This window comes from Apaloderma vittatum, unplaced genomic scaffold, assembly GCF_000703405.1.
Source record: "Apaloderma vittatum isolate BGI_N311 unplaced genomic scaffold, ASM70340v1 scaffold13840, whole genome shotgun sequence".
Taxonomy (NCBI): Eukaryota; Metazoa; Chordata; class Aves; order Trogoniformes; family Trogonidae; genus Apaloderma; species Apaloderma vittatum.
Window position 1 is genome coordinate 343 of NW_009692949.1, and position 72,089 is coordinate 72,431.

At 39.8% G+C, this 72,089-nt stretch overlaps 1 protein-coding gene across 1 annotated transcript; it reads left to right on the top strand.

Moving 5' to 3' along the window:
- Window positions 1-922: 922 nt before the first annotated feature.
- On the top strand, window positions 923-52,994 carry DLGAP2 (discs, large (Drosophila) homolog-associated protein 2; the record flags this gene model as incomplete). The annotated part of the gene is made up of 8 exons (XM_009875042.1): window positions 923-1,070; window positions 5,020-5,239; window positions 25,003-25,352; window positions 35,090-35,175; window positions 36,400-36,815; window positions 45,422-45,513; window positions 49,775-49,927; window positions 52,224-52,994. Coding segments are annotated over 8 exons (1,684 nt in total), but the record flags the coding sequence as incomplete, so codon positions are not given.
- Window positions 52,995-72,089: the final 19,095 nt, after the last annotated feature.

A 72,089-nucleotide genomic window follows, 5' to 3' on the forward strand; every position in this document is an offset into this window, starting at 1 on the left:
CCAGAACTGTGCATTTGTTGAAGCTACCTTCAAGAAATAAATATAAAAACTGCCTGTTTACCACATGAAAACCAATGTTTTCTGATACATTGATTAATTTATGCCCTTATGTTTAGGGATGATTGTCACATGACTTCTCAAATCTAATTTTCAGAGGGTCTGAGGATTCTCGTAAACCTTGTTTGCACCTTTCATTTTTTAAAATTTTGTATTTAAAGCTAAGTACTGTTCTTTGCTTAAGCTTATTTATTTCCTGGAATGATAGGTAATCAATATATTCAACAGAGAACATGAAGACTAGCATACCCATGTAGCAAAAGCATACTGAAAGGGGCTCAATGTGGTGTTAAGGTCCCAATCTACCAAACTGGTAAATGTGCTGTAAGAAAAGCATTTCTACAGCTTTGTGCAGTTGCTCCGAGTACCTTATTAATCTATTTCTTTTTTTTTAGCTGAACATGGGATATTTTAATCTTTTGTAAAAATATATCAATCCTTTGAAGATAAAAGGTCTCTTGATGCCTAACGCCCTGATGAAAACCAGATGACAAGTAGCAGATTTTATCTATGAGGAAAGATTTTTAGTTACTTTGGTTTGTGCATTAGCTCAGGTTCTTGTTCCTGTTGACCTCAACATTCTCTTTTAGTAAAGTTCAGCTTTAATAGCCAGGAGGATTGATTATATTTAAATACAGCAAAGACTTAAAATTTCATATTGACTAGGTAGCAGAACTGCAGACACATTCTCTGCCTGTGCTAAGGTGTTTGACTACAAGAGATCTATGCTGCTTTATAGAGGGAGAGATTTGGACCCTGGGGAATGGATTTGTGAGTCTCATACAAATTACTGTCTTTAGTGTCCTAATTGATTCCATCTGTAGTTTTACACCCTTTCCTTTTTTTCTTCCTCTTTCCTTTGTAGTCAGAGCTACCTTCAAACTGCAAGTGACGTGCCTGGGGGTCACAACCTGGATCCCTCTGCAAACTACAATTCCCCAAAGTTTCGCTCACGGAATCAGAGCTATATGAGAGCAGTGAGCACGCTCAGTCAGGCCAGCTGTGTTAGTCAGGTGGGAAATTCTTGTTATAATTTTTCTTATAGGTTAATCACAGATGGGAGAGTTATTACTAGTGGTTGGTTTTAGTGGGTTGTTTTGGTTTGTTTTTTTAATTAATGCCAAACTAAGGATGTGAATTGTCGAAGTAATTAAGTTCTAAGGAATGTAAACCTTGTTCAAAGTTTCAAGAAATACACTGAATGCTAGAAGCAAAGGGACACTATCACTCATATTATTTTCCATTTGATTTTCATTAAACGTATAGATACTAGTATTTTGATTTTCAGTCTGTATTAAGTATTTAAATGTTAAGAAGATTCAAACTGAGCATAAGGGGCACACTCTTCCAATACTCATCCTCTGAAAATATCTGCTCTGAGTTCAGTAAATGTGGGTTGCCAGATTAAGATATAGATTGAAATAATTATGCTCCAAAGGAGCAGTGATTCATCTCTAAACTCAGTTTCTCACTGTTCTTGAGTGAAAGAATAAGTCTCCTCAATTATTCTACGTATGGGGACTTCTGAAAAGAGACATTTTTCCACCCTGCTGGTTTTATGTTGGTTAGTTAGTACTAATTCATGCTGAAGTGAGATCTGAATCAGGCCTGAAGTGCAAGTAGTCTCCTGAGGTATATGCATGTTCTGTTTAGCAGAGGACTTTTCGTAAAATTACCAATGTTTCTAACGTTCATTGGTCCTGGCATTTCTTCCCTGTGTTGCTTCATGACAGGTGCGCCTTGCCCTACTCTCAGACACCTGTTGATTTATTTTTCTTTTGACCATTTAGTGAGGCACTTAAGGGTATAGTAGCTAATTATGCATAGTGGTTATGTTAAAAAAAATCTTTTTAAAGCAGTTTTATATTTATTCACATTCAATTTGTATTGCATGACTATTCAGGCCTGGATTCAGCTCATCTAACCTGAGGCTTTTATCTGAGGCAACAACTAAAGCTTCCTCTGCAGTTAATGGAGTGAAAGAGTTCCTTCCAGGACAATGCACATCCCAAGTGGGCTGAGAGCCCTCTGGAAACGCCTGTCAGTCTCCACTGACTGTAGAGAGTTGGGAGGGACTAGTAGCCTGACTAATGCCCTTCAGTCAAATTCCTTAATTTACGTGGGATAAATCTAAGTATAATCTTGTAGAGCACACATCAGAATTAGAAACAGCCAGTCAGTCATTTTCCAAACCTTTCATTATTTTCCATAGCTCCCTTGTGAAACCTGTCCCCATCATTCTCATGCCTTGGTTTTCATTACCCTGGTTTGGTTATCTTCTATTTTTATTACACTCTGGTTTTGAGAAAGTTTCACAAGAATTATATTCTGCATTCAAAGCAGATGCTGTTGGCTGTTACCTAACAGTGCTATAATACAGAACTATTCTAACATCTTCTGCCTCTTTGACCGTGTCTGTGCATGAAGATGTTCACTGTAGTGTCCATAATGACTAATTGGTTTCGGCAGTGGTTAAAAATCTTCATTCAAATGTGCATTACATGGAAAGATGGCAACAATAGATTTCATTTGCAGATAGATTGCTCAATAGGCCAGATTAGCTAAACCTTCTGGAAATAGTTTCTTACCTTCTCTTTCAGTCTTCACTAACCTACGTAATTTTGAGTCAATCACATACATCCTACCTCACAGTCTAGCTGTTTCCAGACCAGTTACAAATGCATTTAATAGATGCCACACAAAGTAACTGTATTAAAATAACAAGTTTTGAACCTTTGCTGTTCGCTGTTCTTTTTCATGACATGGTCATTTTCTTATCCCATCTCCATAGCTTCAGTTTGCATGATTTGTGATATTTTTAATGCCTTTTTTTGATGAGATCTTTCCATTTTCATCCTTGACCAAGGATAGAGTCAGGAAAGATGCTGGGTTCCATAGTTTATGCTTTTAATTTTAGTTCTAAAACTTTTATTTTTTTCTTTTGTCAGTGACTTTAGTCTGAAGGAAGTAGTTAGGACAAAGTGTTTATGGACTACATTACCATAAATTTGCTGATCAATGATGTATGCAAAATATTTCAGAGTAAGATTGTTTTTTTAATCTTTTCGAGATTGCATTAGTCTACTTAACTTTATTAGAAGCAGATTTTATGAAGGGTAATGTAATTTCTTTCAGAAGAGATTTAGTAGCCAAAATGTCATACATGAAATTAAAATATCAGTTATTCATTATCATCAGAAGTTCCATATAAAATTTCAATTTACTTAATCAAAAATCCTAAACCATTTGAAACATTTGCACTCCCTCTGTTTCCATAATGAATAATGTACTAGAAACAGTGATAATGAAGAACGCACTTAGCAGCCATATAGAAAAAGTAATATCAACTGGATGTACTGTTTAGTGATGCTACGAATTTAACTTGATATTTATACTGATTCTGATTTCTAGCACTCTCTTTTTTTTAAAAAAAATATATCAGGAGGACATATCAGGAAGTTGTGCATTTGTCTGTCCAGTGTTAACTTCCTAACTGACTTTGAATAAACATAATTTTGAATTGCTCAGATACATTTACATGAAGTTAAGGCTGAATTCAGAGAACCTATTAAAAAATGATGTAGGTAGATTTTAGGCACTCATCTTCAAAACTTAATACACAGTTCCCTACTGAGAGGTTCCCTAAGCCTGATCAGCCTGCCTGAACCCTGTTTATCATGAAAGCTACCTAAAAATGTACACTACTGCATCAGCCTGGAGAAGAGAAGGCTCTGGGGAGACTTTACAGTGGCCTTTCAGTGCCTGAATGGGGCTACAGGAAAGTTGGGGAGAGACCTTTCACGAGGGCGTGTAGGAACAAGACGAGAGGCAATGGTTTTAAACTAAAGCAGGGTAGATTTAGATTAGATTTTAGAAAAAAGTTCTTTACTATGAGGGTGGTGAAACAGATTGCCCAGAGAGGTGGTGGAGGCTCCATCCCTGGAGACATTCAAGGTCAGGCTAGACGGGGCTCTGAGCAACCTGATCTAGTTAAAGATGTCCCTGCTCACTGCAGGGAGTTTGGACTAGATGGCCTCTAAAGGTACCTTCCAGCCCAACAAATTCTGTGATTCTATGATCATGCCCATCCTGCCCAAGCGCTGGAGGGTGGCGCTAACATCCCCCAAGGTGTTGCAAGTAGGCACGTCAAGGTTGCTTGGACAGGCAGGGTTCCTCAGCACAGCTGGTGACAAAAGTATCAGATTTAATGCTGCCAAAGAAAAGGCAGCAGTAGCAGCTGTGTCCAATTTTCCATGGTAGTTGAATGGCTAACCCAGTTAACCAAAGATTGAATTTGGTTTAGGGCCCTTCTCAGCAAAAGGTGGTCCAAGCATCACTGTCTTACCTGACCACTTTTCCCTTTAGTTCAGACAATGGTTATTCTTTCATATGCTTCACTGGACACAACTCTAGATGCAGTCTTTCTCAAACCTTTCAGAAGCATCAGCTCCTCTGAACTTACACATCTGCAAGTGTAAAATACTTCCTCAAGCCCCTTTATAGCAAGAGAAACATTAACAACTGCCACACAGGCTAAATCTCCACACGAGTAGTAACTTTGCTGATAAGTGAGGAACCCAGGCAATCCACCTTCACATTCTGAGGACTGATAGTAGTATAGCTGATTTCTGTTCTCCTGTCCTGGCAGAACATGGATGTCTATCAGTGCAAAGTGATGTGGTTGGTTACCATTAAATCATGTATTTACAATCCTCTGAATATGCCAGAAGATATTAAATGTAAAATTAATTGTATGGCATGTGTGATGTACTTACTATATACATATAAACAGCTGATTTAAATTAAAAAAAAATGTGAATGTGATCAGAAGGGATTACTACATTTTAACTATTTGCTAAAACAGTTCTTCATCAATGTACAGGTGTCCATTTGAGATGTTGAGGCCGTGATGATCACAAAAAAGCAAGTCAAAAATCAAATGCATTGTTGTTGTTTATTCAGATGAGTGAAGCAGAGGTTAATGGGCAATTTGAATCGGTGTGTGAATCAGTGTTTAGTGAAGTTGAAGCTCAGGCAATGGATGCCCTTGACCTCCCTGGATGTTTCCGAACAAGAAGCCACAGTTACTTGCGTGCCATTCAGGCAGGCTATTCCCAAGATGATGAATGTATACCTGCGATGGCATCTTCCAACATCACCTCAACTATCAGGTCTACCACAGGTAAGCAAATCTACACTGCTCCTTCTGCTGTCCTGCATGTAGCAATGTGTCATCTTGTTTGTAATAGGATGTTTGACACTGGAAACAATTTCCCAGTGTAGTGATACCGGTATTGGTTTTGCAATGCTGTACTGCTGAGGCTTGGAATAAGCTCCTGTTGGGGAAAATCCTGCAAGCATAATGTAATGGACCTGGACTTTGGACCTTCATTTCCCACACATGCAAATATAAAAATGCAAGTGCAAATGGTAGCATTTAGGTTAGACATTTAAGTTGTTTTATCTACCAAGTAATTGATCTTCCAGATGAGATCAGCTGAATTGATTTTAATTTAGGTACCTGGAATTACCAAAAGAAAACGAGATGCAAGATTTTAACTATTTGGTCTAAGTACTTACAAGCAAATAACAGGGCACTAACTGCTTACTTCTAGAAAAGGTCTAACCAGTGATATTGATCCACTGAATCATAAACATTAGGGCAAGGTTCACTCATCTGCTATTACTCATCACTAACTGTTAGCATTCATTGGTACACCATTCACTTTTAGGATCTTTTCAACATTCTTCTGGCAATTTTCTTTTCTCTTATTAGTTGCCCAGCAAAGATAATAGCTTTATTAATTTTAGAATATTAGTATTAGTAGGGAAAAGATTACACAGATAGCAGTTGAATAATTGAAATGAAATCTATAACAAATATGTATTCTTTCTTAAGTGATCCAAATTCACTTTTATGTTTCCAAATATGTTAATGTCAGTTCCTAATTACAATGTTGTCCTTGCCACATGCTATTAAATTTCAGTGCAGGCTACCCATCTACAAAAGGTAAAAATAGAGCTCAAAATGTATCATGTAAAAATACTTTTTTTAATTATTTGCTTGACACAAGTGTTGTGTAATAGAACTGTGGGAGCTTAGAAAGGAAGTAAGCTGAGGTTAAATAACATGAATTTGCATTCCAGAAGTAGCATAAAATGTTATTTTATCTTAAACATAGTATTTTAATTGCTATATATAGCAGTAAAACCAGAAGTTGTGGCTTACAGTGCCACCTCTAGGGATGTTTCTGTCCTATGTTTAATAGAGATGCTATCATTACATAAAATGAGATTTTATTGCTACCCCAGAGAATAATTTTCATCTTTGTAATACAGTACTGTGTGAGTATTAGGAAGAAACTTTACATGGCAAAAGGCACAACCAAATATCTATTTTAGTGTCTGACTCCATGCTTGGAATACTTTCAGAATTACTTGGGTTACCAAGTTGATTGGTTTTAACCTAAGCTGTCTTGAGTTTACATGCTAGATAAACCCAAAATTCTCACTGAAAGGAATTTATTTTATTTTCTCTAGAGCAACAAAGCTGAATAATAAAATATGTTTGGAAAAATAATCAGATTAGGCAATAAATATGTTTGCATCTTAGTGTTTTCATACTTAGGAAAATGTTTTGCATTGATTAGCAGTCTTCTGGTTGAATGCTGTGGTTTTGAAAACCTTAACCTTCGTTTCACACGTGGCTTCTCCCTCATCTCGGGAATGATTTATCAGGTAGATTTTCTTGCCCAAATATGTAATCTTCCTGCTTTGTGGTGGTGAGGTAATATTGACATAGCAGAGAAAAAAATATTATTTGAGATGTTTTCCTGAGCCAAAACTCTTTCCAAGCCTGCAGACTGTATACAGGTCTGAGTGTGGTTCTGTATTCAAAGTATTATCTCTGTACCACTGAGCAAGTTTGTCCCCAGCTTCTATTTTAGATAAAAATTCAAATTAGAAATATTTATCTGGTTTACAAGAAGAGTAAGGATTATGTGATTCACTATATAATTGAAAATTTCAGTTGCCAAATAAGTTCTCATTTTTACAACCCTAGGGGTAACTCTCTCATATTTCTCTCCTCAGCTCCTGTCACTTTGGAGGGAGATGCTTCATTTCCTTTCTTTACTATAATTCAAAAATCTTACTTCTCCAGCCTTCTTTGAAAATTGTAAAAGAAGCAGTTGCCTGAAATGTGAAAATGATGTTGGCAGATATTTGACATTTATACAGGCTTCATTCAGAAAAATGTCAAAAAGGTCAAAGTTTCACATCAGCCTTCAGTTCCAATTCAGTCTTTTGAATTCTTAGGAAAATTATATTACATTAATTCCCTTTTTGCTTCTGATGTAACAAACTCTTCTTGGCAAAGAAACTAAAGCAATTTCTTAGAAAATTAACAGGCATTGCAATTTAATTATTACTTGAAATTTTAGTAGTATAGGTCATGACTACCTCTTATCGATATTGTAAAGCAATTAAATCATAACACACAGGCTTAGATAAAAATTAATTCATGTAACTAAAAATGTAAATCTAAAATAAAAGATGCAATATTTGATCTATGAATTCAATTAGAAAAGTATGGAATATGTATTTACAGCATGCGGTTTCCTAAAATGTTCATAGATGCATCAACAGCTTTCAGAAGGTAGGAAGGTTGCAACCATAATGAATATTATGTAGGACATTATTAAGAGACTCTGATATCAGGGTTTTCTGGTAGATGAAAAAAGAACCACAAGTAACTAGCTCTTCTTAAATATATGATCGATGGTTCACTGGTAATATCTGTGATACTAATGAACGCGTAACTTTTGCACAGACCCACGTAGTTTAATTATTTGTGGAACCAGGCTCCTCCATCTCTGATGCAGGCTGAGTGACAAGATGTAGGGCACTACCTGTTGCCCCAGGTGTAAATGAATGAGACAAGTGACGACGCAGAGGAGGCAGCCAGCAGTGCTGACACACTGTAAGCGAGACCTGGACTCTGTGTGACCCCTGCTAAGACTCATATTTCATCGCGGTTGGGGCATTTCTAGCCATCTCGTCTCATTTTGCAAAGAGATAATGAACCCAGTAAAAAATACTTCATGTTAAAAGCCCTGAGTGACAGCGTATGCTTTCTGTCTCTGAACCATATCCAGCTGCAGCTGTCAGATGCACAGCTGAGAAAGTACAGCTCCAGCTGCTGCTGCCTCCCACCTTGTCCTTCCATCACAGACAACATGTAATTTCCCGAATGGCAAGTCACAGAGTGCGATAGTCATACTAACTACTCCTGCTGCCTTACATCTCTGCTACTCTTGCAAGCAACAATTCACTTTTCAGGAAGAGTTCATAAAATCTGGGTCACTTTTCCAGGTAGTACCAGCTCAGTTCTCTATTGACTGAGTATATCTGCGCGTGTATACACTACACTGTCACCTGGGAAGGCTCCTTCCTGGTAATGTCCAGGTAGGGTAGCAGGAAAGTACCCGAGGCTACTCGAGGTGTCAGAGCCTTGTCACCACCAGCACAGTATATATCGAGCCCTGGCTGTGTGGTCTTTTTGGGAAACAGCGCAGAGGGCTGGGAGCAGTTGCGTTACTGAAAAGTAATTCAGATACCCTGGTATAACACTGGATTGTACCGTGAAAACACAACCAGTGATGAGGCATGGAAGATATTAACCACTCTCCACTTTGTTTCCCCTTTGCCTGAGAAGGTCAACTTATTTTGGTCATACATCCTATATGGAGAGAGAGTCCTGTATGTGACCTACTCCATGTGTTATAGACTATTTCATTATGTGTCCTCATAGTTTTTTTCCCTGCTGATGTTGTTTGGTTTTACTGTGAATGCAGAAATACATACTTGATTGCAATGATACTGGATATAGCAGTTAGGAAGGTCTGTTGTGGAAGCAAAAGAACATGTTAAAATCCCTTCTCGGGGACAGAGAATAATTTGGTATTTGCATCTTTGGCCATCCAGGATAACCTGAACACCGGGTTATCATCTGTTCAGATGTGGGGGCCACGCTCCATTTCTCCTGATGGCATTATTATTCATTGTGCAAAACACTTTCACCTTTATTGAGAGGGATACTGCTGCTCTAGCCTGCTGCTCAGGACAGTCACTCATCAGGTGGGATATCTGCTCGGTGAATATTGCTTTTATATGCAGATTGAATCAGCTAAAGCAGAAAAGACTAAATATCCTGTAAGGAGGAACTGAAGCACTTCAGACAGTGGTACAAAACCTTTCTCCAGCAACAAGAACTGACAGAGTGGCCTCAGTTAAGTTCTTTGGCTTTCAGGCTGATGAATAAAAGGAAGCATCATTTTCAGTTTCTTAAACTATTTCACATTTTCCTGTAACACAAGTTTTTTGGCTACAACTGTATTTCTTGATGAGTGGATTAATGATGGAAAAAAATCTACCTAGCTATGGACTTCAGCACAATGGGGATTGGGTCACGGTACACAAAGGCACCTTGGATTTCTGTATTTCTGTCTTATGTTACCTGTCAGTCCACTTAAGGGATTTCCAGCTGATCTTGAGAGAAACTCAGCATGAAGCACTGCTGATTTCAAGGGATACTAGCCTTAAGTGGTCAGCACACTGCATTACAATGACTTCATTTTTTTAGAAAACATAGCGTAATGTAAACCTGTCAGATCAGCTGTGTATGCACCTCCTTTTATCTAAGTCATAGTAGGCAGATCTACTAAACTTAAGCTTACTAAAGAGTCCACTGAAAAAGGTGAGACATGCAGAGCTGTCTTTTGTCCTTTTTACTTTTCTCAGCCAGTAGCACTCTGCTTGGCAATGAGTAAACTTGCACATTTACTGAACTATTGAGCAGTAATTCCAAAACCAATTAATTCAAACAAGGTCACATTGCATGAGGGAGTTTTCAATTACAGCTCATACGATTACTCAGAATGCCTGAGGAATTGCAGGTTTCCTTTCTGCTGACTTAAAGCTATTTTCAGCTTTGCATTTTTTAAATAAGGAGCTATGTAGGGTGAATTTTTAGAGAACATGTTTGATATTTAGCCATTGACAGTAAATAGACTGTGTGGTCATGCACCTACAAACATGAAGGCATGAGAATATAATATTTCATGAAGAAGCTGTACTGCAGACTCTAAAAGGACTGATTGTCTTGTTGCTGTCTGAACACTAATGACTAGCTTTTTTTTTTTTTGTTTGTAGTTTTGTAGGGTTTTTTTTTTTTGAAGATATGAGGATACCAAGGGCAGGCAAAAGTTTAAGTCATGGTGCTACTACATATGGAACTAGTGGAGTTCAGCAAAGGGTCACTAAAAAGACAAAGGGTCTCAAGCATCTCTTCCATGAGGAAACGATAAGAGAGCTGAGACTGTTCATCCTGGAGGAGGCTCAGAGAGGATTTCATAACTCTATATAAATATAAAAATTGGTAAAACATACTCCTCCGTTGCTATAAGAAAAATGTTTTATGATCAAAAAATGTGTGATTTTCTTTTGTTTCCTCAAGAATTAGATACTTCATCCAGGTGTCTGCTTGGATCTTCTTAATCCAATGCACTGTGGCTAGGAAAACCCAGCCACGCGGAGGAAAGAGTATGCATGAAGCAACATCTGTGTGATTACTGTTCTCTCTATAGAAATAAGTGCTGAGACTTAGAGGTTTTTACTGCTATCCATTGCTAAGTAATAGCTAGCAGTGGTATCCACAACAGGTATGTTTAAAATCCAAAAACCTCAAGTCCAAATAAGATACGGAAGGCTGTTTTCCCAATTATAATTTGCCTGTTGACTTTCCTTAATTACTGTTGGGGCTCCGTGGAATTATCTGGCACGCTAACTCTCTGCAGGAAACATACCATATATCTGTGGGAGCACTTGGGGATCCTGAGTTAATACTTTGATGCTGTGCCAACGTGTGTGCTTGCACTGTGAGGATGAATCTTGTACTAACAAACGATGAGCCCAGTTCTGCATTTGGATACGCACACATCATTTTCATCGCTCTGAGTGTATCCAGGGGGAATAATTAGTCTTTAATTCTTTTAAATATATTGAAGTTCTGCTGCTATGCTGACACTGCTGTTGAATAGCAGCTCTACATCATGGAAGTGGCCCAGGGAGTCACTGGGATGAAGGTGACACAAGCCCTTTGGTGCGAGGAGTTCAGGAGAGGGTGGCCAAGGGGCCACTGCAGCTATTCCTAGGTCTGCAATTCCCTGAGATGGAGTAAGGCTCTGCTGCTAACGGGGGCTGCCTGGTCTCGTCAGGCTGATGAGGCATGAAAACAGTTGGAGCAGTAGCCAGGAGCTTTTCATAATTTTCATTCTCCTTGGTACAGATGATCTGCAGAAGGAAAGATAAAAAATGAAGACACCGCCTCCAATCTATGGTTAGTTTAAAAAATGTGTAATGAGTGTTTCTCCCTTGCTCCTGCTGTTATGTCCTGCTTGACATAATTCCTCCGTAACCTATCAGATTTGCCAGACAGCTGGTTCTTTCTTTATTAAAAAAGACACCCATGCTCCCTTCCCTGGCAGAATTTGGCTTCAAAGCAGTTCCAGGGGATCAGTTTTCACAGAGTTTTCTCAGCTTCCCTTTCTGTATGATTTCATATGGGGAAAAAAAAAACTGTATAAGAAAGGAAAAAAAAATCCTGCAAGAAGGCGATTCACTGCTCCATTTGAAACCTTTGTGACATGACAGAAGCCAACAGTGGCAGAGGTAAATCTTAGCCCAGCTATTTACCTTGAGGTTGCTAAAGGGTTTTGTCCTCAGGTGGGTCTGTGCAGCTGGGGGAAGCTCATGAGGTGGGTGAGCCCATAAGCATCAATTCATTGTGCTTCCTTGTAGTAAAAAAAGAAAACAGCACTCCTCTCCTGCCAGTGCTTCTCTTTCTATGTTCTTCTGTGAATGAACAAACCCTCTAAGGAGTCTTCTCAGAAGCTCTGCCTGTATTCAGTCCTGGGTTTTGTTGCAGGCATAGATGCCAGGTGCCATAACATGTGCACTGGAACTATAATGCTTGCTGTGGTGGTATACAGACATTGTTTCAGTTGTATTTGTGACACTAATTTTTTACTAGTTCATACATAATATTTCATCCATCAGGGCCTCATACCATCAGTTAATGTAACTAAACATAATTCTCTTGAAGTTGACCCAATCTTGCTTGCTGACAAAATGGATCTTAGCTATTTTACACTTCCAGTACACCAGGGATGTGAGCTGTGTTCAGCTCTAGCTTCTTTACAAGAGAGAAAAAAAATCGCAAAAAACTGTGTGTTCAGAAACAGGGGAATTCCACCTCTATGGATCCTAGCAAAGGCACAGGGGCCAATAGAGGGTATGCGTGAAGAAGAAGAGCTGTGCTTCAAAAGAACAATAAATTCCACTACAGTAGGTCAGGCCATGCTTCCATAGGGACCCTTCCGCTCCTAGAATGTCCGTTGGCGAGTAAAGCTGTTTCCAAAAATATATTACCAAGCATTGAGGGAGGCAAGTTCAGGTGCTTTTGCTGCTGCTCTGCCTCATGGTGGGGACATTTTGATTAATGCTTGCCACTTACAAATGTGCTTCTTCTTAGGGACATTATTTTTAACTTGCAAAATTGCCTTTTCCAGGAGAACAGAATGCTACTCGGCAGCTGCCATGCAAAATCCTTCCCCAAAACAGAGGCATCTGAGGGTAGAGACAAAGCAAGTTCTTCACTTTAAATAAAGCTGCATCTGTATGAGGAGGCACAGAAGTAGAACAACTTTTATAGTTACCTTTAGCTTTACTTCCAGCAAATTCTCTGTTTTGTTAATATAGGAAAACCTCTTGGGATACTTGCACATCTCTGCCAGCCACTCAGCAGCTCTCACCCTCTTATTTTCAATTCCCTGAAATGGAATTTCAACAAGATAAGTTTGTACTTAAGTCTTCATTTCTGTGTCATGAATTTTATTCAGACGCAGATCTACCCTAGAAGGGCAATTGGTAAACCTGACACTTAAAGCGTACTTGAAAGACTTTTCCAGAGGGTCAGAGAAAATAAGATACTAAAATCAGTGACACTTCTAGGACACAGCCAGGGAGAATTAGTCTTTGGCCAGACAGGTTAGTTGAATCATGTGGCGTGTGACTCCAGCTCAAATCATCTAAACATAAATACTTTTATGGAAACAAGTTGGTTAAGTTCCTGTGACAATAAAAGAAAAGATAATTGGCTGGTACTGTTTGAGGCATCCACATGGGATCTGAGAGGCTTTTATCCTTCTGGACAAGGAGCTGTAGGCTAGGCAGGAGAGCCTCAGACCTCTAAAAGAGTGTTCGATAATGCTGTTTAGGTGAGTTTGACTTGGAGTGAATACAGCATATGGATTCTGCTGAGCGCCAACAGAGAGACAACAAACCTCTGCCTGCACCTCATAGCAGCCCAATACTTACCAACAAACTCTGTACTCACTGTAAAGCTAAGGTTTAGTCTCAGTATATAGCCCATTAAAATATACACACTGGAAACCACAAATAATAAACCAATCCAAGCAGCTTGTTACTATATCTCAAAAGCAACTAGAAACAGGGTTAGGGAAGATACTGAGTTTGAATTGAGTAACCTATCACTTGGCTTTCTAAGACTGAGAATGGAATATCAAGGACATATCACTGAGTCATGATTTTTATATTGTACTTCTTTACCTTTTGGGATAGTTCTGTGTTAAAAAAATACATATACTTCGACTCTTTGTCTCCTTCTACCAATCAAAAAACTCCATAAAAATTTCAGTTTTAAAAGTCCAGCTCACCTAACATATATATCTAAAATGTAGCTGTCAAAGGCAGTCATATTAATGTCTTATTATAGCCAATGAAATGTGATATATCTCCTTTAGCATTGCTATCTGTTACGAAAGAAGTTGTCCTCTGGACGTCCCTATTTCTCTCTTTTACCTATGAAAATAGTCTACAATGATAGCATAGTAGAGCTAGCTAACTTTTATAATAAATCTGCATTAAAATTCAGGCTTATTCAAATTGAATTATAGGATGAAATCAAAGACTAAATCCTGGTCACACTGAAAACAAGAATAAATGAGAAAACCATACTCTGACTTACACGGTGTGGAGCTCAAAACCTGGAACATAATTTGCTGGACCTCAATACAGAGCCAACACCCTGCAAGTAGCTTTCTTGAGCTCTGGCTTTGACACCAATAATGACTTTACTCACATCCCGGGTAACATAATTTTTATTGGTTTGTCTATTGCCTATACTGTTACCAATCTCAAAAGTGCACTTTGAGATTGTGTCCAGTCTGGTAGCTCTCTGTGGTTTAAAAGAACAATTTAAAGGTATTTAATTATCTTTAATTTAAACATTTTGCAATTATTTAAATTTTTTGGTGTAGGACCATTATCACAGTATGCTGTTAAAATTATTCCATTGTGCAACACTTCCTTAAGATTAACTGAGCAAACTGGTTTTCTCATCCTATTCAGTTCGGAATTCCTTACTGTAAATTAAAGAAAATCAGAAGCTGCACATAGTTATTGTAAGAAGGAGAATAGAAAATACGCAAACAAAACCAATAAAAAAGCCTACATAATATGTCTGTGAGTGGGTTTAGGAGGCTGATGGAAATTATTTGACTTGAGTGGCAAAGGTATGTGGGAGGTTAAGAAGAGATTTATTTATTTATTTTAAGTACAGAATTACAGCAATATTGGTTTGATTCTACTGAACAGCATTTTCAATTTTTCCATTCTATTTCAATGTGAAAAGAGTAGCGCAGTAAGAGTGACTCTTAGCTTTTGGAGCTCTTTTTTCTCTTTCTCTGTTACTGTTTTGATGATGTGACAAATGCAACTCGTATTCCTGAAAAGCTGCACATACATTCCGCAAATGACATAAGAGTATAGTTGAAGATATATTTTTCCTCCTGCAATGGAAAAAATGAGATGGTGGGTTTTAATGCAACTTTAAAATTTTAGAGGCACATAAGAACTGTTTAGAAGAGCAAAACAGCTGTCAGCACTGTGCCTTGCCATCTACAGGATGCTGGTTAGGCTATAATTTCTTGCTAATTAACTGATCTAAAATAGAACCCTTTGTAACCAGTCCATCAGCAATCCATGAGGTTTGTGTTGCCCACGTCTCTTTTAACTTTGGCAAAGGCTTACAGTTTCTGATCTTGATGTCTTGTTTGATTTGCATTTCTGTTTTGAGACTAACATTAATTACACTGTCAAAACAGATTTTATCGTTTACGTAACATGGGCTGCCTGCAGCCCTCAGTTTCCTCAATATGGAGGTAACAATTTACACACTGAATGGCTTGATTACAGTAATTCCTTTTATACTGTTCTCCTCCTGGGAGGCTGTAGTGTGCACTTAGACTCCAGCTTTTTCCAAATCCAGTGGTCACATTTTCCCTTAATTGCTAGTTTCCTGTACAAAATCAGATAGATGTACAGCACTTAAGCCTAAAAGGATCTGCTCTGAACATTTGAGTCTAACCTGATGCACACACAGATTTTTTTTTTTAAAAAAAAAAATCAAACAACTGATCAAGTAATTTTACCTTGCCCCAGAAGATTCTGATTGAGGAAACAGATCGTGCTAAGGATTTCAGTCTTTTTTCACAAGTGCTACATAGGTTCTATTTAGCAGAGAGATATCAAAAACAGATGCTACTTGAAGAATAGCATTTTATATGTGATTCACATGAGAGCAGTGTCTTAGTGACAAGCTATTTTAAAAACTCTTTTAAAAAGTCGGGTATAAGAAGCACAAATTTTGCCTGGTTATATCCCAGTTCACACCAGAATCCAACCACTGCTCTCACACGGACAGAACCTTTGGCTGGAGTTTATCTCACCCCTTTAGGCATTTCAAAATTAGATGTCCTGATCTGAGCTCGTTGTCCTTGATTCTCTTTATGGTTGAAATGCAGGTACCTGCATAGGATGATTCACTTCCTGATAAAATAAGCATCTAAGATGGGTGAGCATTGCCCCCAGAATTGCTTATTTTTCTCTCAGTAATTCTAAAAGAGATCAGACAACTGAGGCTTGGATGCCTATTTTAAGTGACTAATGTGAGGTGAGGTGAATTCCTATGTATAGTTCTCAAATACTGTCTTGAAACGCTAATATGATTTATTGTTACTAAAAGACCCTCATTAAAAAATTAGCACATGTGGGCAAAATACAGCATTTTGCCCCCACAGACTATGACTACATGAGATCATCAATTAACATCTGACTTCAGACTGTGAGAAATACCCAGGTTTACCTAAACATAATAAATGTAAAATGACCCATCAGGAAAAAAGGATAAGATGTTATAGATACCTACTGCCCAGACAATGCTTTGGGCTATGTAGCTTATATAAAATGCACTCCATCATATAAACTGTGCTGATAAAACACAGCTGGGTGTAAGCAGTCTTTCCAATTAAATATCCCCAAAAATGTCACTGTGAATATATCACTGTTTCTTACCGCTTAATCTGGAAAGCAAGACATGGAGTTCGTTTCACAGATACGCAATCTCAGAAAGACTCTCTCTCTACTGAGAAGCTGCCTGGTGCCTTACTAGCTAGGATTCATTCTGGAGAGCTGAATGAGGAAAGGGAAGAAGCAGGAAGATAGCTAAATATCTAAATTATCTCTCTGATTATGTTTGAAGGAAATCTAGCCAAGATTCTATCTAGGATAATTAATTAAAATAAAATTCTCTTTTGAATTTCAAGCACAGTGTGACATTGGGAAGTTTTAATCGCTATTTTTCCAAGGTTTGAATATCCTTGCAGTTAAAAAAAACAAGCAAACAAAAAAAAACACAGTAAGAAACTCTTGAACCTGGAACGTCCTAAGAAATGACAGGATCTTTTACTAGCGGAGTAGCAAGCAAAGCTGGAGACCTGTCTAGGGAACAGCAGAAGAAGGGCTGGAGGAGCCCAGGCTATGAGAGAACATGACATACCGTCCTCATCTGCCCTACGCTCACATACAGCCAACAGTTCAATTTAAGTGCAAAGTGCGTGTGCTGGAGAAGTACTTTGAAGGACCTGCATTTACATTCAGTTAGTGTTGCCTAGGGTAAATATTTTTTTCTCTGCAGAGCCTAAGCACATACTGCTCCAGCACTCAAAAAAGAAAGTAGACCTAAAATCACCTGTGCAGATCTTTGAGGTGACCACTGATGGTACACGTCAAAAACAGCAGGCTTGGATCGAAACAGAATAATTTACCTTAAGCTTTTCCCCTTATTCTTGCTGATCACTTTTTCTTAAAGTAGCCAGAGGCTACACATGTCAAAACTAAGCATTTCTAAGTCATCTTGTTATGACTGAACTTTAAAGGTATTAGTAATTGAAGAAGGAAACCCTTTCCTAACATTTTAGAATATGACTTTTGAAAAAGCTAATTTGCTTTGTAAAAGTTAAACTGGCGTGTTTGACACTACAGTCTCCTTTTAATTATGTTTGACATCCAAGAACAGTTTATAATGGAAGCTGACAAGAGACATCCTCTCTTTTAAATGGGGACTTGTATTCTTATTTTTGACATCCATGGCTCGTTAGAAAAATCATCAGAGAGTTTATTCTTTTGGGGGGAAATAAACTCTTTTAGTGACTAAGATTTTTTTTTCTCAAAATCCCCATGGGTTTCCTAATGGTCTTTTAATGTTTATCATTCTTTGTTTTGAGGAGTAACTGTTAGGCATCCATTCGTACATTTTTACTCTAAGAATAGCTCAGAGATCCCAACGAACACGATGTAGCATAGTGCAGAGATTTCAGGGTATTTCAAGGACAGCCATATTAGCTATAAAAACCTTTGACCAGATCAGTATTCATGATAGGCAAAAGACTATACCAGTATGTGAGTATTCTTTTCCTACAGTATTTAGTTTTAATTATGGCCTTTCATTCTGAGAAGGTCTCTTTTTCCTCTTCTGAAGTGGTTTCAGGGCTAGCATTCACCTTCCATGTGTGAAGCAGAAGATGCAGCATCAGCCTGGGAGTCTAGACCATGCAGACAAGACATTTTGGGACATGGTTTAATGGTCATAGTGGTGTTGGGTTGACAGTTGGACTTGATGATCTTAGAAGTCCTTTCCAACCTTAATGATTCTATGATTCTAAGTTTCTCTCGGTGCTGTGGCAGGAGAAGCCCTGCCTGCCTGCAGCAACACGCCCCGGGAGCTCTGCCTCCGGGGCATCTCCATACTCCCTGCAGAGTAATTATCCTCTTTCTGAATAAGCCTCCTTACAAAACAGAAAATCCAGTTTGCTCTTGCCATGTGTCATAAGGGACAACTGTTTCCTTTAATTGATGGTGCTTTTCATGTAAATTCATCATCCAGTTAACTTTGTGATCTCAACCTAAATAATGTTATTTTGACTAAGTGCTTAGTGGTTATATTGATTTGTAAAAGCCCCTCAGGTGACTCTGTCTTGCAAATGGACCAACAGCAGTGATTTATTAAAAGGCTGCTTTTTGAAAGGTGTTCTGAATGTCACCTACAGCCACTGATATTTCGTCAAATATATCACGTCTCTCCTTCTGCCTTTTGTCTGTGAATCTCTGTGGATAACCCGAAGTTATATCTAAATTGAATTATTTTAGTCATTTTATTTCTAGTATGAACTGTATTGGGACTGAAATATGGACAGAGTAACTGAGTTATTTTTATGGCTCTAGCAACAGTAACCTTAAGCAAGTTTAGTCAAATGCAGTGTAGATAAAGAGGGATATTCTGCTTCCAGGTATACTAATTAAATTCAAAAAAATCCTGTTACTTATGAATTATCAAGAAACCTTCCTTGGATTTCTGCTGTATGTGTCCAAACTGTCAAACTGCCAGTTCTCCAGTGTTAGGATTTTCTTCCTGGTTATTTTGCAGTACTGCTCTAATGCTTGATACTCTGGTTCCTGGCTGGGATCACAAAGCACAGAAGAGAAATTAATGCGGTTTACAGAACAGGTCTCTTGTAGCCATCTCTGTGCCAAATTCAGCACTGATAGGTAGTCTTGTGTATGTGAGAGTTATCTGGCAGTTAAGGTATCAAATGTAAGTCGTGCTAGAGAAAGGTAACTGGAGCTGGCATAAATGGGCACTGCAGTCTCTACATAAAGGCAATGATCCTTACAAAAACAAATGGATGTGTTACACTTTTTTTCCTGCCTGAGTGACAAATGAATGCATACTCCTTTCTCCTAAACAATTTACACCTGGTTTTCATTATCTTGTAGTCCAACCTACTATGAAGCAGCACAGAACTATATTGTTTTCTCTCCATTGCGCTAACAATGTCACAGAATCTCAGAATGTTAGGGGTTAGAAGGGACCTCTAGAGATTATTTAGTCCAACTCCCCTCGCCAGAGCAGGTTCACGGAGAGCAGGTTGCACAGGGTGGCATCCAGGTGGGTTTTGAATATCTCCAGAGACAGAGACTCCACCGTCTCTCTGGGCAGCCTCTGCCAGCGCCCTGCCATGGTCAAAGTAAGGAAGTTCCTCCTCATGGTTAGGTGGAACTTCCTATATTTAAATCTGTGCCCGTTACCTCTTCTTCTGTCACTGAATACCACTGAAAAAAGACTGACTTGATCCTCCTGACACCCATCCTTTAAGTATTTATTAGCATTGATAAGATCCTCCCTCAGTCTTCTCCAAACTAAAAAGCTCCCAGTCCCTCAGCCTTTCTTCATTAGAGACATGTTCTAGTCCCCTAATCATCTTTATAGCCCTTTTCTGTACCCTCTTCAGCAGTTCCCTGTCCTTCTTTTACTGGGGAGCCTGGAACTGGACACAGCACTCCAGATGCAGCCTCATATCACAGAGGTAGAGGGGGAGGATGACCTCCCTTGACCTGCTGGTCACACTCTTCTTGACGCACCCCAGGATGCCATTGGCCTTCTTGGCTGCAAGGGCACATTGCTGGCTCATAGTCATCCTGTTGTCCACCAGGACTTCCAGGTCTTTTTCTTCAGAGCTTCTTTCCAGCAGATCAGCCCCTAACCAGTACTGGTATATGGGGTTATTCCTCCTTACGTGCAGTACCCTACACTTGCCCTTGCTGAATTTCATAAGATTTCTCTCTGCCTGTCTAGGTCTTGCTGGATGGCGGCACAGCCTTCTGGTGTGTCAGCCACCCATCCTGGTTTTGTGTCATCATGTCCTTCCTTAAAGGAAAATCCAGTGGAGCCAATTGCACACATTTATGTTGAAGTGGGGCAGATACCGTAACAATTAATACTTTGATTCAAATGGAAGTCTGAAATACCCGTACAGTTTAGAATTAGAACAGGTTTTTGCCATTTTTGATGACTGTAAGCTAACAGATGGAGATAGACTGTATCTTGTGAGCTCCAAAAAAAGTTTTCCCCACTTGATTAAAAACAGCAAAAAAATAAAATCATCTTTCTATATTTGAATACAACTGGAAGGAAACTTTTGATTTCTTTTTCATATTTCCTTCTGTGTTTAGTTTAAACATTAAAAAGATGCATTTACCTCTTGTGCCATCTACTTTCTTCTTTGCATTTCAGAGCAGCTATGGATTTTACGAACTGATTAACAGCATTTTGCTTTTACTTGACTTGAACCTCATTGCTCAGCAGCAGGTTTGGTGAGAGAAATATCAGGAGTGCCCAGCATAGACACATCACAACTACTCAGGAAACTAATGAAATCAGAACTCTTCTGTCATCTTTTGTGAGCCACAGAAACAACAGAAAATTATCCAGGATTGATCTTTTACATTTCAAAACTGAAAGAGGGTAGATTTAGACTGGATATAAGAAAGAAATGTTTTATCATGAGGTTAGTGAAAAACTGGAACAGGTTTTCGAGAGAGGTGGTAGGTGCCCCATCCCTGGACACATTCAAGGTCAGGCTTGATGGTGCTCTGAGAATCCCGACCTAGTTAAAGATGTCCCTGCTCACTGCAGGGGGGATTGGACCAGATGACCTCTAAAGGCCCCTTCTAATCCAAACCATTCTATGATTTTATGCAGCATGTCTCTGCTTCTGCTGGAGTCCACAGTTTCAATCAGTCTAAAGCCACGCGGCAACAGATCTGCCCACCTGGTGCTCTGCTTTTGCACGCCCCTGTCCTTGCACTGTTTTCTATCCCCAGCTGTCGTGCTGGCTCTGACACCCAGCTTAGCCAGCTGGGATTGAAGACAAGGATCCCCCATCTCAGTTCCCTTTTTCCCAGTTCAGCTTTCAGCACCAGTTCCCTGGATGCTGTTACATGTGCACTGTCCTTGTCCAGTACCCTGCGGCTGCCTTGCCCAGCACCAGCCTTCCCTGTGGGGACAGCAAAACCCACCACAGCTCTGGAGTTTGTAGAATGATGGACCGAAAACTGGGGGAGATGTGAAGCAGCGCTGAGGAGATTTTATGTGCTTCCTTTGAACTAATAACCACTAAGGTAAATAGAATTTGCAAAGTAGCGGATGATGCAAAGCTGACAGGGGCTCCTGTCTGTCAGCATAAGAGGAGGATAAATGAAAAAGAAGTTCATTTTATGTTAGGAGAAGGAACTGTTTCTTCCCATATATAATACGTGCTGTGTACAACTGCTGGGACAAAGTATCAGACATGATGGAAAAAGACGTTACTGCTGGTAACAGGAGCATTCACAGACGTAATAATTAATGGAAAACATTTGAAAGTGACATAAAATTCCATACTTCAGACCTTAAGCCAATATTTATTTATTAGAGACCTTAAACCAAGCGTGATTCTCCTTCAACAAGCCCCTAATCTATTATGTAGTCATCTCTTAAGTCAGCAACACATACTGAGTTTATCTAAGACAAGTTTCAGTCCCATTATTCATCTAAGTTATCCCATTTACTTTACTAGAACTGCCTGAGTGATTAAAGCAAATGGAATTTGGTGGCAAGAACTGCCTCGCAAATTCACGCCTCCATCCTCATACCTGGTTTTGCTAAGTCTCCAATTAGTCCCAGATCTCTGTGGTGCTGGAACTGTTGTTCCACATATGAACTCATTAACTGTGTAGAGATGGGGTTTTTTTATTCCCTGATCAATACTTGATCTCTGTGACTGTAGCTTAGAATTAATTGGATTTCTTCCTGCCATCTTTCACCATAAATATGTAGCCAGTTTCTCACGAACTTTCAGTCTTTCTCCTGATTTCTTCTCCTCGTTGAACATCTGAGGGGTTTTTTATTCCTTTTAGTGCTAATGATCAAATGCTTGCCAGGACACTGCAGCAGCTGTAGTACTTGGTGGCTTCAAGACGTGTCACTCCATCAAAACAGACAGAAATTTCCAGAATAAAATACGGAATCTTAAGGAGAAAAAAAGAAACCCAAAAACCAGCATGTGACTGGTTTGGTTTTGCCACAAGGAGAATTTTTCTCTTTTAGAAATGTAAATGAAGATTAAGTTAGCTATGAAGGGTTGCCACAGAAGTTTAACATTTATATTCATTAGGCAGAAAAGTGATCTGCTGTGCAAGCAGTAAGGATATACTTGCTTGTGATGTTTCATTATCACATTTACCATATGTTTCATTATTCATTGCTACTCTTTTTCATGAAGACAGACGGTAGAAAACAGTAAATTACTTATAACAGTGATAACCTGTCCTATAGGTAAAAATAGGTTCCTGTTCTGCATTTTGCTCACCCTATTTCACCGCATTGTCTCGATCTCTAATGTTTCCCAGAATTCTGATCATTTGCATCTACACTTGCAAGGGGATGGCAGGGGAGCCCTATTATGGCAACTCCTTTAGTGGCAACATTCCTTAGAGCCACTGCTTGAGCTCATAAGGCACCATCTTAATTTCCAAGCTTTACAGCCTCTCTGTTCTTTCGTGTACTTTCTGTATTCCCTAAAGCATCTGAAAAATATTGGGTTTTTCTTTCTTCTTAACTGCTGGTTACAAATCTGACAGGAGATAAGATTGGTGATAGGGCAACAAAACAGCACTTCAAAAAAAGCACAAAGTCTCAGAATCTGAAGAGCAGGTTTTCATGTGTTTCACTCTGTTAGAGCAATTTAGCTCGGAGCAAGACTCTCTTTAAATCTCTACCAGAATTGGGCAGCATCAGTAGTAATTCAGAATGTGCTTCAAATGAAGGTTTTCACTTCCTAGCTCTGCCTCCCTCTCTTTTGTATATGATCACCCTTTTATTTATGATTATGAGGAATGAAAATTTAAGTCTTCCCTAGGCACACTTCTCCCATAAGCTAGCCTGGCAATACAGGCTCAGCAGTCCCAGGCATTAGAAAATTCCTAAGCTGGTCTTTTCTCTCCACAGAGTTGCACCCTCAGTCAGCTGAGCGTGGCACTAACAATGCCAAGGTCATTGGTTTGAGTCCCATTCGGTCCCCATGTGTTGCCTGATCTAGTCAAGAGGTGGCGTCCCTGGCGACAGGGCGGCTGGATTAAAATGATCTCTAAGGTCCCTTCCAGCCCAGGCCATTCTATGATTCTATGATAACCTCGCGGTTATGTTGCACGACAGGAGAGACGCTTCTGACTTCATTGCTCATCAGCCCCTATTTTTATAATAGGAAGAGGAACTTCTGTAGAATCCTTTTTGGGCTCAAGTAACCCCAGTTCCCAGGTTTCCTGAGTCACTGTTGCAATGTGCAATGCATTTAGCAACACCAGGAAAAAGGCAAACCTTTTCCTTGAGTCGTTCATTACCCTTGTCTCTGCATTTATACATTATGCTATTTCAGCATTATTGATACAGGAAAACATAATAATTTCCTTTATCTTCCTGCAGTTATACAAAAAAATGAACTGGATTTGACTTTCCTGTACTGGAATACAGAAAGCTATATCACAATGCATTTTTTTATCAGTTGCTAATTTTATGAATTATGATTACATGTGCTTTGAGGAAAAAAACATGCTCTTACTAGTACCAAAAAAGTATGCAGGGCTTAGACAATTAAAAAATTCAGATGTGTGATATTAATGACTAGATATTTATCTCTGAAATCTCTAAAATTTTGTAAGAGCTTCCTTGGATATTTTATTGAGCCTTTTGCTGCAAAACTGACTTTGTGTTAAACCAGCTTCAGATCTGCTCTGCTCATCAGACTAGAAGTCTTAGTTTTGCTCATGTATATCCAGTCCTCCCAATGTTTCAAACCCATTTTTACCTATATTTCCATGTTTTCTGCATTTAAGTATATCCCCCTTCGATGTATTTTCTAAGGATTTAAGACTTACTGCAGAACCATAGATAAAAAGTCACTGCTTTTGATAATACTTGTAGGTTTTGCTTGTTGTCTAAGTATCTAGTAGCTTTGCATATATTGTAACATTTTTTGCCTGCCTGGAATTTCCTTTTATTAACTGTACTCTTGATATTTTTAAAACATCACGTCTTGTCTGAGTAGCCGATCTTGCCTAATTCCAGCCAGTACACCTGGAAGTATTTTTAAAGTGTGACATACTGAAGAGTAGAAGTTCCTGAATAATATTTTGTTCCACTATATTGATGCTACTTTCTTAAAACACTATATCAGTGCACAGCCCACAGTTCAGATGGCAAGAGGGAAAAAAATTATCTTCCTTTATTTCTCTTATCAGCTTTACCACATGCAGAAACAACCTCAGGAGCCTCTGTGTGTACCCACCCAGCACAAGTCTTAACACACACAAATCCTCATGAACTCCCTTTCATCTTCACCATAATCTGGGACTCCCATTACCACCCCTTGCTTCCTGGTTGAAATAAAATATTGCTGTAGATACCCATCTGCCTTTGGGAGACACTTTCAGCTCATAGCGAGGCTCACGACGAGTGCTCTGTTGCACCACCTTCATTTTTACATAGCATAAGGTGAATTCCATTGTGAAATTTTCATCAGATTAATCTTGATTTTCCTTTTTCTCGCCCCCCCCCTTCTTTTCTTTCATTTCTTTAAATTCTTTCCACAGCTGTAACTTACACAAGTTACAAAAAAACACCGCCACCGGTACCCCCTCGTACCACTTCCAAGCCCCTGATCTCGGTGACGGCGCAGAGCAGCACAGAATCCACGCAGGACGCCTATCACGACAGCCGAACTCAGAGGATTTCCCCGTGGCCGCAGGACGGGCGAGGGATGTACAACTCTACCGACAGTTTGGACAGTAACAAGGCCATGAATCTCGCCTTGGAAACGGCGGCTGCGCAGCGCCACGCGTCCGACAGCCAGAGCACCTCCATACGAACCAGTGACAAGGCCATTTTAGTGACAAAAGCAGAGGAGTTTCTTAAGAGTCGACGTTCCTCTATAGGGATCCAGGTAGCCTATCATTAACATCCGTCCTGTGATGAATTGCTTGCCTTCTTTTCTGTAAATAGCATAGAATGAGTCACTCAGCTTCGCTGACTCTAATAATCTAACAAACAACCCCTGGCTGCTTAGCGTTAATTGTAATTCACATCATGGCAGCGTGGCTATGCAGAAAAGTCTTCGGCTAATATGCTGTACCTGGAAGAAAATGAATGAATAAATCTCTGGGGAGGTTACCTGTCATTAACACTTGATATGAAAATTATATTGCAGAGCTACAGGTGAACAGCATGTTCATCTCCTTCCCTCCATGAATTCACAGTCCTTTTTATAGAATTATGCCAGCATTAAAATGGCTTGACTGTATTTTTTCCATTATCTTTCTCTTTTGACCTTGGAAAATGTGTAATGCTGGCGATCTTCAAGTTTTTCTGCCCAAAAAAGAGGGCCCCCCCCCCGCCCTTACTTTTAGTTATGCTTGGGAGGAGGTACCAAGGAAGAGAAAGAAATGCGCTGGTGTAGATAGACCAAAATTATAGACAGCGGGCAATGAAATAACATTAAGCACAGTCTTTGAGCGTTCCTCCATTTATCCACCAAAACCCAGAATATTTATTTCACCTGACAAAATGTCTGTCAGGCTGTGGAAACTTCAGTTAGGTCGTGTTGTTTCAGGTGAATGAAATCGGATGATTCCACATGCAAATTCTGAACACTATTCCTTCTACTAAATGGAAAGCACTAGGGATAACTATGGCCATTTGTTTAAATCTCTCGGAAAATCCAGACCGTATTAACAATCAGAAAGCTGAACTTGCACAGAATGCAGAGTCCACAGAGATGCAGGAGGAGAGGAAAATTTAGGCTTCTGTTCTGCACACTTAGGCACATATGTAATTTTAAGTGTGTGAATATTCCCTTCTACATCACCAGGTTCACGTCTGTGCTTAAAAATCTACTTTTGCCAGATCAACCATAGAGAAAATGTCATGTATTTTAGCACGCAGATATTGTGGAGACAGCAACATAGATCTTTGAGAAGGTAATAGTCCCTGTAACAAAGCCCAGTGAGCGACTGTTCATCTACTAGGAAGTATATTATTTTCTTTACAAAGTAGTAATTCCATTTCCATTAATTTCAAAATACAATCAGAGAAAAGTATTTGGGTTAAGCATGTCACAGCTACTGATTGAACTTCACTGTGTAACATCTTAGTGTGGTATAATTTTGCTGTTCCAAAACGTATTAGACTAATGGGTAGTCAAGGCTTTGCCAGCAAGCTGCTTGCCCATTCCTCGACATAAAAGTGCTTGCTTCTGCTTTTTTAGCTTAGGAAGAGTAGAGTGCAATTTCACAGCAATGGTAAAATATTCAAATGGCTACTTTTCAAATATTTTATTAAGTAATTGGTGTATCCTAAATTGTTCGTAGAAGGGGCTAAGCAGATAACAGTAAAAAGCTCAAAGAGACAGCAAGTAATTTTTGGCACCTTTTAGCCCCTAACCTTAAACTTACTCTTCAGAAAGGAATAGTATCTAGTGTTGTTCTTATCTCTTCTTTACAGCAGCTGTGCATGCAATGGTATTTAATAAAGTCAGTGTCTCACTTCAGTCAGTCCTGGTGTTTTAGCAATTAATTCTGAAACTATGATTGCATCATTTGATCCTGTTTCTTGCTGCAAGTGATGACCAGTGCTTTTCACTGGGCTCTGACCCTCCTTGGTGTGTGGTGTGTTTAATAATATGTGCTTGTAATCCACAAGAACATCTGTGCAGTAATTTCCGTGGAGGCAGCGGATCTTCTGTAGCAACTTGTCATCTGACTCTCGGCCCGTAATACTGGTCCTCAGGTGCACACACTGAAAAAAGCAAATATTGTTTGCAACAGCAGGTCTTAGAAGGATGAGCTGTTTGTTATCTTTTGAGAAGTACAAACTGCTTGGTTGTACCATTTGGCATTAGATAAGGTTAAAATTGCAAAATTATCCTCACCACAGTATCCTGAGAGCACATTTTGGTTGTTTGGGTTTTTTTCCTGCGGTAAGCTTCAAACTTCGCATTAGTGTGAAAAATATCTTTCTGCATCATTTCTAAGGAGAAAATGAATTTTGTTGTGTTTCTGTTGCCAGGTTCGTAACAAATGAAAACACAGGGTAGAATATTCTCATTGCAAACTCCATATATAGTAATTTATGCCCTCAAAATACAGTGCAAGTATTTAATATCTCCTAGACTTCTGCATCAAAGCACCTTAGAAAAGGATGGGTTTTATTTGCATATTTCCTTGATTGACTAAATGACTTGTTTTCTCATTAGCATGCCATGCCAGGGTAACGCATTGAATTTGCATTTATTTGCATCAATTAATTTGCTATCAGGGTGGTTAATTTGTGCATTTTTTTTAATGTTTCATTCCTTTAACACATTGGTGTGAGAATGCTTGCCCACGGAGCTTCATACAGGAGCAGAGAGGCACAGAGATAAAGAACGACCAGCGATGCTTCTGCACGTGGGACTACTATGGCCCTAGACTACAGTTCCTGTGTCTTTGGTATCTGTGATTTGTGTAGCGTACGTGTAACGAGTAGAAATCTTTTTAAAAGTCCTGTCATATTAGACATGTGCTGCAGGATTGGTCTTGACATGCACAGGGAGCCGAAGCTCTTAGGGGAGCCTTGGACTGACTGTGAAGATCAGTAGTACCCATCTGCAGGATTAGAGAACACCATGGATATGGTAACCCATGGCACAGCCCTGTCCCAGATGGGAGTTCTAGTAAAAAAAAAAAAAAAAGAAAAGAAAAGAAAAGAAAAAAGCCTCAGAAACAAACCTTTTCCAGAAAATAGATTGTGGTGAGTTGTGGGGTTTTTTTTGTTTTTTTGTTTTTTTAATCACTGCAATATTTAAATCGAGAAGAGTATTGTCAGATATGTAAGGAGTCACTGGGGAAAAAAAAAAAGTTGATTCCTAAATTCAAATGAATTGCAAAATTCTGGGACTAAAAATTTAGGCATCTTTCTTAAGAATATATATAGAAAAAATAGAACTTCAGTAATATTAGTAGTATGGTCTTCATATCTATCTTCTGTCATGACAGCAGAAAACTAATCAAAGTATTTGAATTAAAATGGAGGGTAGAGGTTGTTTAGAGTAATATAACCACTAAGTCAAGAATTAGTAATCTTATTGCTAAGACATTTTCAGAGATTTTCCTTGCTCTTTTGCACACTCTTGTGTATAAGCCAATGATTAACATTCAAAAACTGCTCTAGTTATAAACCATTTCATATTAAAAGTACGTGGATTGTAAAATACATGAGAAAGCATGTCAAGAAATTACTCTTTATTTATTTCAAAACATGCCATCCTGTGTTTCTTCTTTGTTTAAAAGACCTCAAGGCTCCTCAAAACGCACAGAAAGCCCGGAAGTAGATGAGATGAAAACAAATGTTTTAAGTGTGGCGGATGATTCATTACGGTATTTTTGGAGATGAGCACTAATTGTAGCATAGAGAATGGACCCTGTCATTTTCATTTATCACCAGGAGATCACGCTTCAAAATATCTAGAGGTTTTTTTAATCTCTAGAATCTTCATTTAAAAAATCATTCTTATAAATTAAAATCTATATTCAGGAGGAATAGTGCCTGCCTAATTTTTTGTGTCAAAAGCAGAATTCTGCATAATATTTATATATAAATTTAATGAAATTATCAGCATCGTATGGCAAAAACTTTGTTCAAGAAACTCTGCAGTCTCAAACTGGAATTTCCCTTTAAGGCAAAGCGTTTTGCATGCACATCTACATTTTCTTTGTACTGTTTAGGTTATACTGTCACTGTCAGTGCTTTATTTCGGTGTACACATAGCAATCAAAAGAAATATTTGCATTGGCTACACTGGCCCTTGGATCACAAATGGTCCAAAGTTCTAGAGGTAAGCATTGTTTAGTTTCCTACTAAAATCTCTGTCAGCCTGTGCTTCTGAGAGAGAAGTGCATGAAGTCCTTGGCCTGCAGAAGTCAGTGAAAGTTTGGTAACACCTCTGTGGAGACATTAAGTGACCTACTAGAGAGAGTCCAATGCAGAGCTACAAGGATGATTAAGGGACTTGAACAACTCTGCTATGAAGAGAGACTGAGAGAACTGGGGCTGTTTAGTCTTGAAAGGAGATGGCTGAGAGGGGACCTTATTAAGGTACATAAATACCTGAGGGGTGGGTGTCAAGAGGAAGGAGACAATCTATTCTCAGTGGTGCCCAGACATAGAACAAGGAATAAGGGGTTTAAGTCAGAACATAGGAAGTTGCACCGCAACATAAGGAAAAAATTTCTTCACTGTGAGGGTGACAGAGCACTGGCACAGGCTGCCCAGAGAGGTTGTGGAGTTTCCTTCTCTGGAGACTTTCAAAACCTGCCTGGACGCGTTCCTATGTGGCTGCCCTAAGCGATCCTGCTCTGGCAGGGAGATTGGACTAGATGATCTCTAGATGTCCCTTCCAGCCCCTGACATTCTATGATGCTATGACCTTTAGAGTCAGGTATTCGAGTGGTCCTGATGTTCTGCTGGGAGATGTTCTGCTGGGAAGTAGTGGAGTAGCAAATTGGAGCCCTGTAGTGAGGCAGAAAATTTAAGTCAGGCATGGAAGTGTAAGTTTATTTTGGTGGGTTTCTAAAAATTATTTTGAAAGAGTAGATGTTTTTTGGGCTGATAAAAGTTTTCCATCAGTTAAGGAAAGCAGTAACAGTTAGTCCTGTAGTTTTATTTGAAGTATTTTTCCCACTTTGAAGTCTCAGCATACAAATGAGATCTCCCTGTACCTAGGAATGGTTATCTGCATTCGCAATTACACATACTTGATCTAGTGTCAAATGTAGTGTTTTCTTCCCTTTTTTACTCTTGTTATCACTAAGAAGCCCATGCAAGAGAGGAAAGGTGAATTATTTCCCTTCCTGTGCATCATCAGAGAGATCGTTTATTAAATTCTAATTATAGAACAAATTGGTAACAGCAGTGAAAACCCACTGAGGGCAGTGAAGTTGCGTGGGGAGAGATAATGTGGCCTGAAGGACTCTTATTACTGATGCTTATGAGAGAGAAGTGAAACACCATGTTAAAATCTGTTTTCCTATGCATTGAATATATTAACTTCAAGCCTTCCTTGGAGACAGTATGTATAGAAGCTTAGACTGGAATTTTTAGGACACTACAATGTTATGTTGCATTGCTCATGTTTAAGAGCAGAATAATACTTCAATAATGAAATTAAGGTTGCTTTTAAAATTACCAGCTAAAAAGATCCAGTAAATTCCTTGGTGGAAAAATTGAGTCCATGCATCCTTTTCTAGTATGAGTGCTTATAAACAAACCACGATTGATTATAACGAGCCAGTTATTTGCAATAGTGATTTGCATTTATTCAAATAATTTTGTGTTAGTATAGTTTATTTGGGGACCATTTATTACCAAGTCAGTGCCAATATCTGATACTTAGTTGTCAATGTTTGAGTTGAATCAGTCAGCAGGGACTGATCACAGAGGATTCTGATCCTTGCATTGGCAGCAAAAAGTGGGGAGGGGAGTGTTAGGCCTTTATGAAAGGGAAGACAAATAAGATAGAAATAATCTCTAAATATTCTATTGCATTTACTATTAGTATCGTAAGCCCCATAGGCATGCTATAAAACAATATTTTTCATGGCATAAAGTGCCAGATTTTCAAGGAAGTTGTAGTTCTTTGTTTGCAAGGAGAGGAAGACGACCTGCTATATTAGATCTACTCCTCTTCTACCGTCTGCTTTTGGTCAGTGTCTGGCTTTTTTTTTCTCTTCTTTTCTGTATGGGAGTCTCTCAGAACCAGAAATATGATTTGTCACATTATTTTCTTTACTGCAATTGTGGGCCAATTTGCAAATACTAAGCTTTTAGAACCCATGCAAGTATTAAAACAATAATAAATCATGGAGAATAACAACAGTTTTATTAAGACCTATTTGAGTTTCAGAAGCCACACAGTCAAACTGAACATATTACTTTTTCTCTTCTGCTCATTTGAATCTAGCCTGGCCAATCTGATTAAATCTAAAGAGTTTCCTGCTGTCTTCTAGCAGGAGCCTTTATAATATCTGTCATTCAGAAATGCAATTTATTTGTTCATTTGTTTCTTTGTGTATGAAAATTATTTTGTTATTTCCCACTTTTACTTGTGTTGGCATTTGCGTCCATTTTCCAGATCCATTTTTTTTGTTAGTTGTTACAATATTTGCAATCCTAGATTGCACACACACTAAAAAAAAAAAAAAAAATGCGTTCTCCTGCTGTTATAAGGCGCAGTGAGGAAATGAAAGTATTAAAATATGAAGGCAATCATCAGGTCATTTAGTCAGTGTCAGCCTTGGCAAGCTGGAGGGAAGGATAATCTGGCAAGAGTTTATATTTAGAGGTAACTAATGTAATTTTTATTTTGATACCTGGGCCATCATTTTCCTGCTAATTTTGTTTTGAATAAAATTTTAGAGTAGATTACTTCATTTACGCCTGTAAATTGTAGGCATCAATTGCACATTGGGCAAATCATTTAGTAACAACTTCTAGGTGAAATGCCAGTAAGAAAGCACTTGAAAAAGGGTGGATAGGAAAGACTTTTTCTTTGTGTTTTGCATCAATAAAAAGATAACAGCGCATCCAAAATATGAAAGGGAAATCTGCCTCCACACATCAGAAGTAAAATTCAAAAGGCAACATGTTATGTTAATAAACCAAACAACAGTAGTTAGCAAAACTAGGTATGCTCTTGATACGCAATGCGGAAGAAAAGTGTGTGCCCGCTTTGTTCCAACATCAGCTGGCCAAACTGATGTTGTCTGTAGGGACCTTTCCTTGTTCCTATCTTTAGGGCATTATATTTTCAACAGAACTATGTCTAAGCTGCTGAGACATCCGAGTGGAAGGCCAAAGTCTTTTCTTTGTCCATTGACCATTGTACTTCTCCACAGTGTTACTAGGTGTTACGTTAGACCCGCAAGTGTAACATTGGCCTTCCTTAGCCTGTTTCCATGTCCAGCAATCTGGCCTCCACCTCATCCCCCAGGACTCGTTCAGCATGTCCAAAGGAGCACAGGCTGTAGACATGGTCATCCTAAGAGTATTACTCCATGCAGTGCTTTAGAAGGAAAAGACTGACATGTGGGGTGATGTTTTTCTCTGGCTTCAGCTCGGGTCTGGTCTGGCATGCAATGTCCTGTCCCTCCATGCTGAGCCATGTGAACGAGCAGGAGGCCCTGGTGAATCTTGTGTTCCCATCTGCTCAGCTTCTTCAGCCTAGCCACCCACAAACCTTTTTGCCCTTGTCAAACCTTTAGGCTTGTAATGCCTTCAGCCTGCTGGCCACGCTTCTCCTGATGCAGCCCAGGATGCAATTGCCTTTCTGGGCTGCAAGCACACATTGCCAGCTCATGCCCAGCTTTTCATCCACAAGCATCCTCAAGTCCTTCTCTGCAGGACTGCTCTCAATCCACTCATCACCCAGCCTGTATTCATGTTTGGGACTGCCTCACCCCATTTGCAGGACTTTGCACTTGGCCTTGTTGAACTTCCTGAGGTTTGCACGGGCCCACCTTTTAAGCCTGTCAAGGTTCCTCTCCATGACGTCCCTTTTCTCTAGACTGTCAGTCACACCATGCAGTTTAGTGTCATGCTCAAACTTGTTGAGGGTGCACTCAGTCCCACTGTCCATGTCCCTGACAAAGATTAAAAAAAATACTGGTCCCAGTACAGACACCCGAGGGACGCCACTTACCACTCGTCTTCACTGCTCTTTGAGTGCAACCATCCAGCCAATTTTGTATCCACTAAGTCCATCCATCAAATCCGTGTCTCTCCTATTTAGCAACAAGGATGTCACATGGAACAGTATCAACTGTTTTCCACGAGCCCAGGTAGATGGTGTCACTCTTCCCTTATCTACCAGTGCTGTAACCCCTTCATAGAAGGCCACCAAATCTGTCAGGCACTAGTGAAGCCATGTCGGTTGTCCAACACAGTCTTAACTGTGGTACACAGCAAACCAAGTGTACTGATATCCTCATGCCATCAGAATTGGCGTCTTGCCTGGTGTGAAGAAGCCCCTAAAACCCCAACAGTCAGTGACTCTTTCCATGCCTTGGGAGTGCCATTCAGGATCAGTTATACTGTGACTGTCCTTTACACCATCATTAGAGCTTGTCAGAAGCCCATGTGAGGCTCTGCACAAAGACCCAGTCTCGTCTTTCACCTTGGACTAACTTGTTATGGCATTTTGATGTTTTCTCCTGCTTCTATTAGGAGAGAGATACAGCCTAAAAATCATTCTGAGTACCTGCTGTCCATAATGTCCAGATTGGCAGTTTTGTGCATTCTATTTCCAACTTCTGAGGCAGGAGATATAAAAGGAAGACCCTGTTCCCTGTGTCACTGCCCCAAGAAATGCTACCCTCATCACTCGACACTGTGAAGTTAGAACCCTCTTGCATAGTTACCTTCCACTGCGTTCCCTTTGAACACTTACTCTGCAGAAGATTTGTCTTCTGTCTTTTGTCACAGCTCAGACCTTCATGCTTCCTTTTTGAGAATACATGAAACTGAATGTTCCCATAACCTGACATCAACACTACCAGGTATCTATCTATCTTTCCTAAGTCTCTCTAAGACCATGATGAAATCCACTGATATTCCCTGACAGTTGCCTGTCTCCTGCCTGTTCCACTACCCGGACAACAGACTGGAAATGCTCAGGAGATCACATTTCCTATGCACAGGCTATAGGGCTCCTGTAGGTGCCTGGGACTGCTGCAAGGGGAAAAGTTCTCATCTTCATTATAAGATATACCCTTTGAATTCACACATGGAGTGTGCATGCTGAAAAACTGGTTGCAGATATTTTTTTTTTATTTAACAGTGAAAATATCATTCAAAAGGAAAAGTGAGTTCTATTCTTTTTCTTTTTTCCTGACTCTCCTTTGATTCAGTGCAATTTGCATACTGCAGCACTCCTTATGTCTGTGTCAAAGACTTGGGGGCGGTGTGGTGGTGAGGAGTGTTACATAAAGTCCCACAGAAACTTGCAAAAGCAATGTGGTCTCGGTTATGAAGAAAACTCTACTGTGAATATATTTCAGTAAGTGTATTTCAGATGGGAATACTATAAAAAGTGCATAAATTACTTGCTTGATATAGCATTTTCAGGACCATGTTATTAAAAAAAGGTGAGATATGGCATTCTGCTGTATCCTTCACGTCATTTAAATGGTTCTATATTTGTCAACGCAGTTGTCGATAAAATTTCATTGCAGCATTTCTTTTTATTGCTTGCAAGTTTATCGGGCTACTTAAGATTTTATTCTATTTTGTAAATCAAGGGATATAATGAGAGACTGCTTTATAATAATAAAAAAAGGGGCTATCCTGTGGATTCCTCATTCTAAGAACAGCTTGTCCAGACCAGGCTTACTCCCTGCTTCCACTGAGCGGGTAATTACATCTGCTTAGGTTTGAAATAGAGAATTACACAGCAGAACAGAAGTACTTAAAGCTTTATAAAACACAGCACCGAAGCAACGATGCCAGGCTGAATACCTGTTTCATTTATTTTACTGTGCTAGGTGTAGCAGGAAGAGAGGAAATATATAATTAATGGTGAATGGGTGCAGGTAGAAGAAGTGCTGAGATGTCGATGCTCACTCTGCAGACGTGTCTTTTTTGTTGAATTAGGTGGAAACAGCAACTGATTCAGATACTGAAAGCAGAGGCCTACGGGAATACCACTCTGTTGGAGTACAAGTGGAAGATGAAAAACGGTAATTCAAGCATGTACAAAAATCTATAGTCTTTCATAACACAATGCACATTTGTAAACGGAGTTAATAACACACATCTGGCAAGTGCTGCCCCTAAATAATTCACAAAGCCAAATTTCTTGTGTTCATGCTGGTCATTTGGTAAAATTTGCAGAGATTACTTAGCAGTTGCTTAATATTTAATGAGCTTTCCCATTTTAAGTTGGAGGGAAGGAAGAGAAACTTTTGAACTGAAGTAGTGGATTAATATAATTTCATTATTGCAGGACAAATACAGAGAACCACGTACAGGAATACTTTTCCTTCGATAGGACCCCTCACACTGCTCCAGCCTTTCCCAGTCCACACAGGGGGATATAATGGTTGCAGTGTAACCCACGGTACCTTTATCAGAAACTAGAATCAGCTCTTACAGTTGTTCTCTGGCTTTGTATAACTACTGACCAATGTACTAACCCACAGGTTATCCCTAACAGGCACTGGCTGTTAAGTACTGGACAGGAACCGTTATTTCATTTCACAGCAGCTGTCAGACAGTATCTGGCTGCTAATTGCCTTTTACTATCACTGACTAGAAGTAATTTGAAACAATAGGCTCAGATGTTAAAAGATTTCACAAATATGCTTTGCTTCTCTAACTTTTCAACATAAAGCCTTTCCAAAATGACATTATTTGATGGCCTATCACAATAGAAAATCAGCATTTAATGGCTATTCTATGAGAAAAGTAAAAACTACCACAGTCTTAAGCTTGATGCTACTATTTTTCATTTATTAGAGGATTCTCAACAGTCCTAATTTAGGAGATTTTCAGGTTATATCTAATAACAATTCTTTATATTTGAATATTTTTTTATACATGTACTTTACAGACTTCCATCAGGAGATGTAACCCTTCAGATCTGCTAGTTACTTCCAGTTCATTTAGTAATGATGCATGGTATTTTGCTGTATGAGAATAAATCGATATTTGCTTCCAGAGATAATTTAAATGATTTTCTTTTGTATCTTTGCTCAGATCAATGATGCCACTATGCATTTTGTTTTTCCTCTCTGTTGCTACTTACTGTCTTGTTTTAGTGAGATATACACAAAGAAAATTTTTTAACGTAAAGTCCAAGGAGAAAACCAAAATCCATTCACTGGAACATTATTCCCTGCCTCTGTATAATCACATATGTACTTATATGTCTTAATCCCCTTTCTTTCTTCCCTCTTACCAAGACATGGACGATTCAAGCGCTCAAACAGTGTAACAGCAGCTGTCCAGGCTGACCTGGAACTGGAGGGCTTTCCAGGACACATCACCATGGAGGACAAGGGACTTCAGTTTGGCTCATCGTTCCAGCAGCACTCAGAGCCCAGCACGCCCACCCAATACAGCGCAGTGAGAACTGTACGGACACAGGGACTATTCAGTTACAGAGAAGATTATAGGACCCCAGTTGACACCTCAAACCTTCCACCACCAGAACCCTGGCTAGAGCCAGCCATTGAGACGGTAGAGACTGGTCGAATGTCTCCTTGTCGACGGGACGGATCTTGGTTTATGAAGTTGCTACACACTGAAACTAAGAGAATGGAAGGATGGTGTAAAGAAATGGAAAGAGAAGCAGAAGAAAATGATCTTTCTGAAGAAAGTAAGAACATTTCAGTATCTATTCTTATAGATGTCAGCTAAAATAAGAAATCTGTTAGGATAAAATTGTGGGTTTCCTTACTCGTTTTGTAGTACCAAAGACACTCTGCAGAACCATTAGATATAAGACCCCTCTCCTGAAACTGGCTGTGCAAGCTAGAGTTTCTCAGAGTAAGGTTTTGCAGAAGTAGTTGAGAAGCTAAGTGTAGAGTCAAGTGTAGGATCAAAGTCTGGTATGAGATATGGCTCAGATCTTTCACCCACAGCTCGAACTCTTGACATATTCTTCCCACTCCAGTGGTTGACCCTTTGCTAGAGCACACAAGGTGGTCTTGCGTGAACATTTTTTTGCTGTTTTCCTGAAACTGCAGAATTTGCCTTTTATTAACAAACAGTCATAAAATCATAGAATCATAGAATGATTTGGATTGGAAGGGACCTTAAAGATTGTCCGGTTCCAAGCCCCCTGCCATGGGCAAGGACACCTCCCACTAGACCAGGTTGCTCAAAGCCCCATCCAGGCTGGCCTTGAACACTTCCAAGGAGGCATCCACAACTCTGGACAACTCATTCCGGTGCCTCACTACCCTCACAGCAAATAACTTCTTCCTAATGTCTAATCTAGATCTACCCTGCTCTGGTTTAAAACCATTGCCCCTTGTCCTATCACCACGTGCCCTTGTTAACAGTCCCTCCCAGCTTTCCTTTTTTGTAGGCCCCCTTCAGGTAATGGAATGCCACTCTAAGGTCCCCTCAGAGCCTTCTCATTTTTAAAATGTTTTCATTCCTTTAGAGGCACTCCTGCCTATCATACAGGGTCTGCTGAAAGAACAGAAATGAGTAGGCAAGAACAATAGTTAAAGCACTTCTGCAGTTGCACAGGCACATGCACTATTAGATAGTTCTGCTGGTTTTTCTGTTACAATTTTGTCAAGAATCATTATTATTCTCTCATGTCCTGTGGACACCTTGAAAGGAGTGATGGGATAAAGTGAAAAATAACGTAGACTATTTTGGAACAAGATCCAAGCCAGCACTAATGATAGTAATATATCAAAGTGGTCCTAGCACTCAGTAGCCAGCTCCCTGTGATTCCCTCTGAGGTCAATTATCCTTGTTCTTCAGGCTTAGTTTTATAAATATTTCAATCCCTGCCAATCTGAATTATTGTCTCAGATGAAATTTTCTCAGAACACAAATTAGCTCATATTAAGTCTTCTTCCTAGCATCTTTTCCTGCACTCTCACAAATCTCACCGTCGCATCCAAATACACTTTCCCGATCATCTTCTTTCGTCCTCAATGAGTTCTTGCTATGATCTACCCTCAGATCTTGGGCCAGGCCTGCTTGGTGACTAAGAGGCCAATTTCTATTTCTTGCACTGACCTTTTCAAAAGAAAGAATGTCTATGTTTTCACCTCATCATTTTTTATTTTAGAGTCATATTTCTCCACTATATTGTGCACAAGTCTGCAAAGTAACAATATAAGATTTGGGGTGGGGGAGAGCCTAAGGCTGTTTTATTTCCTACATCCTCCAGTGCTTTCTGGAGTGTAGGTTTTTGTCTTTATTTTCATCAGGGCAGAGCTGAGCTGAGAATTTTCCCTTTGCATTGACACATTGAAGACTTTAATACCCTCCTAGGGGCTGTTAAAATATGAATAATAAAACATTTTGCTGTGCTTAGCCTGTGTGAGGATTTCAGAGCCTTCTTTCATAATGGCTGTTTTTTAATGCTTCTTTTTTACCATATACATCTTATTTTTCGATTCCACAAGTCTTTGTGCTGCTGAATGCTAACATTTCTCTGCCATCATTAAGCATCCAAGGATGCCTGTTATTGATGTGGGGACGTCAGTGATTATGACCTGATGGAGAAGTTCAAAGAGCAAGACTTTAATCTCCTTGTAAAGAGTAAAAGTATTAGGGAGCAAAGGGGAGAAACACACAGGCAGTTAGCCCCTCTCCTTCCTTGGAAGGTCACTGAGGAATCCTCGGGCACGGAGTGGTCTTCTCCCTTCTCTCCCTGCAAGCTCTTCCTCATGCACAGCCCTCATCAAATCTGCAACCGCATGAGATGAGCAGTGGAAACACCCTCACCTCAGTACTCCTTCCTTACTCTAAGACTCAGGGAGGGAGGGAGTTAGCAGCATTACTCACTGGGATATGAAGCTGCCTACTACATCAGGAAAACTTGGAGGAGCCTGATTTTAGCTGACTGCCCTTTTCCCAGGTGCAGAACCACCCTGCCTCCCACTGTGTGAAGCCATGCTCTCACACTCAAGAAATACTCTGAAAAACCTTGCTGCGCAGGGAAATGGCACTTAGGGAGATAGTTTTCAGTAAATTGTACGGAGAACATGAAGAAAAACTGGACTTTGGTAATTTTTATTAATATTTGAGTTAGTGACACCCTTTAAAGCTAGAACATTTGAGTCAGAAAAAAACCCTGAGTATCAGGATTTTACGTTTCCCTGCTTGCAGAGTGATTCTACTCTGTAAGAGAAAAGGAAAGAGCAATTCCTGGATATGGAGTTACTTAAATACAATGGAAATGGACCCTTAAAATCCCTTTTTTAAGCTAACCAAAGTGGATTAATCATTTGTGTTTGGGAGAATATTTTGACCTCCCTAATACATTAGAGAAGTTATCATAGAATAGGTCTATATAGGATATTCTCTAATAGGATATTCTTGTCTTCAGCTGATTGTCAAAAGGGACACCCAGACTTCTGATTTTCCATTTTATGTGATTCATTTCAAGAGTTTTTCATCAACTAATTTCCAAATTACATTATCTTGGAAATGGTATCCCTTCACCTACCATAGCTTACATCAAGTAAAAAGAAGTTATCGAAGAATTATTTTCATCAAGGGAATTAGCTTCACAGCATTTTAAAATTTCAATGTGAATAATTTTTTCCCTCTTGAGTCTTTGACATATTTTTTATCCCCAGTTTGAGCTATGGAGGTTGAAAAGTGTGTATCCACGAGAACTAAAGTTTAATGATATCCCAGCATGAATCTTACCTTGACGTATTTCAGCATTTGACAGTTCCCTGAAGAAAATATACGCAAATGGACGAGGCAGAAGCAACTAAATATGTTTTTCTCTCTTCCAACAGGAGTTACTATTCCCAAAACACTTCACAGCAAAGTTAGCACATTCAAACTGTCATTGTTAATGCTGAATCATTTATTTTTGGCCTGGGTATATTAATTGTACCTGAAGACCAAATATGGCTTTGCATCTCACAGGAGAAGCCTGTCTTTATAATACCATTTCTATTTTGTTTTAATCACAGGAAGAGTTAAAACAGCACTGCATTTTAGAAAACAGTTTTGTTTTCGGTGTTAACACGGTAGCCCTGAGATCACAGAAAGCTGTCTGATTGCTGTATTGATTTTTTTCTTTCACTGTAGCTTTTCTCCAATAATGTTGTTTTAAGAACTTTACCTATCACGTCTTAGGAAAGGAGAAGATAATCACTGCAGCAAAAATAACCTCTCTCTCTTTCTTTTCACAGAATTTGTTTGTTTGGTCAGTTTCCATGAATTATATTTTGGAGTCTCTGCAAAGTTCATACATTGTTTGTGGGGGCAGTTATTTGTGTTCTCAGTGTTCATTGTAACATATAGAGGCATATATACAAAATTTATACGTGTGGCTGTCACTGTTCCCAGGGTAAGTCATCTGCTCATTCGCACTAGCAGGGTGCCATCAAGCAAAGAGACGTGTTTCTCCAGGGTGCTGACTGGAGCTTCAGTTTTACACCCTGAAAATTGCATTTGGCTATTACTGCTGGGTAGGTGATGACAAGAAAAATGCTCTCGATTGTCACAAAGCTCCTGAAGAGCAAGAGGGCCGGGACTTTGCCGCCCATGAGCTCTGCGGTGGGAGCAGGGAAACCAGCACAGGCGAGCCCTGGGGGAGCCGCAGCCCCTGCCCACAGCTGGTAGGCAAGCTCTGGCAGAGGGAAACAGAAGACACCCCGGGTTTCTGAACACCACATGGAAACTGAAATATTTCAGTGCACAAGAAGAGCCGCGCAGAGTTTGATCTCATGTAAAAATCCCAAGAATGGTGAAAAAAAATTAACTATAAACTATGACGGCAGTATTGCAGGTGTAACCTGCATCATGGTTAGGAGCTCTGCGGGCACAGCCACACAATCAAGTGACCTCTAGTGTAAAAACAAAGAGAGTGAGAGCTCAATATCACCCTTTTCCCCCCTTACCCCTTCATTCTATGGGTGCTGGATTTTTCCTTGCTAATCCTCTGGCTGATACTTAGAATCATGGAATCATTTAAGTTGGAAAAGACCTTTAAGATCACCGAGTCCAGACCTTTAAGATCAAGTCCAACAATTTCCACAGTACTGCAAGGGCTTTTACTAACGTGGCCAAATAGTAACAGAAAATACAGAGTTAAATCTCCCATAATTTGGAAAAAAAAAAACCAACCTCACAACCAATTTATTTTAGTATATTCATCAATTAATCATCCATAAAAGCTTTCTTAGGTTATCCTTTAACCAAAGAGAAATTACTGACATAATTTCCTAATGCTTTCCACAAACCCATTCTTCAGCAACCACTGAAATTTACATTGGGAGTGTTGTGAATGACTACAGAATGTCTTAATTAACCTGAAACAGCCTTTAAAGCCAATAAAAGACAGTCCTATAGTGTGGAATCCAAAATTTCCTTCTAGCATTTGTATTCTGCTTGAATTTTCTCCTCTTTGAATCCATTTAGGTAAAAAGCAAATTTGCACCAAGTCCTACTCGGTGCACAAGGACCCCATTGCCCTACCACTCTCCAGCCAACTTCTAGCTGTGCTGTCCTAAAATGTCATCTCACTCTGAACATTACACATTTATTACTATGCCTATTTGCTGTGTTGATAGTGAAAAAGAGATATATTTCTGATTTAGATTTAGATATTAGACAGATATCCCCTGCTCTGAGTTAGGAGGATGAACTAAATGCCGGGTTCAATATTTTTTCCGGGTATATTTTCTCTGATTGCTTGTAGAGCCGTTTATTTATGAGCATAGAAAAAGACTAACAATCAAATGGAATGAAAATTTAAATTAAAACACATAATTTAAATAAACAGTAATGAATGCCAGAAGCAGAATGATTGTTAGTAGTTTCTCATTGCTGGTACAGCAGTGGCACAATTAGGCAAAGCTTTTTACCTGTCAAGAATAGAGTTACAGCATCAGACTATAATCTTGGTTTCATCAATGTAGATCTCACTTTTCCCCCTCTGCCTTTGATAGAAAACCATTTTCAGTTATGAGATCTTGTAGCGTTTCTCAAGCAATAAATCACATATGTTTTATTTGCAATTTTGTAATATGTATAGTGCAGGGAAAAAAGACAACGTTGTGTTAATTGTACATGTTGTATCCCGGCAATTTACACAACCTGTCCAGGGTATAAAACTTGAGTCTACTTCTACTGAAGTCATGGTCAGGGTTTTGTACATTTTCAGAGTAGAAGCAATACAGGACCACACAACAAAACGCGGAGTATTTCATGTGCCTCAGGGAGCAGAATTAAGGTTGTGTGACTCTTTACTGACATTTGAATAAATATAACATCCTGATGGAGGGAGGTATATGGATTATATGAAAATTATGTATATTTATGCAAGCTGGTAGGTTTTATCATCATTTACTTACAAGCAAAATCTTCTAGGCATCACCAAACATCTCAATCTCTCCAGTCTCTAACATTTTTCATTCTTTCATGGAGATAATCAATCTGCACTCATCAGAATAATTCCCCAATGCATGAAATTAATAACAAGGCTTTGGCTGTCTATTAATATTGTGCTAAAGATTATGAGTTGAAGTGTTTTAATACTTTAATTTAATTACAGCAAAGCAGAGTAGCATGAATATGAGAGATTCTAACTTCTACTTTTTATTACATCTGATTTACTTACTGAAATGGGAATAGAGTTCGATCTGTAGCAAATGGTCAGACTGTAATTATACATGTGTATTCACCACTGTGACACATGCAAGAAGCCCAGAAACACCATTCCCCATCCCCGAAGGATGTGTGTTGCACCAAAATTCTGCATTGCCAGTGCCTGAACCTTGACTGGTCTGACTGGGCTTTAAATCAGCAGTGCTTTTTGACATGGTCTTTCAGGATAATGAAGATATATGAGGGTTGGGGTAACTGTGAGATTCACGAGAAAATATCAGCCGTATCTAAATTCTGTTAAGATCTACATTTCTGCAGTAGGGCTAAAACCAATGCCCCTTACTCAGGCTGTGTATTCGAGGTATAAAATTCAGCAGAGGAAACTAAAACTGAACTTTACTCACTATGAGACAAGCATTACAATCATAAGCCTACAGAATCGTCCTCACTCTCCTTCTGTCCAGTGAACAGTTGAATGTAGCACGGAATAGGTGATGTCAGAGACCTGCTACAGCACAATTCCCCATCCTGGCAAAGAAGGTATTCAGACCTAACACTGGGAGTTTGTCCTATGTCCTGAGCACCAAGCGAAAAGGCGGGTAGAAGGCTGTTTGTCACTTAAGTCTTTGCCTTTATTAAAAATGCTGAAAACCAAATTAAAGCAATTCATTTCAGATCAAATGAAACATTTATTATTTTATTCCTTTTTCCTACATTTATTCTGGTTTTAACACCCCAAATACTGCTTTTCATCTGTGAATAACTCCTTAGAGGAAAGTGAGGTGTGTGGTGACGAAAACCCCCAAACCAATTAAAATGCTTTATTTCATTTGGCCAGCAACTGAAAACAAAACCCCAGCGAATTACACATGCAGTCCTGAACCACTTAACCCTTTCACAAATGGCTGGCACACAACTGATGAATTGTGCATAATGCTGTTTAATTTAGTGTTGTGGCACAGCTGTACTGCTTGTCTAACAGAAAAAGGAATAGAGTTTGAGAACCACAGTTCTACATATTGACATATGCCTTCAAAGTTACATAGTTCGGATGTTTCCACAGAACTGGAGCCTAAAACTTCCTAATTATCTCTTGCTGCTGCTTGTGGTTAAGCAGGTGTTTCACTGGTTTAGAGAATGCAGAATTAAAATGCAATACCTACTACAAAAGTACTGTTTTCACATGCCACTCCGTCCCCTCTTATTCTAAATAACACCAAAACCTTAAGCCCTGCCAGAGTTTAATGGTTTTTTGTATCACAGGCTGTAGATCAGTTCTGCTGTACTACTCTGGCATCATCCCACTCTCTGCATCCTGTTTGAATGATCAGTTTGGTTTCCTCAAATTGAATTACAAGGAGTCAAGAGTAATTCCTGTCTCACCCCTACCATGCTCTCTCTTTACCCTAAACATTATTTAAAGATCTGGAAATTCTCCAGATAAAATCAATCTTCCATTGAAACCCCAGCTTATAAAGCTTTTTAGAGTGTTGCTTTTTCAGCATAGAGATAGATGTGGAGGAAAGGATGTGTAGGAAGGAGGTGTAGGAAAATACATTGCTACTTACCAACGTATGGTATTTATCCCAGCAAATGTGGGAGTCCAGGAGGAGTTAGCTTCCTAGGGATAAGCCAGTCTGCCTTAGGCACTCCAGTCAAGAGAAGGAAATAGGCATCTCCAGGAAGAGATTCAGCTCATCTGAAAATAAGCTCCTAACATGACTGAGCAGATGAGCTCATACTACTGACTATAGAGCATCCAGAAGTTTTGATTTAGACAGATGACTTTTGAAAACAAAAGTCAAGTGAAATGAATTTGGGTCCCTTTCCCCAGTGCTTCTGCACTGTGAACGGCAGGGACAGTGGCAGTGGGGGAAGCCCAGCAAACCATGGGGGCTGATCCTGGTTCAGCAAAGTCCTGGAGCACCCACTTGTCTACCCCTTTTTCTGAGGCTCCCGTGCTTAGGACTTTGTGTATTTTCCTGGCAGGCAACCTGTACCTCCTAATGGGGGTACCAAGACATGTCTCTCAGAGTCATGATTCCGCTGAGGATCATGGTAGGAGTATCTTATCTTGTAGTTTAGTGTATTAACCTTACCCCCAGAACTGACAGGATAAAGAGAGCTCACCCAGGGATCATTCACACAATTGACTGAAGTGATCTGTGATTGCAGAACCAGAAGATACTATCTAAAATGTATTTAAAGCTCCATTTGACGTCAGTGAGAACATCAGGCATCTAACTGGTTCTTGAGGAAAAACTATTTCAGCAGCTTCCAATTTACGTGAGCAAGTATAAAGGAGAGAGGTGTCATTTACTTTGAAATTTAAGATTGTTCTCAAGAACATATGTATGTATGCCCACTTCAGGAAGTCGTCTATATTCTCTTTTTTTCTTCTACTTCCTTAAGCAAATACATTCTTAGCTGTTCTGAATTATTAATATAATATTTGTTACTGGCAAAGGGTGAGGTGCCACAGAGCTTTCCTATATCTCTATTTTTTTAAAAAAATATTTTATATATATAATCACAAGAAACAAAGCCAAATATTTACTTCCTTTATAAAACAAAATGTAATTTCAGCTACGTATTTTTGAGCTGGATTTTGCATCTACCACCAGAAGATTTCTATTGGTAATAACCTATCTGTATGTTTAGTCCTAGGTAAGATCCGAAGTGCTGTTGGAAGCGCTCAGCTCCTCATGTCTCAGAAATTCCAGCAATTTTATTGGCTTTGTCAGCAAAATCTGGTAAGTCACCGTATCTGACCATTCTTGGAGAGTTTAAGGCTGTTCATCCATACATACTCTACAAAACATAACTTCATATTTTAGAATTTAATATTTTTACTTCAAAGACAACAAAAAACAATTGTAGCATGCCCAAACAGTAGCATTCTGAAATGTTATTTTCATGTCTCACAGTTTGTCTTACTGCTCCTTTTTTTTTCTTAACTGAATCCTTAAGGGTGGTGTTAGTACATTTTTTGTCAAAGCAAACATGTAATTTCAGTAATTTTAGTCTGTCTGTGTTTTGTCTTTTCCTTTTTTGCTGTCTTTATTAAAGAAAAAAAGTGAGAAGGGAATAAATGCAAGTTTTCTGAGACATAATATTATGTCTTATTTTTGTAATACCCTAAAATAGTAACTATATTTCTGGTAAGAAAGGAGAAATTTTTTACATTACAGTAAGTAGAGAATAGTAAAATAGCAGAATAGCAGAGAATATGTGGTTCCACTTTCTACCTACCTGAAAATAGGACTGATCTTGTAAATGGGAATACACATAATGTTCATAAAACTGGGTTTCATAATTTGCATTGCCAATTATATATAAGATGGCCTCGGGCTAAAGGAACAGATGCAGTATATTACTTATGAGAGTTACTGCTATCGTTCTGGAAGTTCATTAGAGACTAATTCAATTCTAAATGTTATCTTCATTAATATGACAGCAGCCATCAGCGATACCAACGTTGTGGCAAGATGATACTAATCAATAGAAGAATGTAATTCTTGTAACTACAGCTAGTGGTAGAACACCTTTCTTTGGCTCACTCGAAAATCAAGTGTAACTTCCACCTTTTTGGCTGCACCTGCAGCTCATACATTGAAAATGAGGAATTCTGTCATGTGTGTGACAGCGGACATGAGCTGTATGTCTGGTTAGATACATTTCTTTACTTGTTAATATTTGCCACATAACTTGTTAAGGCAAAACATTCATTCCGCAGAGACCTACTTGCTGCTTTCCATCCATAAAATTAAACGTCCAGAATTCCTGAAACTGCAATCAAATATTACTGAGAAAGTCATGCCAAAAATGTCCTACCTTCTGATAGAAAATGATAAGATATATGGCCCTCGTTAGCAAAGAATCCAATTATCCACTTCAAAGGCTCTGTCAAAACAAGAATTTTAATAGCTGTTACAGAATGACAGAGGAAATATGCAAAGTCAGGCAAGCCGGAGATGACCACATTGGTAATATCAAATACATCATGTGTGCTCCCTATCTAGTCATTTGTTTCACAGCAAAAAGAGGAAATCTTCATCAATGTCTAAAAGTTTCTCACTGCAAATTTCCAAGTGCCCTCCATTACCTGATTGATTAAGCTATGCAAACCAAGATTTGGAGAGCCTAACCTCCACTCCACTTCATTTATCTTCAAGTGCTCGAAAGCATTACTGTAATAACAAGCACAGCTCCTGCTCAGCTGTTTGGAAGTGAAACGATTCATTCCTGCAAAAGCAATAGTAGCACAAGCAGAAATCTACAGCTTTGCAGACAAAAAAAATGGCAAGATTTTATTTCTCTCCTTATTTGGATAATAAACCTTTGAACTCTCTAACAGTAGCTTTGACACACTGTGAAGATTTAGGCTCTGAATATTCTTCAGCTTCATTAAATCAGCAATAGGCTCTGCCAGCGACTGCAGAACTGGACTTTTAGCTCATTCATGTTCTGAGGCTTTTCTTCTTATGCCTAATGATAGAGTTTGTTGTTAAATCGTCACTTAGTGCAGATCCACAGCAGGCTTTCCATATGCTCCTAAGGCAGCATCTCACTGCCCCACAGGAGCGCTGCCAGAATGCAGCCAGTTAGTGCGTTCTCCCACTCGAAAACATTTAGCACTTAGAGGGCTACCGCACGGCAGTTTCTCAACAGTGTTCAACAATACTAAGCATAAATGTAGGACAAAGAACAATAGCATTTCCTTCTGCCAGTTCAAAATGGAGCAAGGGTTTAGGAAGAGGAATATATTCACCCAAACTGAAATTTAACCAGGAAACTTGCTCATTCGCATATGACTTTTCTAACGGGTCATGGGAACTTCAAGGGAGGCATTTGATTATGTCGTGGGTTAAGATCTCTAACCAAAGACTTTGATGAAGTGGCTTTTTAAGAGTCTGCCTAGCCGTCTCCTACAGTGTACTGTTCTCACTAACTGCTAGAAAAAGACATCACTGATTAGTAACTACTCCCTTCTGCATTATTCACATTATCTCTTGTAACACCCTATTTCTCTTCAAAGTGTCCTCCTTCATACTCTCTAGTCAGCATAGGTCCTGCTCAGCTTGTGAGATCATCGCTCAGTATGTCATGGTTGCAGGCAAAACCAGAGCAGCTCAAGCACCAGCTAGGTACTTTGTGCTTGCTTTAGGCTTCCTTTAGAAGGAGGGCTGCAAAGCTGAATTCCAAATAAGATACAAATGAAGGAGCAGCTTCTAAGAAACAGCTTTAAGCCTTTTTCAAGACTTAGTTAGCCATAATAGTAATCATTTGTGCTGGGATTTACCTGCGGGCTGCGGAGCCATAAAGCGATGGCAGCAGGAGTCAACTCTCCTGTGTCCAGACCATGCTCCAGATTCAGAAGGCAAAGGCATTTCATTGAGTGGCATCATTTTCTGGCTGTTTAGAGACAAGTGGGGAGAGGAACTGAGGAGACCAGGCTGGAGTGAACCGATTGCCATGTAAGACATATTGTTGTGGAATGATCCTCACAGATTTCACATAGGGAGTCAGTTCCTGAAGCCTGAGATATTGCCCTCTGTAGGGCGACTAATACCACTGACATAAAATTCAAATCCTTTTGGAGTAAACTGGGATCTATCTAATTAAGTTGTTTTCAGTGATCACTAATCTGGAGTTGTGTCATGTTTCCCAGAAGTCTGTTATAAACTGTATGTCTAATTCTGTTAAGTCCCAAAAGCTCCTTATGCAAAGGAGGCTTTCTTCTAGCAAAGAAGACTTCTAAGTGGATAGGTTTTTAGGTGGGTTCTTGGCCAATATTCCCAAAGGGCTGTGGGTATGTGTGACACTGTACGTTGTCATGCCCAGCTCCAGGCACTCAACTCCCACAATGGCATCTGCAAACCCAAGTCTGAGTAACAACTCCTAGTTTAAGACCCTTAGAAACATGCGATTCAAGGGAGGAATTCAACAGAAATGCTGACTTATTTCCCAGTTCTTTAGGCAACTGTGTGGGGTTGTGGTTAATACCTTAAATGCCTTTATCCACTAGATTTGTAAAAGATGGAGCACAGAGCCTTGCTTCAGCAATAACACCACTGTTTCTAACATGGTAAACTAGCAATTATAGATTTTGCCCAGGAGGAGGGAGATTCAGAGACCCTTTAGCCTGATTTGACACCATCTCCCCCAACTCTGTTTTGTAGTCTGTCTAAATGGCTTTCTCCTGCCAGGCAGGCAAGAGACATTTTGCCATCATCTTCACAGAGATATTTACCAATTAAGCCTCATTTCGTTAAAGTGACAAAGCTGTCTTCTTGAACTAGCAGCATTGGTGCTAGAGCATTCTAGCATACTACCTGCTAATGTCATTATCATCCAGCATTGACATCAAGTTAATAGTCTAATGGAGAGTCACCAATGTTTCAGTGTTTCTTCCATGAAGTCTTATGCACATAGCACCACTTCATTGCAGTACCTGGGGCTAGTGCCTTCCTAGATACTGAGCATGATTTGAATCCCTGGAGAGCAAAATCCTACTATTCCCATCAAAATTTTATGCCTTGTGTATACATTTGAAAATACAAGACAATGTAAACATCGAATTCAGCATAAACTATTACTTCTTCATAGTGTTGTTTTGCTTTCTAATCAACTATCATTAATGCAATTTTTAACCAGAAGGACTTCAGGCTGTCTAGAATATGAATCATGCTCCCCTTCCCTTTAATAATCAGCTGGCAGAGGCTGTCAGCTCGCTCCTTTTTAGAAATGCAGGTCAGCACAACATATGATGCCCAGGAACTTCCCATGCCACACATATTTGGGAAGGCTCATAGATGATATCTAGCTCGTACATGTTTGGGTTGTGTAGGAGGCACAAGTTTCCAGTCACAGCTTCCAACTGTGTAAAGCGTGCGTATCCTTCAGGCTGAGCAGCACTGTAGTGATGTAATCTGGCACGATGCCTTTCCCGCCTCAACGCACCTTGTTTAAAGCCTCCTGGTCGATTCACATTCTCTCCTTTGTGCATGACAGGACCCGAGTGCCATGCCGAGACCAACTTCCCAGGACCTAGCAGGTTTCTGGGACTTATTGCAGCTCTCAATTGAAGACGTCAGCATGAAGTTTGATGAATTGCATCAATTGAAACTCAACGATTGGAAAATAATAGAATCGCCTGAAAGAAAGGTAAGCAGGCTGTGGACACCATCTGCTCCCCATTTGTAGTCCTGCAGTTTCCTTGGGTTAAATAGGATAGTGAAACACGGTAGTTTCTAACCTTCGAATGTATTTCATTGGCATGGCCCCATTTATACACAGAAATAAACCTTCATCAGATGTGAGAGGTTGTGGTTTTTTTCTATTTAACAATGTTGAGCTGAACTGTGTAACAAATAACATGGATTTTGCTAAGTTTTGTTCAAATTATTTGAATTCACATTCTGAAAGCCTGAACTGAAATATGTTCTGATTAATTCAGACTTAAGGACAATAGCTCAAGAATTCAATCAAGGTAAACTCAGCACTCTGCTACATTTAGGGCAGCTCAAACCTGAGCACTACGGTGTTTAACCCTGCCTGCACGACACAACTGGTGCTAGAACAGGACCAAGATAAAAGCACATGGCAACACTCAGTGCAGGTCAAACTAAAGCTTGGCACATAAAAGTTTGGGGGAAGAAGAGTATTTCTGGCAAACTGCCTGCACCTCTGCCCTGCACCCGGGAGATACCCCAGCCACGCTTACAAACCAAAGGTGGCAAATTGCCCACAAAAGCAATGTAATTCTGAAACTGCCTTTCCCATTTCTAGAGCTCCATCCCTCACCCTATTTATCCCACTATCTTTGCTCATTATTGTATCAGTCAGATGAAGACAGCATTTGGTTTGAGTCAGTACTGTTGGCCTCAGGTGAATACTTGTTTGGTTCGGGAGGAATTAGGAGGCATTTTGACAACTCTTTCATTTCTTCATGCTCCTCTTGGATTTTAATTTTCAGCCAACTGGTTGGTGGATGGTGAGTTTGCAACTCTTGCTTACTAGTGACAACTGGAAGTAAGAAATTATTGTAGTGACAGCAACAGTGGTGTTCCTAAGAGGGAGATAACTAAAAGTGGGAAAAAAATCAGATGGGACAAGGGGAATGGAACCCTTATGTTCCTAAAATAAAGAAAATAAAGACTGGAAGAGCTGGCTGTCATGGGGAATAGCATCTTAGGCTGCTGCACTATTACTGCTGAGAAAGTAGAGCTAGGTTCTTAAATAATCTTAGTTATTTAATTTTGGCTAATGCATTTTGGTAGTAGACTCAGAATTAGTTTTAAAAAAAAAAAGACCAAGCACTGAGGAGTTTGTAAACCACAGGCGCATCAGTTCAATTTTTGTATTATTTCAATCCTGCTGTGCATCAAATTAACTGTGTTCTCCATAAGGAACAGCCCATATTCTAGACTATTACTATTACTTTAAGAAGTGATACAGCAAAAAGATTGATCATGATGATCATACCATACACGTCAAGTTCTGGAATCTCCATCTTTGGGGCTATTCAGTCCAGTATTAAATATGATGTTGAAAAATCTGCTGTTACTTCAAAGTTTCATCTAATTTCAAGTGGGCTTTGAATGGGGGTTGTACGAGATCACCTCCAGAGGTCCCTTCCAAGCTGAACTATTGTGTGATTCCATGATTCTACATTATCTTTTTAAGGTCCTTATATGGTATTTCATAGTCTCTAAATGGAGTAAAATATCAATTTCATACTTCAAAACAATTCTTGATTTAAAACCTGCAGAGCAATTTGCAGCTACTTTGGTACCAAAATCTACTGACTCTCACTTTATAACTTGATAATTCTTCAGTATCATTTTCTTCAAAATGATCCAGGCTGTCAAGCAGAACAATTAGCCTGACGTTCTCTGGTTGGTTTTTGCATGTTTCCATTTAGCAATTCTTGGAGGAGACTAAACTAATAGACATGTATACACAGCTGCTATCTCATATCCAGCTGAGGCTAAACTCATTATGATTAATTTAATTAAAAATCCTGTCCTGCTAATCTTAGACAGTCTCTTCTCTTGATCAGACCACACAGATGTGCTGAATTCTTATCGGAGAGCCAGTGTGTGTTTCTGTTTCTAATGAGTGTCATAATGTGTCAGCTGAAATCGAACAAATTCATATGAAAGGGAGGTACGCAGATTGCATGTGCAGCATACCTGCAAGGACAGGAGAAGGAAGCGTAGTCTTTTTTAAGGCACAAGACTGCAGAATTGGTAATGGCTGCTGAAGCGAAAGGGTTTTGTCAGTGTCTCTAGTGTGGATAGCTTTTCATGTAGTCCATTAGTCAGCTGGTTGGAGAGCACAAATTGAGCATGCTTGATGTATGTAACCAGTATTTTGCATTTCATGTCTTCGATTTGCATGCTCTGCTGACAGTACCTTCCGCATGCAGTTCACCCTCAGTTTTAATGCCCTATTGCAGGAAGAAAGAAAGGTCCCTCCTCCTGTACCAAAGAAGCCCCCAAAAGGAAAATTCCCTATCACAAGAGAAAAATCTCTGGACCTCCCTGACAGACAGCGACAAGAAGCTCGAAGACGGCTAATGGCTGCCAAGAGAGCAGCCTCTTTCCGGCAGAATTCAGCCACAGAGCGTGCAGACAGCATCGAGATATATATCCCAGAGGCTCAAACCCGGCTTTAAAGACAGAATGCTGCAGAGTTCCTTTTTTAAACAAAATGCTTGTACAGTTTGTCACTTACCTGGTAATTTTTGTCTCATTCTCTCCACTAAATATGCCCTTGCTGTTGTGTTCTTTGTGCCATAAGCACAGTGGAATGCTTTTGATTTCCTCAGAATTTGCTGAGCTCACCGCAAGAACGACTTCTTTTTGTATTTATTGTCTGACTTACAATCAGCCACAATGGATAGGGCTTGTTGAGACCTGACTTATCCAATATATTCTCAGAGGACAACAAGAAACACCTCTTGAGATGGAACCCAGCTTACTTTTTTGTTATTTATATTTTTATAAAATGTGTGATAATTAGGGATAAGAATAACAAACTATAAATGGGTGCATCTCACCATTCACTAGAGGCATTAGCTAATCCAAGTAGAAGGTGCTACAAATGTAAAGAGCAGGAAAGAAAGAACCCATTTATCTCTCTGACCTCCAGTTTCTTTTCCTAGAACCCAGCTAACATATTTACCCATGCGCTCTGCCACTCTTCTCATCTTTGTTACTGCAACATACCGCTAGGCCTCTCATGTCATGTCAAGTTTCTGGAGATGAACAGGGATATCCAGCCACTAAAACTCCAAAGTTCATCAGAAAACCAAGAAGCAGACAAGTCTGGTGGTGGTGGTGGGAATGCCCGCTGAGAAACGTTTGCTGTTAGCAGTATAACGACACTCTGAAACCTAAGCAAAATTATAATGCAAGAGGACTCGAGTGATGGGTGAAAGGAAAATGGAAGCCTTAAAAAAGTTAGATCTTCTGTAGCAAGATGTGTAAAGAAAAAGTTATACTCGCGCCTTTGGAACACTCATTGCATTTTTAACAGTTCTTTTACGTGTTAGCATTTCTTTTAGAAACCTTCTCTCTTTCATTTAAAGAGCTGTGCTACATGTAATATTTCAAACTCTCAAAATGTTATATCAATTGAGTTTCCAGGGTATCCTTGAGAAAAAAAAAATCTTGCTTGTTTAAAATGCCAGTTGTGATGTTGTAAACAGTTTAAGAAATATGAATGTGAGTGGTAAGTATATCTAAGTTTAATGGTTATGTTAAGGTAAAGGTGAACTGTGGTTTACAGTTGTATTTTTTTTAGAGCATATTTTTCTATGCAGTATCATTTATGGCAAGAATAAGCTTCTTGCTTGCTTCAAACATAAAAAAAGAAATGAAAAAAAACCCAACCATGATTTCCAGACATGGAATATAAGGAAAATAATACATTTTCAAGCCTCGCATTGTCAGAAGAGAGAAGTGGTAACTACCACAGTCAAGAGGCTTTCATGTGAAACAAATTAAGACAGAATTATTCCACTTCACCTTCCTTCCAGAGCCAACCAAGCAACCCAGCACTTAGAAGTCTTCAGGTGAAGACGCAATAAGATGAGAAAACCCGCAGCCCCCAATTCCAGGATTTAAATCCTACTGAACACTACTTTAGGCCAAAACAGTCTGGACCCAGTGAGACAGCCAGCCCCAGCTACCACATCCCTTCTTTACCTGCTTTAACAAATGCAATGTATTTAGCCATAGGCAGAACAGCTATTTAATTATACTCGAGCACTTTTGTTCTTCACCTGATGAGCACTTTAAATCCGAATCCCATGCACCCTGCAGCCTGACGGATGACTGAAAAGATGGAAGTATCGTAGGTTATGCAGATCTGACATTGCTTCAAGTCTGTTTTCATTTTGGTTTTGGTTTTGGTTTTGGTTTTTCCTACAATGTGTAGTATTAAGCATGAGTTCTGTCTTTGGAGCACAGCTGATAAAGCATGTTTAGCTTCAAGATATGAATCTTTAGAGATGAAGTTTTGAGAAGTTTCTGTGAGGAGAAAACCCTGTAAATTGAGCCTGATATCTGGTATATACTTTACCAAATAGCCTTAAACTATATTTGGAAGCAAAAACCAAGACGAATGTATATCCTTCAAAAATGCAAAAAAAAAAAATTCCTAAAATATTCTTCTATAGATGAAAACATTATATTTCCCATCCCTTCTGTTTTCAAGGCATTTTCTATTAAGGAAAGAGCTGAATCCTAGGTAGTGTAAAATAATAATGCTACTTCCTATATTTGTTGTATTATTTTAAATAAAAATGTACCTGCAGACATTGGTATCTTTAGTCTTGAAAATTGGTATCTTATTTGAAGTGAAGCTGCTAATTAGAAATAGCCACACAAAACTAAAGCCCATGTCTTCCCTATATTTAAGAAATTTAAAATAGAAACACCCCTCATATATACATATATGTGGCAGCTGATTTTACCTAATTTTCCTTTACACGTCAAGGACAAATCACACTTGACTCACTTGAAAATCTCCACCTGCGGCAACAGGTCAAGTGATTAAGACAAGTTGTATTTGATCCTGCCAGTAATCAGACTTTATAAAGACAAGTTTTGAAAACAACAGATTACAGATAAGCTTAGATCGCAGCTGACCTAAGAATGCTGACTTGGAGCAGTCTGTATGTCTTTAATTTTAGAATCATATTTTGATAGTTTTTTGATATGTTAAAACTGCATTGGATGTTCTCGGGCAAAAATAGGCCTGCATGAATGATGCCAACCCTGTATTTTACATTTCCCATGTCTTTATGAGAAAATGTTCAATACAAGCTTTGGATATCTATAATTTCTGTTTGTCCCACCTTTGCTCCAAAAAAGAAAAAAAAAAGAAAAAAAAACAAAGAAAGAATCAAAAGTAAACTAGATGCCTACTGAAAAATCTGATGTTATCTGTGCATGTTACATTTCAAAGTGCAATATATTAAATTATTGTACAGGTAACATTCTATCATTAAAGGCAAATAAGACATTTCTATTTACATATTGTACATCTGGTTAGTTTAGAAAAATTACATTATGCTTATCATACTTGTGTTGCAAATAAATCAAAGTCAAATTGCTTCAGTCCCTGACACAAGAAACACAGCATGTGGTATCTTAATAAACATATAAACAAATCAACTGTAATCTGACCCTACATCATAAAAATAAAATTCAGTTACAAAACCAGTGTAGGAGGAACATAAATAAGCATAAAGATAGAAAGTAGAATGCTTTCGATTTGCAGACTTCAGGGTTTAGACCTACACAGAACGGCTGGATATAGCAAAATAGTCTAGTGTTTAATCAAATACTAATTCAACTAATTTTATTTTAACAGATGAAAAATTTAGAAAGTCTCTGATCATTTCTTCATTGCCTGTAAAACACAAGTATAATAAACAGAACTCTGAAAATTTAAATAAAGAAAAAGACCTGACTGGTAAAATTGTTGATATTCGACATTTTTGCTTTGTTTTGGGGGTTTTTTTTTTAGATTTTAAATTCTTTGTAAATTGATGAAGTGCATTATGAAGTGTTTTATTATTACATGTCGACCTGATTAGAATGGCCTTTGGCAGCGTGCAGAGACTAATAATGTTGTACATTATACCACAAAAAATGCATTTTAATTCATGCTTAAACCTTGTCACCCTGTTAGATTTGAGATCAAGCAGGAAGGAATTAAAGCATGCATAGGGAGATGTGTGGATTTCATATATATATGTAGAATACATTTCATATAATGGAAATTACTTGCTTTAAAATAAGCCCATGTCCTGCTGTATCAGTGAATTACCAGTCCAGCTTCATCTTTTTCAGCACTGCATCTAGTACGACTTGAGGGAATGTTTTGTCATTGGGTGGTTTTGCAAGGAAAAGAAGTAACTGCTACGCGATGATGTGCCATACGTGACCCACCATCCGCCCTCTCATGAGCTGCTGCTGTGGTGCCCTCAAGAGGCTCCTGGCCCCATGGTCAGGTCCTCCTCATCCTGGTCCATCCCAGCCCCGCTGTGCCCAGAGCGACGTGCCTCCAGGGCAGCCCATCTCAACCCTTGGCATTCCAATCCTTGAGCCTGCCCTTCCCCATCGGCTGCTTTGATGTCCTCCTCAGCATTTCAGCAAGGGCAGAGGCCATGCTGGAGGCTGACCCATCAAGTGCTGGTTTGTGCATGTTAATTTGAGGTCTGAAGCTGGTTTGGCAGCTCCAGGTGTCAAGCTGTGTACGCGGAAAAGCGGAAAAATCCTGTGTAGTGGGAGCCTCAGTTCTAGACAGAGAGCTTAAAGGAAACGTGAAGCAGTGTTAAGCCCGTTATGGTTCGCAGAGCATCTGGCAATGTAGTGATAGCACCCACAAACTGCCTTCGAAGTGAGGAATATCAGCAGACCCCTTAATGTCTAGAGAAGTGCTTCCTGGTGTCTGACAGGTTGACGCTTACATTTATACAGTGCCTTTCATCCAAAAGGATCTCCAAGCACTTTATTAGCCAACACGCAAACCCCAGGCTGGGCTGCAGCTGGGGCAGGTCACCCTGTCCATGACCTGGTGAGCCGAAATGGCGGGACGCTGAGGGCTCTCCCACCTGTCCCCACACTGCCAGGGAATTTCCTTCCACCCCACCCTCCAAGCACCACGAGAACCCTTACGGTCGCAGCCTGTGCCGAAAGAGAAACAAAGACTTGCAGAATCAAGAGGAAGACCTGAGCAAAGCAGAGGTTTTGGCAGTGCTCAGACCATCCCTCCCAGGTGCTGGCAGGGAATGAAGAGCATCAAATGAAGTTTCCAGAACAATCTCTACTTTTTCTGCTCACGAGAGCGGCGGGGAGGGTTTCCGCCGTGGGGAAGCTCCCTGGGGGGGGGGCCCGCCGCGCGGGGGGGACCCCCCGGGCCGCCCCCAGCCACTGCCAAGCGTGGGAGCTGATGGCACCTGCAGCTGAGTCCTCTTGGTTGGGGATCTTGGCAAGTCTCTCCTTCACAAACACATTCCTCCCGAGGCTTTTTTTAGTGGGAGAGATCCATCGGGGGCATGTGCTGCAAAAGTAGCCCTCCCCTGGGGCATATCTGCCAAGCGCCCTGTTCCCTCCCCAGGTCTGCCCTCCAGCCGAGCCAAGGGGAAGGGTAACGAAGGGCACAGAACTCAGGCACAGGGATTATGCTGTGGTTTTGGGCAGCTGCTCTTTACTGAGACTCAGCATTAACCCAAAGGGTTCTTCCTATGGCAGGGGCAATGGGGACACCTCTCTCTGCATGGGTGAGATCGACAGACTAGAGGCAGCAATTTCACACTGCACACAACAGAAATGGGAGGTACACATACATAGAGATATATACAGTAATTTTTTGATGTGATGGTCCCAGACAGTTGGACCCGGGAACCTTAGTCAACACTCATGTTCCTGTAGACCATTCCACTTTCTCGCACCTCAGCCTCAGCACTGACGGCCGTAGCATGTTCCCTGCCTAGTGCAGCCCCATGGTCCATCTGCAGCCAGTCACCGTGCTCATCTCCAGCGACCCTCTTTTGGGAACAGCTGCTTTATGGCATACTCATATGCATACAGAAACTCCTGGCAGGAATTAAGTCCTCTGTATAGACAGAAATTGCTTAATTTATCTCTGAAATGCAGCTACCTCTATGGCGTTGTGCTGCAGCTGTTTAACTACATAATAGGCTGTTCAGGACAGCAAGAATAAAAACGAAATTGAAATGGAAACTTGCCCAAAAGAGAATTTGGCCAGCATATTTAGGCTGATTCAGCTCCTCTTAGCAAAATAAAGTTCTAATAGCTGCAAGAGGCCATGGCACTTGTTGCATCTAAAAACCATACTCCAGATCCCTTCTCATTAAATGCATATCTCATTTCATAAATAATGATCACACAAGAAGACTATGTTCATTGTCCCACCTTTCCACACACAGGGGTTTCAGCCGTTATCCCTCATTGCTGAAACAGAACTGAGCTTTTGAAGTCAGATCGTAGATAATGTAAATTAGTATTGCTCTTTAAGAGCAAACACAGAACAGTTTTCATCAGCTGGCAATCTAATTGTCTATTTTATTAAGGCCAAATTGTTATTTTTCTAAATTGGTTTTGTTGGACAGGAGTTTTTACGTCTCTATTGCAAGACCATGAATACTTTCACCTAAGCTTAAATGAGGGGAAGGTTTGAATCATACGATCATTATTCACCAACACAGTCCATGAGTGAGGATTTTTCTTCTCCTTCCCTTAATCTTTCATTCAACGCAGCATTTCCCACTCCTAAAGCTGAAACGTCATACAAGTTTCTTATTTGTGAGATGAATTATCGCAGAGCTTCAGGCTAAGTTCTGATCTCAGTTGTATTAGAATCGATGCTGCTAAGAACCTGAAATCAGTCAGGTTTGGATCAGCATAATTCAGATCAATATCTGACTCAGCAAGTCCTGCTGAGGTAGGAGGGAGTCACCTGAGTATGGAACTACAGCGCAGGGTATAGATCTGCTTTTCAGGTAGGTCACAATCAGGCAGAGGGCTTGGTAGTAGCTTCAAGTCTCTAATGATAGTCCTCACAAAGAAATACTAACTTTGTTCATAATTACCCATGGAATCCACATGCTCATATCCATGCTTTGATTTACCCTTTGGAGGTTTAATACTATGGCCATCTCATTTTAAAAGGGCTCAGCATGTATGTATTCTTTAGTTCAATTTATATATTGATTTCCTGAATTAAGAAAAGTTTCCTTTCAAGTAGCCTGACTAATACTGCTCTAGAACTGTTCTTTCCTGAAGAAAAGCCACTATGACTGTGCAGGATTTTCTGTACAGAGACAAAACTCATATTTTCATTTACCATGTAACATGCCAAAATAATCAAGTGTGGCCTAAGGACTAAATTAAATGCCTCCTATAGAATTTCAAGGAATGTTAGAACCAGGAATCTAGCTGTTTAGTTATCATTAAAAGTATATATAAATATATATAAATATATATATACATAAGAAATCATATCAACAATGAGGATGAACTGAGTGCCAAATATTCACCATCTGTATAAAGCTACACTTCACTAGAATTAAACTATTTTATGTAATTCTCTTTCTCATGCTTTTATGGTTCTTTTGATAAATTCTATTTAGTAGCATGCAGGATACCTAAATTGAATGTACAGTATGTTGTTTCATTGCTACAATAATTTCTCGCTTCTCAGTAATATCTTCTTTACCAGAATGTTATTTGTTACTTTGAAGACATATTTGAGAATTGTTTTATTATTGAGTTATTCTTTTTTCATGGTTCTCTACTCACCTCCAGCTGATTGTAAGAAAATGTGCTTCACTATTTTGCCCCATGGCTCTTTTATGAAGCTGCCTCTTTCAATTGGTTTATGTATTGTTTATGTTCATCTCCTGTAAATAATTCTGCAATTAAATTTTTTGAGAAAAACCGAGTACACTCTTTATTACATTTCAAATTTGTCCTTAGTTAAAATATGGCATTTCTAATCAGACAATTTGTAGGCCACACTATTACTTTAGATATCTAGTCTTTTCAGTGTCAAAAAGTTAATTTTCAATAAAATAATTTTATTAAGGTTTTATGTGAATTCAAAGGAAGGCACATTTAGACTCTGAAGGAATTTGGCAAATAATATTATCAGTTATGCAATGCTATCAATGTGTTTTGATTTTGATTTAGTCATTAATACTATAGGTATAGAATATCATGCACTGATTCTGAATCAGACCATTAATAGAAAGAATAACAGCCTCTTTTCTGTGTAAAACATCCAAAAATAATTATTTGTAAGCAGTCATTATTGAGCATAAGTAACTGAAATAACTTGTTTTGGAAAGGTGAATCCTGAAGAGTTATCTCTGTGGGGGGTTTGCTGTTTGCAACAGAATAGCCAAAAGGAACTATCTGTCCACTTTATGTTTTTCAGCTCTTTCCAGGGCAGACAAGTGCCCTTCTGGGAATGGCTTTAGCATCTCAGCAGAAAATTTCTCAGAATCACAGTATCACAGAATCACAGAATGTCAGGGGTTGGAAAGGATCTCAAAAGCTCATCTAGTCCAGACCCCCTGCCAGAGCAGGATCACCTAGGGCAAGTCACACAAGAATGTGTCCAGGCAGGTTTTGAAAGTCTCCAGAGAAGGAGACTCCACAACCTCCCTGGGCAGCCTGTGCCAGTGCTCTGTCACCCTCACAGTAAAGAAATTTTTCCTGATATTTTTGTGGAACCTCCTATGTTCCAGCTTGTACCCGTTGCTCCTTGTCCTGTCATTGTACGCCGCTGAAAAGAGCCTGGCTCCGTCCTCCTGACACTCCTCTTTGATGTATTTGTAAACATTTATGAGATCACTCCTCAGCCTCCTCTTCTCCAAGCTAAAGAGATCCAGCTCCTTCAGCCTCTCCTCATAAGGGAGATGTTCCACTCCCTTCATTATCTTTGTGGCTCTGCGCTGGACTCTCTCAAGCAGTTCACTGATCAATATCTTCCATTGGCCACACTTCTTGATAAGACAGAAGACATGGTAGGCATGAAACAAAGATGTGTGGAGTCTCTGAGACTAAATAAAGGAGGTACCAGAAATACTATGTCAAATACAAATTTATTTGGCATAGAAAAGTGCTTGATTGCTTGACTCATTGGATTTTTATTGCTCATTTATTATGTATACTATCGTAACACTTGGGAGCCCTAGCTATGCAACAAGACAACGCTGTACATTTACAAAATGCAAAGATATCCCATAACACGAAGAGTTTACAACCCAGTCATTAGGTGAGAAACAACAGATAGGCAGACACAGGAGAGACACCAAGAAAAAAAGTGAGATGCTATTAATTACAACAAAGAGCGGTGGTTGCAGCATCCCAGCAGCCCATGAGTTGTCAATTGTTTCATAGCCATCAGGAAAACAGAGGATAATGAAGCAAGTTGGAAGATACCTTCAGGGACATCTTCCTAAGAAGGGAAGGAGTCCAAGAAATATGTTTGTTTGAAAATTTAAAACAGAGATGACAAATTTTGGCGTCCTGAGTCAACTGGAGGTGGAAGCTGACATCTCTGTAATTAATGCATGATGTGAGAGGTGTGAGAGGTCTTGTCAGCAAGACCAATAAAATTAAAGATTCAGTACTCCACTATCTCATTATTTCTTTAAAGAAACTTTCATCTTTAATACCTGTTGTGGAAGGCTCAAAATTTTCCAGCTTTACCTCAGCATTTCTAATGAAAATGGAATTGAGGTAGAAGTCACTAGAGGAGCTTAGTGCTTCTTTTTTTCTGTCTCTTAACAATAGATGTTATGACTTAGAGCATTACTCTTAGCAGTTCGATACTGACATTTTACAACTAAGAAAGGCCTTGATCACTTCCAGTTGAAATTCCAATAACAATTTAGCTTGTCGTAGCTTCACAAATTCCCTAAAATAGGGTGATCCTTCCTGCAATCTAGAAAGGAACTCAGAACTAGCAAGCAAGCTGTTTCTTGTAAAATAGTATTACAGATGGTTGCATGCCAGCCTTACTTTTGCAGGCATATCCATATAAATGAGGACAATCATTGCTGATGAACTAGTAAGGTCAGTAAAGCTGGAGCATAGATGTGGCATATTTTATTTCAATTGCTGAACCAAGTAATCAGGTGCAGAGTACATGTTCTGGAATTAGCATATTTATTCCAGTTGAACTGTGCTGACACTGACAGTGGGTTTATGAAAGGCTGTTATTGTTTTAACTGTAAGAGCACAGCTGAAGTGTGAAAATTTTGAAATGTAGACAAGTGCCTTACATAACCTATTGCAGCCCTAACACAATCCCTGGACAGATTCTGCTGTGAATTTTTAAACAATCAATTTATAAGTAGCTAGAGGATAATACGGTGACAAAAACTAGGCAACACTGATTTGCCAACATCCTATCATGTCAACCAGTTTAATTTTCTCCTTTGACAGGATGAATGGCCTAATAGATTAGGTAAAAACAGTAGGCTGTGAAAGATTTTCACTTCATTAAGGCTTTTGATACACTTCCAGTGTAACATTTTTAAATAAAACTAGGAAGATACTGTCCAAATAAAATTGCTATAAAACTAAATCTGATGCAGCTGAACATATTATTTTAAATTACATACATCCTTGACTCATGAAATCTGAAGGGCCTTTGAAGTGGGAGAGAAAGGAAGAATCTTAAAAAATCTGAGCTGCTCTCAGTACTAGTCAGTAATTTCATTGACAGCTTTGAAGATTTAGTAAAATGTATAACATTCGTTGACCATATGATACGGATCTGGGAGCAGTTGCGGGTTCTATAGAGTATATAGTCAAAATTCACAGTGATATCAAAAAACTAGACACACTTTCTAAATTGAATGTGATGTAATTCAGTCAAGAAAAAATGCAAAATGCTACATTGAAAAGATATGATTGATCTCAGATGTGACAGAATATCTGTTTGAGAAAAAGTAAACCAGAGAGGATGTGGGCTATGGTGGATCACAAGCTAAATGAGAGTCAGCCTGATGCTAAATCAATGCAAGCTAAATCACATGCTCTTAAGGAAAGAGGAAATCTAATAGTGAATATATTAGCATATCATTAAATTAGTGTGGCTTAACAAATTATCGTGCTGTGTAATCATCCATGCATACACAATCTAAGATTGTGGCACATGCACGTTATTGGACTTGACACTGCAAGCCAAGCTAAAGCAAATTACCCATAAAAGGAAAAAGTCTTCAGATCCATAAAAATCAAACTCAGGTATCTGGGGCATGGCTTGTCCTCTTCCATCCAGACCGCTCAGCAGCAGTCTCCACAACTACTGCATTTTGGTACATGTCTAAGGACTTCTAACAGGCTGAGCTCCTTTCAGAACTTGGATGGAGACTGTACTTGTCTCTATCTTAGTTTTGAATCACAGCTGGGCTGGGGCAGAGGGCAGGATGCTTTCTGTGTGCTTGGCTGCCTGCATTTAGGAAGCACTGTCAAGTTTGGGCAATGGTGGGATACAGACTCTCTGAATCTTGCTGTTTTCAGGTTAGCCATGTCCACCCAAGTCCTCTCTGAGATGGCAGAAACTACCCTCTGAATCTCAGGCAAATGCTCAAACACAAAATGTTAACAAGTAAATCATAGAAATGTATAATCATAGAATTCTTTGGGTTTGTGTGGGAAGATCATCTATTTCCAAACCCTGTGCCATGGGCAGGGCCTCCTCCCACTAGACCTGGCTGCTCAAAGCCCCATCCAGCCTGGCCTTGAACACTTTCAGGGTGGAGCATTTACAACTTCTCTGGGCAATCTCTTCCAGTGCTTCACCACCCTCACAGAAAATAACTTCTTCCTTATATCTAATCTACATCTACCCTCTTTGAGTATGAAACCGTTGCCCCTCATCCTAACACTACGCTCCTTGATGAAGAGTCCCTCCTCTTCTTTCCTGTAGGCCTCCTTTAAGTACTGGAGGCGGCTAAAAGTTCTCTGCAGACCCTTCTTTTCTCCAGGCTGAACAACCCCAACTCTCTCAGCCTGTCCTCAGAGGCGAGGTGCTCCAGCCCCCTCAATGATCTTTGTGGCCCTCCTCTGGACCCACTTGGGTAGGTCCATGTCTTTCTTATGCTTGGGGCCTGTGGCAGGTGTTTCCTCCCCGCAGCTGAGCTGTTGCTAGGCAGATTTCAGGGAATCTGTGACCTGGACTAGTCTGGGCTTGTCTACCAGCCTGGGAATGGGATCTGGGCTGGTCAGGATTGGTGCGGGTCAGGACTCGGTTACACCCAGGAAGTTGCCCAGCAGCCAACGAGAAGCCGAGATGGCTATGATTGACCACAGTCATCATTGACTAGTCTTTAAAACGGCGTTCTTGCTGCGGCCATTTTGAAGTTACCTCGTGGCAGTTGGCCAGTAGCCGAGGTTGTGAAGTCTTCCCCTTGGTCTAGGGACCCCTAGCAAGGACGATCAGGCAAGAATGGGACTCTCCGCTTGATCAAGGTGAGTGTATGACAATCCAGATTATCGTTCTTTTGTCAAGGGCTAGTGTTTGAGCTTGATCTTTTCCTCAACCGATACCAAATCTTTAAATTTGGAGGACCTTATATTTCATAAATAAATTTAATTTTAACTACACGCGTGAATTTATTTTTTGGATATGGGTGCGCTCCTCACCTCCTTCTTTACAGGGCCCCAGAGCTGAACACACAAGTGCAGGTGGGGTCTCACAAGATCAGAGTAGTGAGGGAGAACCACCTACCTTGAACTGGTGGCCATGCTTCTCTTGATGCAGCCCGGGATGCAACTGGCTTTCTGGGCTGCAAGCACACATTGCTGGCTGAGGTTCATTTTTTCATCCACCAAAACTCGCAAGTCCTTCTCTTTAGGGCTGTTCTCAAGGCACTCATTGCCCAGCCTTTATCTGTGGTTGCGATTGCCCTGACCCAGGTGCAGCACCTGGCACTTGGCCATATTGAACTTCATGAGGTTTGCACAGGCCCACCTTTTAAGCCTGTCAAGATAGACAAAAGCCGTTCAGAATATCAAAAAGTGACACTGAATGACTGAGAAAGTGGCAAGCCAGATTCTGGGGATGTAGGGATGTCACTTGTGTGCTACATAAAGGTTCTTGCTTTGCTCTGTTCATCATTAGAGTATTAAATCCCCTTTTGGAGGAATTGAGAAGCACATGGAGAAAATTCAGAAGAAAGTAACAAGGATTTTAAGAGATCTAGAAAGCATCACCTAAGTGAACACAGTTCAGAAAATGGATTAAGACTGACATTTCCACACAAAGAGGTTGTTATGAACTATCAATGCAATTGTTTCGCCATTTCCTAGCAGGAGGTTATTTTCATAATCAGCATAAAAGTCTAGCTCTTTTTTCTGTTTGTTTGGATAAGGATAGTGAATCCTGACAAAAACTATTTATCTCAAGGACCCAGCACCACAACATAGCAAGCACACCCGAGGCAACCTTGCAGATGGTCCCCTGGATTCATAATCCACAGAAACCACCATCCAGCGTCCAGGCTGCACAGGTGCTCTGAAGGGGACGTGCCCAGATCACCTGTCACTTGACACACAATCCTATTTATAAGCAACTGGCCATTTGCAAGTACACAAGAGGTAAACACCTTCCAAAGCTGTTAAGTGCTGTGTAGAGCTGTTCCTCAGCTCTTCCTGGAAGGAGAAAGTGGCCGGGCAGGTGGATGTGAATGGTGAAAGGCTAGTCTGGAACACGGCCACAACTGGTTCCCCAGCATCACCCCGCTCACATATACTTCAGCTGGCCTCAGTGCCCAGGGAGGTGAGTGCTCAGGGTCATGGCTGGATCTCTGCTGCTTCTCCTGTGTGTTACAGGTCTGTCGGATCAGAAAGGAATGAGGCCAGGCTGTTCTTATATAAAACGCTTTAATACTAGATAAAGGAATTGGTGATTAGTGGCTGAGCCAACAATGTTCTTCCTCAGAACAAGGTTCATGTCCCTTTTTATTACTTGTAGGCACTGGTCTGCTTGAGATGTTGCAATTGAGGGAAAAAATCAAAAGTTCCTGCTCTATGAGAGGGGTAACATCACCTCAGCCTTCACCACTGAATGGAAGCCCACATCCTGCCCATGCACAGAAGAAATTAACATGCTTAAACAAAATCTCCTATAAAGTCTTTGCAGCTGCTGTGTGGTTATTGTATTCTTTATGTCCCACCCTAACTCACCCGCATAGATGTGAGCTATTGAGATAATGCATAAAAATACAGAGGGGCTTGCTTCTCGGAAGGCCTGTGCACCCATCGTTGCCAAACTTGGCTCTTCTCCTTGCAGCTGAACCCCATCGTGCTCGCTACAGGCACTGTAATATTTAAGGAGGACAGGCCTAGGTCAATGGAATGGAAAATAATGACAAATCAATTTAACTGCAGATCCTTGAGGAATATATGATAATACATTGCTTCAAAATAATTCAAAAAGGAAATTAGCTTTGGTAAAAATCAAAGATTCTGATTATTAAAAAATGACGTAAAACCAATCGTAATAGGGGTGATAAATCAGTTTTGCCATACAGGAAATAAATCATGAGTGAACAGTAAGGGAAGCAGATGAGTGTTATGCTTTGGGGTTTGAATGAGTCAAAGTACATTTTATAAAATATTTATAAATTTATGACACAATGACAACATCTAAGCAAAAACATAGCATTTAGAAATTTATGAATGTTTATGTTTACATATTTGTATGAGTTTGTGTGGCTTTGTATGATTGTATGTATATATATATATATATACACACATATGTATATGTATATATTTCTGTATGTATGCTTACCCATACAGAAATAAAAGAGGATCAACTGTAGGTTTTATATACATTTACTTTTTTTTAAATGACAAAAATGTATATTTGGTTTGGTTTGTGCATGCTTGTATCTTGGGTTAAAACCATTTGCTTTTCTAAGTCACTGAAAGAGGAAGCCGAAAAGAAGGGTGAGGACAACAGGGCTAAGGAAAGGGGAAACTTATATACCAAAACAAACATACATGTTATATTCTTTGCTTATTAGGAATATATGATTACTTCAGCTGATTCAAAATAGGATTTTAACATAATTCTATTTCTTAGTGAAAAAACATGTTTGGGTTAATTCACACTACATATCTGTTTCTATAGCCAGATCCAAAATCGAATACACACCTGCATATTCTGCCAGAAAATAAACAGTCTGTGCACGAAACGAGCTAATTCATGCATTTTCACACCTTCCAGTCTGAATTAGGGCAAGTAGTTGCATCGTTTTGAGACAAACTGTTATATAACAAATTCAAGATCTTTTATTCTTCCCCTCAGATTCACTCCGTTCTGCCAAGATAATCTTTCCAAAATACATTTTATCAATTGACTTATTTAATGTGACATAGAATAAACAAATTTCACAAGAGCATCCTCATTTGTAATAATCAGTAAAACACTGTAATACTCCATCAGATTTTACATTCTGAATATAGTAACCAAAGAAGACAAAAAGCCTAATACCTGGAGATAAATGTGAATCGCTATCCCTTCAATCAGAAGGGGCATTTAAGGCCACATGTGTACCAGCTGTGACAGCACATGTGGAAGGAAGATTCCCTCTGTGTAGCATTTCCCAGCTTGCTAGTCTCCAAATAACAAAGTAAAATAAGTGTAATCAAAATGCCGGTTTAAGTTTCAGAGGAGAACGAGGTGATACAACGAAAAGATGGGGTTTGTGCAGAGGAGGACCTGAGGGTCAGACAGCAGCACTTCATGGTCACTTGAAAGACTTGTAGGAAGCCTCTGGGGCACGTTTACCATCTGTGATGTGTTTCCCTTTGATAACATTTACATTGTGAGACCTAACAGATTGTGACCCTTCCTTGTCCTCTTTCAGGGATGAAACTTTTCTCTGCCGGAAAGCAGACAGAACAGCTGGCCTGTGAGCTGCTTAGTATTTGTCTCTATTGTCACAAATGAAGTATGTGTAAATGTCTTTTGTGATGATCTGTCGTGTTATCTAGTGTCAGATGCTACATTGGGACCATTGACTATTTTTGAAGGCTTCCGGTAAAGCTGATGTTCTATTTTCACCTGTCAAGAAAGGTTAGATGAGTCTGGGGACAAGATGAGTGATAACTTGCAGTCAATTCCTGAAAGGTGTAGTTTGCCAGGTAAAATATATGGGGGAAATCACTCCTGGGGAAGTGGGTGGGAGATGTCAGAGATGGATAGGAGGGAACAATAGCTGCTTTTCAGTCACAAGCTTATTTCCAGTAGCTAAAAATGAAAGATGATTATAATCAAAATAGGATTTAACTTGCTCTAATTGTCCTTGCATTAACTTACCCTTCCCCAGGGAGATCTAGATTTCAGAGAGCCTAAGAGGGGCTGCCAGCCATTTCACCCTACATCGCACAACTGTGCTCTCTCTGCTAATCTGCTGTCCTTTCTGAAGCGCTCAAAAGGTGTAACTATTTCCTTTTGCTCTAAAGAAACAGGCACTAGGAGGGTCCTGAGAGTTCCCTCCCTGTGCAGCCCTAGTTAAAAAATATACCTCCATTGACCCTTCTTGCTTCATTTTACCTTATTCTGGAAAGAACCTCATTGTTTCTTACATTTAGCTAAATAAACTGGTATAATCAGTATAATAAAATAGTATAAATCAGGTTCTCCCACCCTTCTTGGTCAAGAAGGAGGCACAGAGACAGACAGATTGAAGGATGTCTTTGAATTCTTTGTGGAGGGACAGTCTGGGGAGGCAAAATATTCTTCTGTTCTTTTTGGCTACATCAAATGGGAGCGGAGAAGCATTCAGTATTCCCATTTTGCTAGTCTGGAAAGCATAAGGAATTACAGAAATGCATCATACTTCCCCCCCAGCCTGCCCTCCTGGGTGTTCTTCTGCAGGCAGGCGGTGTGCAGCTGAATTGCTGCACCCTCTCGTTGCGCCCTGCCCCTGGCAGAGCGTGGCTGCCGTGTGGAGCAGGCTCAGCCAGTGACTCTCACATGCAGCACTCCCGGAGTTTATGCTGCCACCCACTGCTGTATCTGAGCACATTTCCCCTGAAAGCGGTAGCAAGCTCCTGAACAGGTTTCATTCGCAATCCCACATTTGCCTTTCTGGAGTCAGAGCTCTCCACCACAGCAAACTTTTGGGAGTAACAAGCTCTGAAGCATGTCTGTGTGTGTTTGGGTGGAAACGCTTCCTCAAAGGCCCGACTGTGGAGTCATTGGAACTCTTCTTGGTGCCTGCTTTTTCTCAGACAAGAACACTTCAGCCCCAGCTTTGTCCCTTTGCCACAGGGGTTTTGTTCCAGATGTTGTCAGCACGTTGCAGTGGTGCAGAGGAGAAAAATCAGGTCTTCGTAACCTCTGAAGGCTGAGCATCCATTGCCTGACAGCAAGATACATCACACCACATGATTGGAAGCAACTGCACCTGCAGGGCAGGTGCAATGAGAGCTATGACTCCTACCAAACGAGATGAGAAGGAAATTACATTTGGGACTGCGTTGATACATCCGGACCACCAGTACCTGTTGCTGTAATAAAGGAATCTTAAGTTATATGTGTGCAGATGATAAATTCCCTTTACACAAGTACTTATCATTAATACAACTCAGTCTCAAATTTTCCATGCCAATTGTCAGAATCTGGTGAAATCATCTGGCAGGACAAGAATCCATTTCTGTAAGTGGGACGAGGAAGAAAATGCATTGTGTATTTATTTCAAAAACTGTCAGAACCATTTCACTAGCACCATTGTGCTGAGGAACTCCATGGTATGTCTGGATTAAAGCTCAGTTCTGCACAAGCTGTGTGTAGAAAACAAAACAGAAGCCATCTGCACATGGGCAGTTCAAGGTGGCTGGATTTTGGAAGTTCCAAGGCACAGCAGCCAGCATGAGGCAGAACAAGAGACCAGGATCTTCCCTATACTTGTTTCTCCTGGCTTTGAAGAAACTGGGAAGGAACTGAGGAGCTTTTGCTACCTGGAGGCCAGGGAGTCTCTTTGGGGATCTTTGCGCTTTACTGTCTGGTGCCCAGGATGCGAAAGGGTACCAAGGTAGAAATCTGACTTGTACTGAGGAAGGAGGGGAGCAAGCCTGGAGAGGAAGAACAGGAGAAGAGCCCCGGGGGCTGGAAGGGTGTGCTCCAGGAAACGGGCAGAAATCCCTGTGAAAGAGGTGCTGCAGGTGGCCAAGGCAGGCTGTTGGGGTGGAGCAGGACCTTCCCCTCCCCAGCCCAAACCGACTCCAGGGCTACTCAATGTAAATGTTTGACTATTCCCAGCCAATGTCTCTGAAAAATGAATAGATCAGTACTCAGCTATGCCTCAGCCTTCTTAAGAGACCAGTTCACATGGAGGCCAGCAAAAATGTTGGAAGGATCTAGTTCTTTTAAATACCAAACTGGATTTTAGCTGGGGGTAGACGGGATAGGAGACTGGAAGCAGTCTGCACCAAGCGCCACTTGCAGACTGCTTTAAGGGAGGGGAGGAGGAGGGAGGGAAAATTTGTCGCTTATCCAATAAAGAACAAATTTAATACAGCATGCTCCCTCCTTTTTTCCCATTGCCAATGCTGCCACATAATGCACAAGTGTGAGAATCTACAAGTCACCACAGAGTTTTATAATACAGTGAGGATAAAGCACATAATGAAATTAAACAACTTTCCTATCTGAACACAGAGGAACTTCAATAATTTTAATTAATGTCCAGGAGACACATTACAAGGTAAAAGACAAGGAAAAAAGGCATAAATGAATAAATAAAAACATCAAGAATGCTGAATAATAGAATACATTTTTCTCATTTTATGTTACATTATTTATTTTATATTGGTTTTCGTTCAAATGACAAAAAAAATAACCTGCTTGGAGTTGTAGGTAATATACAGATCTTGTTAACATTTTTTTTAAAAAAAATCAACAGATCAAACCCACTGCAAAATGTTGCAAATGTAATTTGATTTGAATAATGCATAGTCAGTCGTAGTATGCCAGGGAGAATCAGCAGTACATTTGTTGAACATAAATCAAGACAGGTATACCAGATCTTAGAAGAGTAGATGGTCACACAGGCTTTGCTCAAGAGAGCAAATTGTCATTTATTTGCAAGGACTGCATGAGGATTTGTGGCATAAGCATTTGGGACATATTTCTGAATAAGGGGGTGTGGCAGGCATGGAGGGTAGAACCCTATTAATTTCATAAGGGAATAAAAAGTACAATCTGAGAATGAAAATTTATGGTAAAAATCAGAATGAACTATTACACATGAAAAATATCTTCTCCAAGTCTGTGACTGCCCCTCTTCCCTGCTCCAGCCCACCAACACAGGCAATGGCCAAGCAGAAAAATCACCGAAGCCAGCTTTGCTCCTGGCTTGTTTCAATCTTTGCTGAGTAATTTCTCTCTAATGAGGAAAGTAACGTCATTTAATACATTTGTGGTTGGAAAAATCTGCTGTTCCTATTCTTGAAATATTAATTATCTGTTGTGTTCATCCACCTAGAGGAAAGACATGGGGCAGTTCAAGATTTACTTTAATGGACTACAAATAGATTTTCAAAGCACTAATAAAGGATCATTTACTGGAGTCTGTTGCTAACTGGCAGAGTACAGCTAGTCAGAGAGAGTTTTGCAAATCATCTCAGCACCAACAACTCAATATTCTGAGGGAATGAAAATAATGATGAAAAGGGAAAAACAACTTCAAACAAGCATTTACAAGTAAAATAGCTAGGCAAATAGGTTCAGCTATAATTAGGCTTAATATTCCTTGATAATATTCCTTGATATTTTTGGTGAACTATTAATAGTTCATATAGAAGCTATAAAAGTCATCAGCAAATTTATAGTCATGCAAGTTATATTAATCTTCAGAATATGCCTCACAGATGAGCATAAAAATAGTCTGTTTAATTTACATTAAAAAAACCCACCCAACCCACACTCCCCGAAGTTCACAAAACTGGCATGTCGTCTGATTACAGTTATCAGTATTTTCCCAGGGAGGAAATAGTGGGAATTAATAGAGTTCTTCATCTAGCAAGGAAAACTGTTACAGCAACACAAAAAGGTAGAAGTTAGACTGCTTCAAACTGCAGAAAAGGGATGCATTTTAAGACTGAGATTAGTCACTGGAACAAGCTGCTAATAAAAGCATAAAATTCTTTATTTCTTTCAGCCTTCAAAAGTACAACAACTGGCTTTCTGAAAATAAGCATTAGTCAAACTCAAGTGATGAAGCCTGATGAAAGAATGACTGCGTGAATGTTCA